The sequence below is a fragment of the Osmerus mordax genome, chromosome 14, assembly GCF_038355195.1.
Source record: "Osmerus mordax isolate fOsmMor3 chromosome 14, fOsmMor3.pri, whole genome shotgun sequence".
Taxonomy (NCBI): Eukaryota; Metazoa; Chordata; class Actinopteri; order Osmeriformes; family Osmeridae; genus Osmerus; species Osmerus mordax.
Window position 1 is genome coordinate 16,354,796 of NC_090063.1, and position 69,791 is coordinate 16,424,586.

General features: G+C 47.7%; 3 protein-coding genes across 5 annotated transcripts in view; all 3 read left to right on the forward strand.

Annotated features, from left to right (window-relative positions):
• The window catches only part of LOC136956116 (glutamine synthetase-like), a 3,002-nt gene extending 900 nt beyond the window's left edge, over window positions 1-2,102 (forward strand). For both annotated transcript variants that reach the window (XM_067249953.1, XM_067249952.1), the window contains exons 3-7: window positions 1-49; window positions 250-396; window positions 570-697; window positions 1,138-1,337; window positions 1,618-2,102. The exon at window positions 1-49 is cut by the window's left edge and continues 110 nt beyond it. In XM_067249953.1, coding sequence (XP_067106054.1) covers window positions 1-49; window positions 250-396; window positions 570-697; window positions 1,138-1,337; window positions 1,618-1,921 — 828 coding nt within the window. In that variant the 3' untranslated portion in view covers window positions 1,922-2,102. The remainder of the gene's footprint in view (window positions 50-249; window positions 397-569; window positions 698-1,137; window positions 1,338-1,617) is intronic.
• Window positions 2,103-4,386: 2,284 nt separating this feature from the next.
• Window positions 4,387-29,026, forward strand: arrdc1b (arrestin domain containing 1b). The gene is given in 9 exon segments (XM_067249950.1): window positions 4,387-4,504; window positions 18,850-18,960; window positions 22,843-22,893; window positions 25,201-25,355; window positions 25,799-25,981; window positions 26,202-26,378; window positions 27,081-27,248; window positions 27,251-27,536; window positions 27,849-29,026. Coding segments are annotated over 9 exon segments (1,314 nt in total). The 3' UTR covers window positions 27,914-29,026.
• Window positions 29,027-33,122: 4,096 nt separating this feature from the next.
• On the forward strand, window positions 33,123-57,375 carry ehmt1b (euchromatic histone-lysine N-methyltransferase 1b). 2 transcript variants are annotated; one of them, XM_067249942.1, is made up of 26 exons: window positions 33,123-33,222; window positions 42,345-42,450; window positions 42,670-43,181; window positions 43,336-43,492; window positions 44,106-44,239; window positions 44,407-44,565; window positions 44,818-44,895; window positions 44,973-45,204; window positions 45,869-46,221; window positions 46,669-46,901; window positions 47,270-47,491; window positions 47,674-47,756; window positions 47,995-48,101; window positions 49,084-49,206; window positions 49,577-49,678; window positions 50,080-50,184; window positions 50,350-50,504; window positions 51,041-51,202; window positions 51,683-51,827; window positions 52,057-52,134; window positions 52,632-52,747; window positions 53,408-53,494; window positions 53,939-54,017; window positions 54,361-54,536; window positions 55,152-55,330; window positions 55,487-57,375. In XM_067249942.1, the coding sequence occupies exons 2-26, from the start codon at window positions 42,396-42,398 to the stop codon at window positions 55,735-55,737; spliced, it is 4,083 nt and encodes a 1,360-aa protein (XP_067106043.1). In that variant the 5' UTR covers window positions 33,123-33,222; window positions 42,345-42,395; the 3' UTR covers window positions 55,738-57,375. The 2 variants fall into 2 exon arrangements, with proteins under 2 accessions (XP_067106043.1, XP_067106042.1); XM_067249941.1 differs by lacking the exon at window positions 33,123-33,222 and adding an exon at window positions 37,719-37,801.
• Window positions 57,376-69,791: the final 12,416 nt, after the last annotated feature.

The following is a 69,791-nucleotide window of genomic DNA, read 5'->3' on the forward strand; positions in this document are numbered from 1 at the left end:
AACAAACTGGTTCTGTGTGAGGTGCTTCAACACACCCGCCTCCCTGCAGGTACCTGTAAACCTGTTTTTTAAAGCTTTTTTATCCTGGGAAAGAAAACATAGTTTTCTTCCCTTTTCTTAACAAAAATAAAATACAAACTCCTGGTCATAATGTACAATAAAATAGAAAGTCCTAATAAATGCATCTATCACAATGCATGTGACAGTCCATCTGAGGAATCTCGTCTCCTCCCTGTCTCCCCTGGGCAGAGACTAACCTGCGCTCAGACTGTAACAAGGTGATGGAGAAGGTGAAGGAGCACATTCCCTGGTTTGGAATGGAGCAAGAGTACACTTTCCTGGGGATAGATGGACGCCCCTATAGCTGGCCCTCAAATGGATTCCCTGCTCCCCAAGGTGAGTTACATGAACCCACCATTTCTTTACTTTGGCGTAGGGTTAGGGTTAAGGGTTATGAATTAATTAAAACTGATCTTAGACGTCAAATATGCATGACATTAAATTACATGGAGGTTTCAGTATCTTAATACATTTCTCACTTTCCTTGTTCTTTGGTCTTCCTGTTCAAGGCCCGTACTCCTGCAGCGTCGGTGCAGACTGTGCCTATGGCAGGGACATTGTGGAGTGCCACTACAAGGCATGTCTCTACGCTGGGGTCAAAATCTTTGGGACCAATGCAGAAGTTATGCCTTCCCAGGTAAAACCTCATCTGGTTGTTACTGTGTTCTGCCCATGAACAATACAGAATGCTCTGTCCCTCCTCTTCAAATTCCCTCCATCCATCCCTCCCTCCCTCCCTCCCTCCCTCCCTCCCTCCCTCCCTCCCTCCCTCCCTCCCTCCCTCCCTCCCTCCCTCCTTCCCTCCTTCCTTCCTTCCTTCCTTCCACTCTCTCTCTCTCTCTCTCTCTCCTTCCCTCTCCCTCCATCCCTCCATCCCTCCTTCCTTCCCTCACTCTGTCTCTCTCTCTCTCTCTCCTTCCCTCCATCCCTCCATCCCTCCATCCCTCCTTCCTTCCTTCCTTCCCTCACTCTCTCTCTCTCTCTCTCCTTCCCTCTCCCTCCCTCCCTCCTTCCTTCCTTCCCTCACTCTCTCTCCTTCCCTCCCTCCTCTTTAACCCCTTCTGGTTCTCCTGGCAGTGGGAGTTCCAGGTGGGTCCCTGTGAGGGGATTGAGATGGGAGACCACCTGTGGATGGCCCGTTTCCTGCTCCACCGCGTGAGCGAAGACTTTGGAGTCGTGGCTTCGTTGGACCCCAAACCGATGACGGGTGACTGGAATGGGGCGGGTTGCCATACCAACGTCAGCACCAAAGACATGAGGGCAGAGGGAGGACTGCAGTGAGTACACACAAAAATACAGACACACACACACACACACCATAACAGCACAAAATAACACTCATGCAAACTCATGCTCTATGTTCATACTGGGAGTAAAGTCTGAGTGCAATTCACCAATACAAGGAAGACAGTAGTCAAATGTTTTGGTTTGTTTTTACCACAAAAATCTGACTTTCCTATTGGAATTTCTATTAAGAGAACTGGCTTGAAACAAATACAACTCTGTACTGTAGCTATGAGATTAACTACAGCTCAGTTCCTCTTCTGTGGCGGCCAGGTACATCGAGCAGGCCATAGAGAAGCTTAGCACTCGACACGCTGAGCACATCAAGGTGTACGACCCTCACAACGGCCAGGACAACATGAGGCGTCTCACCGGCCTCCACGAGACCTCCGGCATCCACGACTTCTCTGCCGGCGTGGCCAATCGTGGGGCGAGCATCCGCATCCCTCGTCAGGTGGGTCAGGAGGGGCGGGGCTACTTTGAAGACCGCCGACCCGCCGCCAACTGTGACCCGTACGCTGTGACGGCTGCTATCGCACGCACCTGCCTGCTGGATGAAGAGGAAGATGAAATATAAGACCTTATTGTTAATAAAGGTCATGCACCGCATGATGAAGCCTTAATGAGTACTTTACCTGATATCATACTTTATAAAGAAAAATCTCCTGATTTCAGTCTTTCATATATCTTTCATATATCCTGTGTACCTGGACAGTTCATTAAGACTGCTTTTCTAAATTAAACTTTCTTGAACTTTATTTATCGTTACAGGATAGCATCAACAAATTTATAGTTTTCAGATAGTTTGCCATTCATGCTTTTAAAACAGGAATAAAACATTTCAAATGTGGTATAATTTTATTACAAGTGATATTGTCATATTAGGTGCTTTGGATTGGACACAATAAAACTGTGTTTCAGGTGACAAGAGTCATCTATTCTGTCAAAGAACCACTAGGGGGAGACAGACACAACAGAAACTCTCACAAGGCCTAAATGACAACTTACTTTCATATGCACAGTCCCTGAACGGTTACATTCTCCCAAAATGTATGTGGTGGTCTTGTCTAGTCATGGGTTCTACATTAGGCGAAAAGATAATTTTTTGTTTCTGGCAGGAATTAGATTCTGTGTAAAAATGAATTCACCTGTAGTCAGGTCATGCTGAAATCTTATGATATACATCCACAACTAATGAACATTGTCAGGGAACAGGGTCTATAAAAGATTGACCAGATTGCTACTTTATTCTAGACAGTGTTACAGTAATATATCCCACAATTCCAACTCCACTGTAAGCACTTCTTACTTATGATGGATTCACACTTTGCAATCATGGACTTCCTGTTAAGGTTGTTTATTTACATTTACATTTACATTTAGTCATTTAGCAGACGCTCTTATCCAGAGCGACTTACAGTAAGTACAGGGACATTCCCCCCGAGGCAAGTAGGGTGAAGTGCCTTGCCCAAGGACACAACGTCAGTTGGCATGACCGGGAATCGAACTGGCAACCTTCGGATTACTAGCCCGATTCCCTCACCGCTCAGCCACCTGACTCCCTATTTACAGATACAGGAAGCTTCTCTGACTGGGGTAGTTCGAACAGGACTAGCTAGACATGATTAGAATTCAAATTCTATAAGCCTGAAGATATTTCACTATGTGCTGGCTTCATCAGACAGGATCAGTGTAATTTCCATGGATACCGGTGGTAACTTGGCAACCACCGTTGTCAAGGTAGCATCTGTCTCATCCCACATGTGTTGTCATTTGCCTTTCTGTGGGTAGTAACAGCCTAGTCACCATCTCTCCCTCCTGTGTGTGTGTGTGCATATGTTTGTGCTTGCATTTGTGTGTGCTTGTGCCATGTGTGTGTGTGTCATGTGTGTGTTTGTGTCAAGTGTGTGTGTTTGTGTCATGTGTGTGTGTTTGTGTCGTGTGTGTTTGTGTCATGTGTGTGTGTTTGTGTCATGTGTGTGTGTTTGTGTCGTGTGTGTGTGTTTGTGTCATGTGTGTGTGTCATGTGTGTGTGTTTGTGTCGTGTGTGTGTGTTTGTGTCATGTGTGTGTGTTTGTGTCGTGTGTGTGTGTTTGTGTCATGTGTGTGTGTTTGTGTCGTGTGTGTGTGTATGTGTGTGCGTCTCACAGTTGGTTTTCCTGCAGTGTTCTTTATATATTATTGGGGTGAAAAGAAAGAAGCCTACTTGGACACAGCCAGGCTCTCATTTAAAAATGTAAGTCATGTAATCATTTTGGCATGTCGGATCACTTTCCAGTACATTGCTTCTTTAAAAAATATATATATATTCCTCAACCACTTAAGAGTAATAAACTCTTGCATTCCACTTCCAGGGCCCTAATTGAATCCGGAATACACAAAGTGGTGCTTTGAGAAGTGGGTCAACCTGCTGATGTCAGCAGAGCACGCACACTGAGAGCTGAGGAGTCTATTCTTCAGTTTTCAGTGGTCCAGGCTCGTGCGTAAACTTCCATCCAGCGCCTCTCGACGATTGGGCGTCTAGAAAACGAGTTCCTGTTTACAAAATAAAAGGAGTCCATGCTTACAAAGGAAATCCCTTAATGTAGGCAGGTTTGGCTGCCATTTTAAATGGCACATTCAGACGTCTAATTCATAACTTCATGTCTCTCGTGACCATTGTGAGAATAATAAATTACAGCTAGCATTGACATCAGAATATTGAAGACAGGAGTGATAATAATTATAGCAGACCTTGGTGTTACAGCCTATAGTCATTGGATAAGAGAGGGAGTTCTGACTGTAAAATAATGACGTTTAAAAAACAGTTGTAGCCTCGCCTGTGGGAAGTTGACCTACTAAAAGGTATCGTAGTCCTACAGCACTTTCTGCTATAGTAAATTAATTAAAACCAATTCGTGATGGCGTCACTGACGCTTGTTGAAACTGGGTGGAGCGCGCGGGGCAGGTGAGAGTGCCGCTCTGCCTCCATCGGTGGTAGACCATTGGTACGGCGCTCGAGCCGCTTTTTGTTTCTTTAGACGGAGGGTTGCGGAGGCAGTCATGGGAAAGCTTCAGGAATTCGATATTACTTTCACCAACAGTAAGGTGGTTTATAGTCCTGGCGAATCCATTAGTGGAACTGTGAAAATCAGGACTGGTACCTCGCTGCAATATAAAGGTAGGCATGGGGTTTCTTCCTCTGAAATGTGTTTCTGGCTTAGCGAAGCGCAGCGCACCATTTAGGTTTGGGGGGCAGGTTTTCAAAAGGGAATATAAACTTTTAATCTTATTTGTTTGAATCGATGCCGTAAGTAGGTCTACCTCACGAAGTAGCACTCGTTTAAGTGTGTATTTTATAAAACCTTCGGTAGCCTACATTTTATTGGTTCTGGGCTGCGACGGGGACGTTTGGCTGTGACTGGCTGATTTCGTTTAGGTCGTTTAGGTCGACAGTGTTGAGAAATGTTAACCAACATCCTTTTCGAATGCCTGCTAGTTCGCTATTCTGTCAGATATTACTGTAAGCTTGCTATACACAATAGTTCCGTTAGCAGACACAAATGTCTCGATGAAAAAAATCCTGTCAACAGGTGTGACACGTAAGTAACTTACGAAACAAGGTAACGCACAGTTACCTTTGGCAGTTAATTACCGTGAGCCTTTTTCGTAGCCTACACCTTTTTTCTTTTTTCTTTTTTTTAACACTGTTACGGATAGAAAGACAGGCCCGGCACATTTCTGAATGAGTAGTTAAGTGACAGTCTTGCAGCCTAAGAACAAATGGAAAGACATGGTTAGAGGAGGTAAATGGCAGTTTGTTGATAACCCTCCATTGAAGTACACAAAGAATCCATTGTTTTGGGACTGATCCATGTAGGGATTCCTGTCAGTTTGAGACTGCCAACAGTCTCGAGACATAATCGAGCTTCAGACAAAACGAGCAAGAAATCGTTTTTTTTCTTCATAAGCCTGTTTTTGTGAATCCAAAGAATTCCTTTGCCTAACTGACGAAGCTTTGTTATGCCTAGCTTTATTAGCGCACAAATGACCTGCCCGTGCTTGTGGATGTAGGCTACTGGCAGATGGCTGCTGGAAGGGTCAGGGGGGCTTGTTCTGGATTTGTGTTACACTGACTGTAGCCTACACTCGAAACCATCTCCTCATCCCCATGGCGACTGTTTCAAATCAGGGACACCCTCATAAGACACAAACCCCGGGGGCTAGTGGAGAAATATCAACAGTAGGATTTAGCCAGCAGTTACGGAGTAGCTAAACAGTAGCCTAATCAAAGTTTATTTGTCAAATACATAGCCTATTATAGCCTCATAGCTTAATAAAAAATTAAACAGAACGGAAACTACTACGGAAGCGCAGTCGTTAGGGTAGATCTTTCTTCTTCGGTAGTGAGCTTGGATGGTTGAACTTGTATGACCTTCAAGATTCCTTTTCAAGGACACATTCTCTCATCCCAGTGTAATGTGTCAATTTGCCGTTGTAGATGAAGAGAAACATTGAGAGACTTTCTCCATGCGTAGCCCATTCCAGAGGCGGGATCATGAATGACGTCACTTTGTTGAGTGAAGGCCTTGTAGTTGTGAACATCATTTCATTGACCGCTCATGGAATACCGCCTGTCCAATCAAATACTTGGTTGCTGTTGTATTACGTGACTGACAATGCCTTATTTCGAGAACACCTAAATGGAGATTTCTTTACACAGAACTACAGAGTTCTCTTGATCAATAACTTTTGTTTTAAAACCTATCATTTGTAAAAAATAAAAATAATAATACATATATCATTATAATAATAATTTGAAACTTTTTTCCAAAATATTCTTTTAACCTTTAGAAACTTTTCTTCTAAACTTTTTTCAAAAATCTATAGCCAAGTGAACATGTTTTTTGGATTAATTGTTGAATCCCTTTTAGATTAGTGCGAGCAGAGATAATTTTTTCTCTGGAACATTCACTCCCATGTCGCCATGTGTTAGGCTATTATATTGCGATGAAAGAAGATGGGGAAATACTACTCCTTCTAAATGTAGGAGCCGGAATGGTTTTCTCTGGGACTGTGTAGTCCACGGGGAGTTCAGAGAGAATGGGTTGAAATTACTTTAGTCTTGCTGTCTGCACCTTCATGCTGCTTGGGAATTCTGTCGGATTCAGAGACTGTTGGCTTGCCACTGAACGAGATGGTGGCCGTACATCTGTAGAATACGATAAACAAATTCTGCTTCGGAGCTACATTGTAGAAACAATTTCAAACTAGAGACATAATCCATTTTAAGTCTCTTTAGACGTGGTTGTGGTTTGTGTTTCGGGGAACTAAACTTCAGTTTTCCAGTGTCAGAAATATTAATCTATCAAGCATTGCACAGTCAGTCGGTGAACAAGTTAACCCTGTAAGACCCCTTGTTGTAAAATTACAACATCACGTTTAGCTCTTTAATTGCTCATTTCTTTTTTTTGAAAGACCAAATTTATCAAAAAAATTTCCAATAGCATTGCAAGGCCAGACAATAGGACCCATTGGTTATGTAAATGTAGTCATTCCAAAAAAATCTTATTTGCAAATGTGTTTTTTGGAGAGCTAAAGGTGATGTTGAAATTATGGGGTTGGGTCTTAAAGGGTTAAGAAAGCTTTATTGCTTGGGGCCGGCCCACAAGGAGACATCACACGCCATTGTGCTACAAAGTTTGTCTGGTTCACAAGTCTTCAGGTAAGACCATTTATTGGTGAGAAGTCTCCTCCCCTGCATATCAGCTGTCAATATGATCGATCCCAGAGACAGAGTGCGCGTGCACGTGGAAACTTACAAAGTTCTCCGACCCTAGGTTTGAACATATGATTCACTCAACACAGATAAGGTTTATTGCACCTCTAGTATGATAATGGTCAACCTAGGTCAATTTGTTTTACGTAAGCCTAGTGTCATCTATAGGTCATGTAGGGAGACGGCTCTCTACTGACAAAGGAATGCTAGCACCAGTATTTTCAGAATATAACCTTACATTCCAGACAGAGTAATGCATTTATATGGATTTTAAGAAGTGATTAGTCTTTTACACACATTTGTGTCTGTTCAAACAGGAGAATGCAAACACTCAACGACTCAACGATCTGTTACATGTGCTAGCTTGTCATATTAACTGTATGGATGTGGTGCTTTATCAACGTTGTGGGTCAGTTACACACAGTTACCTTGTATTTCTTTGAAACAGAAGAGTTTTTCAGAGGCGTCTGCGATGGTTGTATGTGAACGACCGAGATTCACAACCTTACTGTATTATTGATGCAGACCATTAGTCTGCATTTTTATTGATTAGTTGTAAGGGGTAGCATCAAATACAGTTGCTAACAATATAGTTCGAATGATACACTTCCCCTCTCTTTCCTAAGCGCATGCTATCACCGTGTGTGTCGGTGAGAAAATACGTATCTTTATTTCCCTTACAGTTCCATTTTTACCAGGAGGAAAATACGTGTTTCAAAACAAGGAAATCTCTGAGTCAAGATGGTGACCTTTTTGTAGTTCTAAAGAAGTGTAGTTCAGAGCCAGTGTGTCTGGTTCATCCCCGATGTTGCTCCAATCCTCCAGGTGACTTCCCGCCTAACCACCTCTCTCTTCCTGGTTTGCTAGGTGTCTGCCCTAGCCACTGCAAAGACAATAGACACACAATCCAGCGAGGAGACCGTTGCTTTTATCGAAAATCAGGGTTTCGGATGAAAACAGGTTGACGCAAGGGACCGGTTCATTGTAATTGCCTCCAAAGAACAAATTGTTTTGATATGAAGTTATGATTCCTGTGTGTGAATTTTTTTTATGTTATAAGACGGAAATGACTGAACAGTGTAAAAGAAGACATGCGTGATATGGAGCCAAGGTGAGCTCGACATTGGTTGAGAAACAGGAAATGAGAGTTGCATTTCTAGGCAAAAAGACACTGCCCTTTCACTTCCTGTCACTGAGATAAGGGATAATAAACCACAGCAACGTCCGTGGTAACTCCAGAGAGGGTGCAGACCAACCTGACAGCATACTGTTGTTCCTCTATACTCTAAATGGCCAAGTTGGGCTTCCTGGCTCAAACCCTGACTTGTTCAAACATTGAGGTGTGGAAACGAGACCCAGGCCTATTGAGTCTGCCTGCTTGTGGTGCCCTGATAATGGATCCCACTGAGGTAGTACTGTAGTAAATAGAAACACAAATGTTTACTGTAACCTAATCCCCTGAAACTGGAGACAACTCTCTCATGTAAGCAAACCTGGAGTCATTTCACCCTCTTTGTCCTGGGTGAATGTGCTGAAAGACTAGTGTGTTGCTGTGCTACGAAAAAGTATTTGCCTGAAATATATTGAGACACTTTTGAGGATGGTATTGTAGGGTTATTGTGCAGTGTTATTTGAGATTTTTGTCGTGTTCCCTTGTTACAAACGACCATTGTTAGGCATGATGACACTTCACTTCTCTAGACATTCCATTAAGCACTCCCTGCATTTTCCATCTGGGAACTGCAGTGAGTCACAGAGATAGACTTTACCACACACTAAACCAGATAGTCTCATACCAGACCAGGCCATACCAGTCCAGGCCATACCAGACCAGGCCATACCAGACCAGGCCATACCAGTCCAGGCCAGACCAGACCAGACCAGCACAAACCAGGGAGGGAGTCAGTTGGCTGAGCGGTGAGGGAGTCGGGCTAGTAATCCGAAGGTTGCCAGTTCGATTCCCGGTCATGCCACAACTGACGTTGTGTCCTTGGGCAAGGCACTTCCCCCTACTTGCCTCGGGGGAATGTCCCTGTACTTACTGTAAGTCGCTCTGGATAAGAGCGTCTGCTAAATGACTAAATGTAAATGTAAACCAGACCAGCTCAAACCAGGCTGGGCCAAATTCAACCAGGCCACACCAGACTAGAACAAAAAGAGGCCTCTGTTCGAACTCTGACGTATCCAGAGTGAGGGTTCTGACTGGATTATGACATCACAACCCTCAGGCTAAGACCGAGGCTGTGTGAATGTAGAAGCCAGGGGGTCAGACAGACAAATGCAGGCATGAGCATAGCAACTAGAGCCTTGGATACCCTCATGACAGAGGGATCATACAAGGTTGAACATTTTAATGTGCTAACAACCATCAGAGTTTATCCAATTTTAAGAGATGTCCTACTTTGCCCTTCAAGCGAAAACACTGGTCAGTTTAATAAGCTACACAAGTACAGGTTATTTTGCATGGCTTGTCCATGTTAAATGTATCTGAACTGGGTCAATCTGATTTTACTAGTGGGTTGTTCGTCATCAGATACATTTCCTTGATAGATCTAAAATTACGCCTCCTCTTCAGTTCAGACTGTACATCACAGTTTACAAATGAAACATGCACTCAGTTTACAAATGAAAGGTGACTTGAAAGATCTTGAATGACTTTTGAAAAACAGCCTTGGGCACAGCTGGTTTAGTGGCAGATAGAAGCCCGTTTTATACGAGTGACTCATGCAAGGACGTAAACCTCAGTTTCCTATTGTGAGATAAGCATTAGGTTTATGTTCCACTATCTACCTAGTCTCTGTGTACTCTAGCAGTGTGGGAACACTCCTGTCTGTTAAACTGCGGACTGTGACATCACATCCTGTCCCACGTGGATAGGGTTGTTGTAGCACGGAATGACAAATTTGCGGGGAATTGTTGTAGAAAGCGCATTTTCAGCAATCAGACACTTTACATTTCAAATCAAATCAAATTTATTTGTATAGCCCTTTTTACACGCAAGCATGTCACAGAGGGCTTCACATATGCCCATAGAACTGCCCCTCAACCAACCTAAACCCTCAAGGAAAAACTCCCAAAAAACTCTCAACAGAGAAAAATGGAAGAAACCTTGGGAGGAGCAATTCAGAGAGGGATCCCCTCTCATTTACATTTAGTCATTTAGCAGACACTCTTATCCAGAGCGACTTACAGTAAGTACAGGGACATTCCCCCCGAGGCAAGTAGGGGGAAGTGCCTTGCCCAAGGACACAACATCATTTGACACAGCCAGGAATCGAACTGGCAACCTTCAGATTACTAGCCCGATTCCCTCACCGCTCAGCCACCTGACTCCCCTCACTTTCTCAGAGGTTTGAAATGTATTTGCTTTCGATCAGCGTTCAGGCTACCCCCACACACACACACACGTGTATACTTCTACACATGTATCCTTCTACATGTGTATACTTTTACACATGTATCCTTGTACACGTGTGTGTGTGTGCTCAGTGGTGTCCGTGCTGCATTGCGCAGGCCTTGTGAGAGGGTTTGTTGTCGTTGTTTAAGGGCCCAAGTTCTGGCTAATGAAGGCCTGGAGACAGGGACTCTTGGAGAGGAGAGGAGAGAAGTGGGTGTTTTTGGGTGTGGGAGTCAGGTGGCTGAGCGGTGAGGGAGTCGGGCTAGTAATCTGAAGGTTGCCAGTTCGATTCCCGGCCGTGCCAAGTGACGTTGTGTCCTTGGGCAAGGCACTTCACCCTACTTGCCTCGGGGGGAATGTCCCTGTACTTACTGTAAGTCGCTCTGGATAAGAGCGTCTGCTAAATGACTAAATGTAAATGTGTTTTTGGGTGTGTGTGTGTGTGTGTGTGTGTGTGTGTGTGTGTGTGTTTGTGTTTGTGTGTGTAATGAGGTGCTGGGAACCTCTCTGGAATGTCACCAATTCCTCACTGGCACACAGCCACGACAGTCGTCTTTACAGATTAAACAAAACAAAGTGTAACCCCCTGTAGCGTGCAGATTGACCACTGTGTGTGTGTGTGTGTGTGCGTTAGAAGGTTAAAGAGAGACAGAGAGAGAGAAATAGGGAGAGAAAGGAATGTGGTTGCCATGACTCCAGCTTTAGGATCAATGTCTTCTGTCTATAAAAGTGGTTACTCCCTGTTTGTCCTCCACCTGGTGTCTCTGTTTCCAGGTACCCTCCCTCCCTCCAGAGATTGAGATAGAGAGGAAAGAGGAAGAGAGAGAGAGGAAGAGAGAAGAGATTAAGAGATAGAGAGAGAAAAATGAAGAGAGGGAGAGAGAGAGATTTACATTTTACATTTAGCAGACGCTCTTATCCAGAGCGACTTACAGTAAGTACAGGGACATTCCCCCCGAGGCAAGTAGGGTGAAGTGCCTTACCCAAGGACACAATGTCATTGGCACAGCCGGGAATCGAACCAGTAACCTTCAGATTACTAGCCCGACTCCCTAACCGCTCAGCCACCTGACTTCACCTAGATAGATAGAGATAGAGAGGAAGTGGCCCTGGGTCTGGCTCTCCCCAGCTGGGGCTCGTCATGGTGGCTGTGGTGGTGGTGGTGTAGGGAGGCCTGGGAGCTGGAAACACACGAGGAGGAGGATGGTGTGGTTCATGTGGGTGAAGGACAGGCTGGTGCACACTAGCACCCGAGGATCTGAGACTCATTAAGGGAAGTGCAACCCTACAGTATCTCCATCTCCATTTTTCTTTATGTAGCACACGGTTTTATCCAAAGCAACCTACAAATAGCGCATGTGGAAAGTACAGCAATAGATCAGATAAGAAGAGTATAGTTCTGCGTTATTTCGAAGGTCAGAATCAAGGAGCTGTGCTGTGTTTACCAGCCACATTGCACGGCACGTTCAACGACAAAAAAATCTTTAAAAAAATCCCATTTGCTGAAATACAGTGCAACAACAATAACGATGGCAATAGCATCTCAATTGCAGTAGCTAGCCGATTAACGTATGGTGAACCAAAAAATAGTACAATTACAGTGCAATAATAACATCTCAATGGTCTCACTATAACGTCTCAATGACAGAAAAGCCTTGAAACAACAATCTATTTTCCATCACTCAGCCCAGGGGTGCAGGTTATTTCTCTCTCATGATTTCCGTGAATGAAACGAGGTGATTTAATGAGCTGATTACCAGCTTGCTGCTGCTGGTGTCTGGTGTTTGCCTCCGCCAGTCAGAACCAGGATCGGACCTCCCAGAAGGGGAGGTGACCCAGACGGCAGGCCACCGTCCTCGGGTCGCAAAGCCCGGCTAGGCCAGGGCTGGGTGTGGGTCTGGATACTGTGCTTATGAGCACAGTATCCAGCACAGTATGTGGGAGTCAGGTGGCTGAGCGGTGAGGGAAGCGGGCTAGTAATCCGAAGGTTGCTAGTTCGATTCCCGGTCATGCCAACTGACGTTGTGTCCTTGGGCAAGGCACTTCACCCTACTTGCCTCGGGGTAATGTCCCTGTACTTACTGTAAGTCGCTCTGGATAAGAGCATCTGCTAAATGACTAAAATGTAAATGTAAATGTATGAGAGGACACGAGGAGAGAGTACTACAGGCTTGTTATGGCTGCGGGCTGCAATGTGATGTTACCTCCTCTGGGCTAAGCCTCTTAAACCTCACAACTGCACAAACCAACACACACAGACATACACAAACACAAGCACTAACATGAATTTAACATTTACTACTGATTTTCAGCAGCCACCTTGCGAAATACCTGAGGCAACGTCTTTTTCTCTTCCACAAATAATTTTAAATGTAATTCCCCCCCCAAAAAATAAATAAATAATATCTTCTATCCATATTTAGTGGTTTTCAATCAATCATCTTATTCAATTTTTCCTGCAGTGAGAGGGTTGTGCAGGGTCTGAAGGCTTTCCTCTCCAGGAAAGAGAAAGAAAGAGTCAAAGAGAGAAGCTATGGTTGGTGTTAAGGGATCTGAACAGTTCCTGCTCTGTCTTGTCTGTGCAGGATTGACTTACAGCCATTTGTAAGGGATCATTAGATCAGCTGTCTCAGGGCCCTTTGAGTCTGACTAAGAGACAATGAGAGAGAAGGAGAGAGGGGGAGAGAGAGAGGGAGAGAGGGGGAGAGAGAGGGAGAGAGGGGGAGAGAGAGGGAGAGAGAGGGAGAGAGAGGGAGAGAGGGGGAGAGAGAGGGAGAGAGAGGGAGAGAGAGGGAGAGAGAGGGAGAGAGGGAAAGTGAGAGGCCCTGTAATTGTTTGCAGTGCTTTAAGATTTAATGAGGATAGCAAGTGTGGCATTGAATTACTCTGGCGTCTTGATGTTTGGAGGTATTTGTGAGCTCCACCAAGGTGTGGCGAGACAGTCGAGAAAATACAGGACGCATCATTTGGTCTGCACTTCCAATTCAAAGTACAGCATAATCCACTACTGTTTGCCTCGGTGCTATATGTTGATATACTTACGCAAATCTATATGTGTTGCAAATTACTAGCACTATTAATACTAATTAATACTGTACTATTAATTAGTACAGCTACATTTCAGGACTGTGTATATACATAGTATATACACAGGTATAATAGAGAATGCCTTTTTTTCTTGTTTTTGTTTTTGATAGGACAGTTGGAGAAAGACATAAAAGCAGGGAGAGAAATGTGCTGGAAACGCCCTGAGCCGGATATGAACCCAGGCCCCATGCGTTAGCCTTTAAGCGTCAGCCGCTTATCTCATGTGAACTTGACCCTCTATGCAGTAAGGACTCTCCAGAACGTTCCCCATGGCCTCTCCACAGATTCCCCAGACTCTCTAATCTCCTCATTAATACTCCTGACCCAGTTGTGATGAAACCCAAATCGTTGGAGAGCCACAATTCCGCCATTGTCCTCTCAGCTCTCCCCTGGTCCTTGTTTTGGCTCTGGGATAAAACACGACTTCTGTCTGTCATTGTGCTCTTGAAGGCCAAAAGCTTAAACAAACACACTGTAGCCTCTCTGTTTGGAGCACACAGACACACACACAGACACACACGCAGACACACACGCACACAGACACACACACAGACACACACACAGACACACACACAGACACACACACACAGACAGACACACACGCACACAGACACACACGCACACAGACACACACAGACACACACACACAGACACACACACACAGACAGGGCGCAGAATTCCGACGAAAACCCGCAGATTTTCAAATAGAACGCATTGGTCTGAGGCAAAATGTAAATAAACTTCTCAACTCATATTACGTTTCTACATTTACATTTACATTTAGTCATTTAGCAGATGCTCTTATCCAGAGCGACTTACAGTAAGTACAGGGACATTCCCCCGAGGCAAGTAGGGTGAAGTGCCTTGCCCAAGGACACAACGTCAGTTGGCATGACCGGGAATCGAACTGGCAACCTTCGGATTACTAGTCCGACTCCCTCACCGCTCAGCCACCTGACTCCCTCGTTTCTATTATTAAAACGTTAGCCAAAAATGCTAATAATTGTAAAGGCAACACTTATCGACCAAAATGACAGCAAGAGACAGGGCCAGGGAGTTTCCAGGCCATCTTTATGAGGATGGATCAAAACTTTTTTGCAAAGTCTGTCAACATTCTATCGACCATATTCGGCGTCAAACTGTTGTGGAACATCTTCGGTCGCTCCGATATAAGGTTAGCGGAATTCCACAGATTTCCACAGATTTTCAGTCTGAATAACCGCAGAAAATGTGAAAAAAAATCAGCGTATTCCGTTTGGGCCTGCTCATAGTTGCGGTGAGTGATGTCACCGGGGTCATGCATTCACTATAGCTGCACGCCATGACAGCTCTGATTGGTCGCGCAGCCAATAGGACCCTCCTCTGTTACCAAGGAGAGGTGAGACTCCTTGAAGATGTTTGCAATTGGATGTTACATCACACAAGATTGATAAGAGTCCTTAAAATAGCCTCCGGCAGTCAGCTTAATGGTATTGTGGAACTAGCACTTGTTCCCCAGAAATTATTCCCACCCGGACTGAGGTTTCTCAATGGAAGAGTGTGGAGGAGGCAGGGAATGTCAGCTGTATCAACTATAATTGGTCCTTTCAACACAGCCAAGTGTGTAATTTAGTTTCAAAATGTTTTAAGTCTAAGAGATAGCTAACAATTTAGAGTTCTTTTGCACTGCAAAAAGGATCAGGCATGGCAAAACACCCAAATTATTCATGTTCATTTTGTTTTTATCTTATTCAACGTACTGTACAGGAGGTCAACTGAACCTCTAACCTTGTGATTTGCAGATAAACTGGAACTGAGCTCTACCCCCCAAAGTAACAGTCAGATCTCCTAATCGTACAGCACTGTCTGCTACTTCAGTGTTCTGTTGTAGTAAATCGATGACACACACTTTAGAACCCCTCCTGAAAACTGTCAGGAAGTGATTATTTTGATGACCTCAGCGTTCTGTGTAAATGGCTCCTAACTGCATATGACAACTGTTGTTCGAAAGCTGAGGTCTCTAAATGTGTGAGGGCTGATCCCATGGCGAGGTGTCGCTTGTGGTGCGCTGACAGGAAGTCATGTGACGTCTGGCGTGCCACACATTCTCGCCTTGTCTAAGTGCTTCAGAAGAGCATTCTAGTTGAACATTTCTCAAGCTTCAAGTCGATTTGTCGTTTGTTGTAATTTTGGATTTCCTTTAAGTTGATTTTTGAGGATATATTTCTTGGGCAGTTTTATTAGCTCATTTTAAGTGAAGAGTGACAGGAAAGGCAAAAGCAGCAAAGGGCCAAGGCCGGATTCAACCTACCTTCGTGGTACCTGCACTAACCTGGTGAGCTACAGGGGCACCCCAAGGTAACCATAGTGGTCTAACCTGAATCCTAAGTGGTGGTTTTAAATGTTAGTTTCGAAGGGTTTCAAGGGCGAGGCTGAATACTATTAACTCTTGACATGATATTGATTAGAACGATGCAGTCGATGAGATGAGGAGCTCAAGACGATCCACCTGTAGCGCCTGGTGTTCCCCCACACTCAGGCTGACCTTGGCATAACTGCAGGGCGAGCGAGTGGACCGACACATTACATTTACATTTTACATTTAGTCATTTAGCAGACGCTCTTATCCAGAGCGACTTACAGTAAGTACAGGGACATTCCCCCCGAGGCAAGTAGGGTGAAGTGCCCAAGGACACAAAGTCAGCTGGCACGACCTGGAATCGAACTGGCAACCTTCGGATTACTAGCCCGATTCCCTCACCGCTCAGCCACCTGACTCCCACCTGACACACTGTGTGTGTGAAATGCACACACACAGTGTGCACACACACTCACAAATGTGTGCACACACCCACATGTGTAAACACACAGAAACACACTCATGTACACACACACACACACCCTTTAAAATGACTTGCTCCGGCACCATGTGGCTATGGAGAGGGTTCCCTCCATAGCTCGTTCTCTCACGGCAGGTTCACCACTCCCCCCCCCCCAGCCTGCCACCAGCCTGCCGCCAGCCTTCCTTTTGAAGGCGCGTCAACATAGGCCCCATCCCAATACATCCACCCCTGCCTGTTATTGTATTGATGTGTCTCCTGTGTTAGATCACGTGTCTGTGTGTTGGGGTAGAGGCACAATGTGTGTATCCCCTCCATGATTGGGGCTGATGGCAGATGGCAGTAAAAGCAGCTTGCGGTATTGTTGTTTATTTAACACCCACACATTGATGTGTGGTTGTACGCAAGGGTGAAAGGCGCTGAAAAACTGGAAAAACTGGAAAGAAAACTCTGGGATATTCTGCTGTTGTTTCCACCAAGCAGAAGCCCCCTCCACCCCAGCCCCCTCCACCCCAGCCCCCTCCACCCCAGCCCCCTCCACCCCAGCCCCCTCCACCCCCAGCCCCCTCCACCCCCAGCCCCCTTCACCCCCAGCCCCCTCCACCCCAGCCCCCTCCACCCCAGCCCCCTCCACCCCAGCCCCCTCCACCCCCAGCCCCCTCCACCCCAGCCCCCTCCACCCCCAACCCCCTTCCACCCCCAGCCCCCCCCCCCCCCTCCACCCCCTCCACCCCCAGCCCCCTCCACCCCCAGCCCCCTCCACCCCCAGCATCTCCACCCCCTGCCACCCAGCCCCCCAGCATATCCGCCAGCCTTGGCCAACAGACAGGCTTTGCCAGTGGAGAGCAGCCATCTGCCGGTGTGTGTGTGGTGCCAAGGCAGGTGTTTGCATGGGTATGAGCGAGTGGTGGGGCACACAGAGAGGTGCTCAGCCTGGCCACGGTCTGCTTCAGCCTCTCCTCAGCCCTGCGTCCGGTTCTGGAGAGGTGGACATGATTATTGACTTCTTTTCTCTCCTTTTTTTTCTCCTTTGTGCTCTCACGCTGAAGAGGAAGCACCGAGTCTATGGTCTCTCTCGCTCTCTCTCGCTCTCTATCTCTGTCTGTTTTCTCCTTCTCTTTTTCTCTCTCTTTCTCTTCACCTGGAGAAACTCCATGGGCTTGAGTGAATACGAATATTGAAATGTGTTTATAAAATGGCGTCTATCGGAAAAAGAAAGAGAGAACTGGAGAGATGAACAGGGACAGACAATATCTCTTTCCGGAGCAGGCATGTGATGTGACGTTTGGTAGATTGAGCTCTCGAAAATCCCCAAGCAGTCAGGCTTACCCAACCTACTACATAATCCTCTCAACCGTGAAAATAACAACAACATACAAATGAAAACATCTCAACAAAACTGAACTGAAGTTATTAATATCGTCTTTCCCACACAGAATGTATCTCAGGGTATGTCTGTATAGTTGTTAACGTGTAGTTCACAAGGCGGTAGACTTATTTACTCCAGTTTATTGTTAGTTTCACAACACAGACAACGGTTTCCATGGTTTCATCACCTTCCCCCCGCTCTGTCATGTGTAGACAAGTACAGCCTGCTTTGATAGACCATACATTTCTCATAGAGAATAATATCTCTTTTCACACACCAATGATTCATAAGGACATATTAAGGCCTGACGTTTTGTGTTAGTAAGTGTGTACAGTATGTGTGTGTGTGTGTGTACAGTATGTGTGTACAGTATGTGTGTACAGTATGTGTGTGTGTGTGTGTACAGTATGTGTGTACAGTATGTGTGTACAGTATGTGTGTACAGTATGTGTGTGTGTGTGTGTACAGTATGTGTGTGTGTGTGGTGGCGGCCTGTGTCTCTGTCACAAGCGACGGGGCACATCAGAGCCTCCACAGGACCCCACGAGGTCCTTTTGGCACGTGACACGTACATCCGCGCCGCGCTCCCGTCATGTGACACGTACATCCGCGCCGCGCTCCCGTCATGTGACACGTACATCCGCGGCGCGCTCCCGTCATGTGACACGTACATCCGCGCCGCGCTCCCGTCATGTGACACGTACATCCGCGCCGCGCTCCCGTCATGTGACACGTACATCCGCGCCGCGCTCCCGTCATGTGACACGTACATCCGCGCCGCGCTCCCGTCATGTGACACGTACATCCGCGCCACGCTCCCGAGACTCTCAGATCGTCCCCCGTCAACGACCCGCTGTCAGACGACAGGAGTCCAGAAAACACGATCAAACCCCAATTCAATGCTGTTTAAAATTCAAACACGATGTCACTAATTTGCTTCCATAGGCCGTCACAAATAAATCAATGTATAGGAAACACTGCATGTATCAGATATCCTCCATCTCTATGAAATGTAAACAATGCATTGTTGTTGTGAACGGCAGGTTGACCCTGTTCTGCTTCCTGTCTCCCCCAGCCATCAAGGTGAACTGCCTGGGGTCATGTGGGGTCTCCAACAAGATGAACGAGGCCACCTGGGCCCTGGAGGAGCAGTACTTCAGCAGCATGCTGTCTGTGGCCGACAAAGGTGAGCAGTACATTTACATTTACATTTAGTCATTTAGCAGACGCTCTTATCCAGAGCGACTTACAGTAAGTACAGGGACATTCCCCCGAGGCAAGTAGGGTGAAGTGCCTTGCCCAAGGACACAACGTCAGTTGGCATGACCGGGAATCGAACTAGCAACCTTCGAACTAGCCCGACTCCCTCACCGCTCAGCCACCTGACTCCCAGTACCTGGCAGGCGATCGTGCGGGGGAGGGCTCTGCTTGCGTCAGCGCAGGAGCACTTTTATCTGGGTAACAAGCCGGCGGTAATTGCAGTGTTTTCAGTAGCTCTTGAGAAAAGGAAGCCAAGAAAGGGCTCGATCAGTCAATCGGTTGAGGTAATACTGCCCTGGAGGGACGCTGCTGCACTAAATGTTCTGTCTGCCCTCCCTGATGGGAGACGTGGTTCTGCCTCGCAATTACCAATGAAGAAGAGAGAGCGGGGATTATCCAGGGGGGGTGTCCATATCACTCTCTTTTCCTCTCTGTCTTTATCCCATTCCCCTTATCTCTTTCTCTTCTCTTTTTCCCTCTCCCTATCTATCGCTCCCTCTTCCTATCTCTCTCTCTGCCCCTCTTTCTCCCTCTCTTCCTCCCCCTCTCTCTATCCCTCTTTTTCCTTCCCTCTTTCTTCAGAGAAGCTAGTTTTTTTTTTTTTGTCATTTAGCAGACGCTCTTATCCAGAGCGACTTACAGTAAGTACAGGGACATTCTCCCTGAGGCAAGTAGGGTGAAGTGCCTTGCCCAAGGACACAACATCATTTGGCACAGCCGGGGAATCGAACTGGCCTGGCAACCTTCAGATTACTAGCCCGACTCCCTCACCGCTCAGCCACCTGACTCCTAGTTGTGACGTGTGTCTATCTAGTAGCTCTCCCTCCCCTCAAAACGGAATGTGCCCTGCTTACATGAAACCAGTCGGAACTCAGGGGTACTCATTAAACATTGGCCTTCACGACCACTGGAACGTGTAATCCATACGTGTTAACACATACCATGGTGTTTAATGGTTAACCCCTGACCTAACCCCAGCTCTGGTGTGCCACACAACCTGGCTGTTCCACCAGCCCCCCCCCCCACCCCCACCCCCCTTACCTCTTTCCTTGTGAATTCTACTGTCAATCTATTCTAAATAAAACAGAATAGAACTGGAACTCTGGAATGGGTTCCGCTGTAACCATGGGTTGTATTGTAGCTGACGTGTCATACAGATGGCCCAATGTAAACATTTGGGTTATTTGACTGTGGGTGATTGCCATTGTTTTCTACCGGCGCCTCATCAAGGTTAATTTAATCTGATAAACACGGATATTTATTTCCTTCTCATGAGTGCTGAGTGCCGGTTCGATCATTTGGAGGTTGTTTCTCCTCGGGAAGGCAAGTGAAACGTGAACTATTCTTAGATCAAAGAACCCTCAAGTGAGAGTGTGAGAAAGCTGCAGCCAGCTGTAGTATCGGGACACAGACCACACATGCGTCTCAATACGACACGTGGAGACTTCTGGATAAACAACGAGAGAGAGAGAGAGCACTCTGGCCACTCATTTCATTATCTTTTAAGATTATCAAACACACAGGGTACTGTTTCAGTATATGACAAGAAGAGGCCGCCTATTATTGACTAAGCTCACCCAGCGCCTGTACACACACACACCCAACCACGGAGGCGTACTCCGGAACCAAAAGCGCCATAAATAATTAATCTCACATCCTCCTCTCAGCTTTATCCACCATCATTCGTTTTGATTCTTGTTCTTCATGTGCCATTCTACGCCAACAATGGGCTTCGCTCGCCCCGGAGCTGTGTGAGGTGGGGACAGGGTAGGGAGGGGGACAGAGAGGGGACAGACACACACACACACACACACAAGGGGACAGGCTGTGTCCCTGTGGATGACTGGTAATGTGGTATGCCCTGTGGAGGCGTTGAGGGAGGTTTAGTGAGAGGAAGCAGAGGACTAGTGTTGATCATAATACCCCTGCCATCCCATAATACCCCTGCCATCCCATAATATCCCTGCCATCCCATAATATCCCAGCCTCTGACGGCCTGTTGCTGTTGTCGATGTTCAGTGAGCTGGCAGGGATATCCTGCTGTTAGACTGCCCTTGAATGGTGTGTGTGTACGTGTGTGTGCGCGCGTGTGTGTGTGTTTGTACGTGTGTGTGTGTCATCCTAAAATGCCCACCCAGTTCAAATATTTCCAGGTGCAGACGTTGGCTAATATTCAGCATTCTGTAAACAAATATAAACAGTTTGTGAACATGGGGGGATTTGAAGAAGTGATATTTTGGGTCCCGCTTCAGAGGAGGAGATGAAGGGAGCGCTCGGTACCACACGGCATACTGATGGGTTAGAGGCGCTACGCAACCCTCAGCATCTTAGAAACGCCTCTTGATCGAGTCTTTTGAACACAACACAGTGCTCCTTCTCTGCACTCTTTGTGGACTGGTCTCTGGAGAACCCACAAAGGGAGAGCAAGTGGTGGATGAAAAGTGAAGGAGAGAAATTGAAGGAGAGGAAGTGAATGAGAGGGAGAAGCTATGTGGAAGAATTGGATTGGAAATGTGTCTCATGGATGGATGGGGCACTAATGGGCTCATAGTGTTTTTAGGCTGGTGGATAGAAAGGAAGATCTGAAAGGCCAGTCAGTTTCACCTGACAGTCAGTTTCAGGCTGGTAGATAGATGCTGTATGTAGGGAAGCAAGGCCTGTAATTCCACCTGGAAGTCAGGGAGACAGGTGGCTGAGCGGTTAGAGAATTGGGCTAGTAATCAGAAGGTCGCCGGTTCGATTCCCAGCCGTGCGAATGACGTTGTGTCCTTGGGCAAGACACTTCACCCTACTTGCCTCGGGGGGAATGTCCCTGTACTTACCGTAAGTCGCTCTGGATAAGAGCGTCTGCTAAATGACTAAATGTAAATGTATGTAGGAAAGCAAGGCCTGTATTCCACCTGGAAGTCAGTTACAGGTTGGGTCCTTTATATCAGTCAAGTTGTTTACATCATTAATGAAGGCTCTGATAATGTGCAGCATAGAGGGTACTTACTAAACATCTGTGATCTAGTCTTCTGGTGTACATTAGTGTAACAGCAGCCCTTTGTCTGAAGTCACAGAGACTGTTGGGTAGATCGATCCACTGATGTTGGCTTGTAAGTTGAAGTAATTCTTGGGTCAGTCCCAGCCTGCCTTGCTTTGCTTGTAAGTCATTGATTAACTTTGCTGGGAAACCGTTCAAACTTTCCATTAACAAGCCTGCAGGGCACAAGAAAAGATGTTGGACGGTATGTGGTTCTGCTGGCACAATGTAGTTTATTAAAATACCTTACATGGAGAGAAGACTCACTAAGTCTGTGTTTGAACAGTAAAGCCTGTTTTACGCCCACACTTCAGCTAACTGGATATCTAGGTGAGCCTTTCAGGCATGATGCGTCACCACGATTACTGTGGTTTCTCTGGGCTGTGTAAACACACACACACAAACACACACAAAGTTTCACATACACACACACACACGCACACACACATACTTTCACACACACACGCACACACGCGCACACACACACACACACACACACACACACACACACACACAGACACACACACACAGACACGTACACATTCACACGCTCAGTGACCCACACACACCCAAAGTCACACACATTCACACCTTTGTTCTGAGGTGTCATAGCAGGTTGACCTAGAAAAGCTTATTGAAAACGTGCACTGTTGAACATATCTCCTGTGTATTTTTGTGCATTTAACCATTGCTTTCTCCTGACTGTGTTCGTCAAACCACATCACCTAGACTACTGTCTGAAGAGTCTCTGTTTTGAGACTAATATTTCTCTTTGTTTTCTAGGCACACTGGCAGCTGGTGAACATACCTTCCCCTTCCAGTTCCTAATCCCAGGTAAGTTTTAAAATCAGCGGGATAAACACCTGTCGAACTGCAATCCTTCGAGTCAGCCAAGCGTCGCATCACCTGAAATAGTGTTATAAGATCAGTTTGCGAAGCTTCTACGTTTTCGACGTGTTGGAACATGTTAGGGTACGGGACTTATACCATACAGTATCGACAACATACGTGTATTAATATTTGCCTCTGTTAAATAAAGGTGCGATTGTGTCTTTACGTGAGGACTGAAGAGTCCTCGATCTTCTAAATCAAATATTGATTAGATTTTTAATAAAGATCAAGCACAGCACCAAACCGACACTTCAGGTTGGGCATACTAATGCCACTTCCTCCACACCCTTCCCTCAGTCCTGGTATAGCCGACTGAACAGAAAAGTGGCTGTGTAACTGCTGTGAGAGTGGGTGGCATACCACACATACCCTAGCTGGCCTTTACCGCTGCACACACAAAACAGTCATGTGGTTGTTCAGCTCTTTCTCCGTCCTGCTCAGTGCACTGCGTTTAGATCATCGTCACGCTGCGATGCTTCAGCAAAGACATGCAGGTGTGAGGGCTGCTTCTGCCTCGGCCGGCCGGCGTCTCTGACCAAAGAGGGGAGGTTATATTTATCCCTCTGTCGTGTGGTTCTGTCACTGTTTAACGCTGCCCACTGACTCTTCCACACTCTCTCTCTTTTTGTTTCTTTCTTTCTGTGTCTCCCCCACTCTGTCTCTCTCTCTCTCTCTCTTTAACTGTGTTCCTTAGTCTGTCCCTAACTCTCTTTCCCTCTCTTGCTTTGTCCCTTTCTCTCTCTTACCCTGTATTTCTCACTCTCTCTTTCCCCCCTCTCTCTTTCTCTCTCTCTCCCACACTCCCCCCCCCCCCCTCCTCCTAAGACGTAATGATTACAGTAGCGTCGAGGGGTCTGGAGTCCCAGTGGTGTCGCCCCCCTGCTGGGGTACGAGGTCAAGGCCTGTGCCTTGGGCCTCCATGCTCCCTGCTGTGAGGGTGGAGGGATCTCCCTAGAGCCAGGGCAGGAAAACAGGCAGCTCTTTAGCACTGTGTGGAGAAGGATCTTAATGCTGCACCACCAGAGTCCCTGGTGTTGACAGCCATGGGCAGGCCGCGGGAGTCCTCCTCCCCACCCCCCACCCCCAGAGAGAGAGGGGGGAAATGGGGGAGACGGGTGATGATGAGCTGCTTTCCTCTGGCCAGGAGCCTGTCTGTGCAGCCAAGCAGTCTGCACCCACAAGGCAGCGCCTCACTAATCCTTATTGGCAGCTGGCTGTTCTCCTGCATTGCCATCAGAGGCGTTAGCATTTCAATAAGGAGGGAGGCTAAATTTAATTGGAAAGGGTTCAGGGTTAGAGTTATGGTTAGGGTTAGGGTCAGGGTTAGGGTTAGGTTAGGGTTTACAGTATTTCTTTTTATTTGAATTTTTGGAATGACCTATTTCATTTTTTTTCTCCCCTACTTTCCATCCGTCTGGAATAGGATCTGTCTTTCTCTGTCTTGGCTCCCTCCCAGATTATTATTTTTATCTCTCCTCTCTTTTATTTTCTCCCTCTCTCCTCCACCCCTCCCTCTCTCCTCCACCCCTCCCTCTCTCCTCCACCCCTCCCTCTCTCCTCCATCCCTCCCTCTCTCCTCCACCCCTCCCTCTCTCCTCCACCCCCTCCTTTTTGTTCTCCCAGGAGTCTGTAAATAAACCCGTTCAGAGCGGATCTGTCCAGATCAGAATGACAAGCTCTTTCAATTAGTGACAGTGGTGGTGTTGGAGTCCCAGTCTAACTTTGCCCCTAATCAGTCTGCCTCCCACAGTTCTACAGCCTCCACTGAAACAGCCCACCCACTCACGGATCAGCTCGATGCCATGTTAGTTCTGGCTAGGCTGTGGGTAGCCTGTAGCCATGCTAGCACTGGCTATGTTCATCTGAGTAGCCTGTAGCCAAGTGCACAACACTCGGAACAATGTGTTGTCTTTAGTGCAGCGATACCGGTAATACTAAGTATGAAAAATGAATAAATATAAAAATATTTATACTGTTTGTAAATTATTATTACAATTCTTACTCATTTTAAAATGAAATTTTGCCTTTAATTCATCATGGCCGAATAGTTACGCTTGGCACTTTGACGACTGACCATTTCTGGGGTTAGAGAGATTTACGCCTTTACTTGCATACGCCCCCAAAAAATTATAATAATAAACACTTGCAAACGCCCACTTTAATCCACAATGCACGCATTACTTCCGCATATTGCATAAGATGCTGTTTTTCGATAGAAAACAAAGTGAATGTCCTTTCTGTCCTGCCCAGCCTTAGCCCCGACCTCGTTTGAAGGGCCGTTCGGAAAGATCGTGTACCGTGTGAGAGCAGCCATTGACACGCCCCGCTTCTCAAAGGACTACAAGGCCCAGCGTCCCTTTTACCTGCTCAACCTGCTCAACCTCAACCAAGTACCTGACATCGAGGTGAGTGAAAGGCCTGGGGCCTGGGGCCTGGAACCTGGGGCCTGGGACCTGGGACCTGGGGCCTGGGGCCTGGGACCTGGGGCCTGGGGCCTGGGGCCTGGGACCTGGGGCCTGGGACCTGGGGCCTGGGACCTGGGGCCTGGGGCCTGGGACCTGGGACCTGGGGCCTGGGACCTGGGGCCTGGGACCTGGGGCCTGGGGCCTGGGACCTGGGGCCTGGGGCCTGGGACCTGGGGCGTGGGGCGTGGGGCCTGGAACCTGGGGCCTGGAACCTGGGGCCTGGGGCCTACATTTACATTAGTTATTGGAATGATGACCTTTGCAGTGGAGTAGCCTAACAGTAGTGGTCATGCATTCACTATTCTGACCATACAAATGCCCCAGATAATGGGCCTTCCGAGCTGTCTCCAATCTCATTGTGATATCCCATGTCTGCTCTGTAGCTACCCAGCTATGCTGTGACCACTAAGAAGTTCAGCTACCTGCTGGTGAAGACAGGCACGTTGATGCTGAAGGCCCACAGCGACCTGAGAGGGTACACTCCAGGCCAGGTCATCAGGCTTGCCGCAGAGATCCACAACAAGTCAGGCAAGGACACGGGCTGTGTGCTGGCCAGCCTCATACAGGTACCTCCAGACCCCCTCATCACGAGTCAGGCCTCCAAGATTCAGACGACTTTATTGAAAACTCAAGCGTAGAACTACCAGGATGTAAATGTCTTTCTTTCTGACTCGGTTTACTTTATTGATCGCAAAAAGGGCAATTCATTGGTTGTTACATGAGGGTTCCTGTTTTGGCGCTGCCTCGTTATTTAAAAAGCCTTCCTCCACCTTCATCCCCCTCCAGAAAGTGACCTACAAGACCAAGCGGGTGGTGTACGACCTGCGGACCATCGCTGAGGTGGAGGGGGCCGGGGTGAAGGCGGGAAAACACGCCGAATGGAGGGAGCAGATCATCGTCCCGCCCCTCCCCCAGTCAGCCCTGGCCGGGTGCAGCCTGATAGACGTAGACTACTTCATCCAGGTGAGAGAGAGAGGTAGAGGTAGACAGAGAGAGAGAGAGAGAGAGAGAGAGAGAGAGAGAGGTAGAGGTAGAGGTAGACAGAGAGAGAGAGAGAAAGAGAGAGAGAGAGGTAGAGAGAGAGGTAGAGAGAGAGGTAGAGAGAGGTAGAGAGAGAGGTAGAGAGAGAGGTAGAGAGAGAGAGAGAGAGAGAGAGAGAGAGAGAGAGAGAGAGAGAGAGAGAGAGAGAGAGAGAGAGAGAGAGAGAGAGAGAGAGAGAGAGAGAGAGAGAGAGAGAGAGGGAGAATGGACTGTGCCCCTGGGAATAACTGGGTCAATGCCTGACAGAGTTTGCTAGTCGGGGTCGTACGTAACTGTTAGTAAAGTTGTCAAACTGGAAAGCCATCATACCATCAGCCTCCATTATCATAATAGTATACTCATTAACCAGCCAAGCTGAATAATGACGAGCACTCACTGTCTTCAGGACCTCTTTGTTCATGACAGGATGACACCTGTGGAATGGGGATGCCAGGAGGTCAAACAGTAGTGTCTAGGGGGTCAGATGGCTGAGGCCAAATGACGTTGTGTCCTTGGGCAAGGCACTTCACCCTACTTGCCTCGGGGGGAATGTCCCTGTGCTTACTGTAAGTCGCTCTGGATAAGAGCGTCTGCTAAATGACTAAATGACTAAATGTAGTGTTCTGTTTGTTTTGGCGACTGCAGGTATCACTGAAGTCCCCCGAAGTCGTCGTCACCCTCCCCATCTACATCGGAAACATGGCTGTGAACTTGTCTCCATCGAGACCCATGCCCCCGACCCCGGCAGCCCCCGCGGCCCCCAGCCCGGGCGGGGTGACCCCCAGCGCCCCCCCAGCCGAGGAGGACGTGGGGAGGAGGAGCTAGGAGCCGGCGGGCTGGCCAGCGAGGAGATCCCCACTAAGAGCCACTCCCAGCAGGACCCGTCTGGCCAGCCGGCCTCCATGTCCCCCAGCTACGCTGCGGGCGCCGCCTCCTCCCCAGGTCAGAGGGCCGGCGATGTCGCCGACTCCTCGGCCCGCCTGTTCTGTGTGTCCACCGGGGCCACCATACCGTTCTACACAGACGGAAACGCCGCCCCCGTGCCCACCGCCTGCCCTCTTATCCTGCCTCCGGAGTACAGCACCTGGGACTACCCACATGGTGAGTCTCCGGAAGGGCTCCGGTCCTGGGTCAACCTTCCTCGGGTGATCCCTTTAACTGCTAATGCTTCACTGTTACTGTTCCTGCTTCATAGCGGTGTCCCATTAACATGAGACACTGATATGAATAACTAACTAGTTGTTGGTGATGAGATGAGAGAGAGAGAGAGAGAGAGAGAGAGAGAGGGGGGGGGGGGGGGGTGGGGGGGGGAGAGGGAGGGAGAGGGAGGGAGAGGGATGGAGAGATGGAAAGTAAGAGTCTGAGAACAGGAGAGAGAGGTCTTACTCTAATGTTTTAATGGTTGTCTTCCAGAACCCCCTCCCACCTACGAGGAGAGCTGTAGCAGTGAGAACTCCAGCTTCAACAGTCGGCAGTAGAGAATGTTCTCAACCCTCCCTGCTGGACATGTAGGGTACTGCAGCCCTAGCAGGAACTGCACGGGACACGCGTGTTCTTTGAGGTTGTTTTCTTTGATTTAGAACACAAAAAGGGAATTGTAAATGATAATCGGCGTATTGTTTTGAGTGTCAAAGCGTTTTAAGTCTGTTTCCCCAGGGCTAAGGATGTCTCGGACGCACTGGAGAGCAAAGCTGAGCCTGTTGGGAGCTCTTTGTGGTCTCTCCGTGCTAAAGTCAGTCGGCCATTAATCAAATACGGTTTTGCATATAGGACATATTTCTGGCATCCGGGATGCTAAGGAGCACGAGTGGCCGACTGACTAGTCCTAACCCGTTTGACTTCAACCCAAAGACGGCCTTTATATTAGCCTCTCCCCGTATGCACTACTGTGATTCAACCACTTGTCATCATGTATCACGTTGCTCCTCCCTGACATGGGTGGAGCGCAGGAGAAAAAACTGCTGGAGATCACAAGGTGTTTGTGCGCCCTCTGCTGGTACAGAACAGAACCTACACAAACTTGAACTGAAAACACTGGCGTTAACTTCAGGAAGAAGTAACCACCTTAGCTTGTGATGCACCAGCTCCGAGTTCCTGAAACATGTATCTATTCCATTATCATCCTCATCGTAATCTTCAACAGATATCTGTATGAGAATTGTGATATCAAAGATTGTTATTTGTCATTCCTGAAAGATAATGTAATTCCAAACAATCATTTTTATCCTGGGTGAAATTTCAGTTGGTTATGGCCTTAAATACTTCTGTTCTGTCTGTGTGTGTGTAATGACCATTGCCTTTTGATTAAGAACCATTTACTCTCACAAAGCAGAAAAGTATGTTGAACTAACAAACTGTGAGCTAATGCGCACGCAAGACAGCACTTTTGACGGTTTGAAACTGTTTTTATATCTCTCCATGTATGTTTGAGTATTTGTGTGTGTGTGTGTGTGTGTGTGTGTGTATTCAGCAGTTCCTGTTCATTCTGTGAAGCAGATTCTTTCAGTTGAAATCACTGGATGGGCATCTCCCACCGTGGGGCACCATGTCGATGTTAGAATGTCCTTCCTCTAAGTTGACCCAGGCCTTAAACGACCTCATCTCCCATTTCAACCTCCATTTGGGAGCTGGTACCTTCTTCATCTGTTTGGACCCTGTTCCCCCCCCAAGACCCTGTTCCCCCCCCCAGGACCCTGTTCTCCCCCCCCCCCAGGACCCTGTTCCCCCCCCCAGGACCCTGTTCTCCCCCCCCCCCAGGACCCTGTTCCCCCCCCCAGGACCCTGTTCTCCCCCCCCCCCCAAGACCCTGTTCCCCCCCCCAGGACCCTGTTCTCCCCCCCCCCCCAAGACCCTGTTCCCCCCCCCAGGACCCTGTTCTCCCCCCCCCCCAGGACCCTGTTCCCCCCCCAGGACCCTGTTCCCCCCCCAAGACCCTCTTCCCCCCCAAGACCCTGTTCTCCCCCCCTCCCCCCCCAGGACCATGTCCCCCCCCCAGGACTCTGTTCCCCCCCAGGACCCCCCCCCCCCCCAGGACCCTGTTCTCCCCCCCTCCCCCCCCAGGACCATGTCTCCCCCCCCCAGGACTCTGTTCCCCCCCAGGACCCCCCCCCCCCCCCAGGACCCTGTTCCCCCCCCAGGACCCTGTTCCCCCCCCCAGGACCCTGTTCTCCCCCCCCCCCCAGTTCCCTGTTCCCCCCCCCCAGGACCCTGTTCTCCCCCCCAGTTCCCTGTTCCCCCCCCCCAAGACCCTCTTCCCCCCCCAGGACCATGTCCCCCCCCCAGGACTCTGTTCCCCCCCAGGACCCCCCCCCCCCCCCTGGACCCTGTTCTCCGGGCACCTGAGGAATGCTAACACGGCTCTGGAGACCGTGGAGGGCCTTCCCCAACGTGTCTGTCCTCTCGGACTGTGGACCCTGAACCTGCTGAGTGATCTTTTTTTGAAACAGTTGAGAAGTAATGACACAAGACGTGCAATTCTGTTGTTTTTTGTTGTTCTGTTTTCTGTCCCCTAAGATTGCTAAAACATCTTGTTCCTTAAGTGACTTCACAATGCCTTTATCAGTTCTCCAGACTCCACTCCTCATCACCAAAGGTACTATAGCTTTATCAAGTCCTTCATGTTTTAGCTTGTTGTTTGTTCTTTTTCCCCTCACATACTGATAAGTGGTGTGTGGTTTTGTATTTTTCTATTTGTAAACTGTTTTAAGGTGCCTATAGATATTTGGAAAAAATAGCACAAAAAAATTGTAGCACCTTGTCGGTCCGTGTACTGTTTGAATTTACCATTTTCAATAAGATTTGTGCAATTGTGTATCGATAAAATTATCACCTGTACTGCCATATCTTCTTTCTCTAAAATATATACAATCTAGCATACAGTCCATATTCACAGGTTATATGTTTACTAACGTATATGTTTACTAACTTAACACTATTTTTAGGCACAAGGCGTTTCTAATCACACACAGTTGAAAGGGGCTAAACATACAACAATATTATTTATTAGTAAACAGGCCACACTGACAATATTACACACACAGATCTTAAGTGACAAAACAGTCATAATAGTAGATTGATTACATTACATGCAGTTTCACATTGTATTCTTTTACCAGGTGCTTTTATCTAAAGCAATGACCAAATGATTCATATAGAAAGTAGATGAAAGATCAAAAGTGCAACAGTTTTTCGGTGGTCAGTCAAGGAACGATCTGTACTAGCCACAAAGTAGCTAACCACATCTCAGATGAATAGCTGGGTAACGTGGACGGGATGGGCGTAGTGCTACTGTGTTTATCAACCTCAGGGTGTGTGTGAGAAATCCTGCACGGTTGTATTTGACAGTGTGAAATATAGTATGCAAGTGGGTGAATAGCGGTGAGCAATGAACCATGGCAAAGTTAGCAGTGAGAGACGTGCCGGTATGGGTCGAGCTTCACCTCTGGTTCTCTGTTTACTGCAGCGGTACTTCTGTTGCCATAGAAACTACGATCCCTAAATCCCTGAGCACGAGTGTCACACAAGGACAAGAGACACAGCCTGCAGACATGCTAACTGAATTTAGAAGGGAGCTTAGAGAGAGATGACGATGAAAAATATGCATCATCATTATAAATTGAGTATGCACATATATAAGTATTTATGTAGAAATATATTCTATTTATAGATAAATATATATGCTGTATTTGTTAAAAAATTCAATTAAAAAGTAATACAAAAATATATAGTTCTATACAAAACAACACTTACCGTCTTGGCTTGAATTATCCCGTTTTCGTCATTCGTCATGTTAGCATTTAAACTTCCTATACTGTGGACAAATAGTTAATAATGCGAAAGGGACAGTCAAAACCAGTTACTTTACTTTGGACAAGTTAGGAGGACATGGCACATAAGAGCGATTATTATGGGAATCAAACGCAGTCGCTTTGCGCTTGCTGTGTCATGACGTATTTGGATGAGTGGGCGGAGACTCAGGCAGAGGAACCATGGCTTCGGTGAGAGCCGAGGTAAGTGCTTCCCATCTATGTCAATCTTAACGCATTGCAATGGTGTTTTTTCACTCAAGAATGCAAGGGGTCATTCATAGCAAGGGCATGTACAGTTTTAGGGTAGAAGACCGGATATGAGTTTATGTTATTATATCTTTTTTGCCTTATATTTCAAACTGCCCGCCCGGCACTGTCAATCCATAGACCCCTCTGCTTTTGTGTTGGAAGCGCGTTTGACTGCTTGAATAGCTTGGAGGATGCATTGCCCGAGAACCTGAATAGCTCATACCTAATGAATGAATACCGCTCGTTTGAGCAGTTATACACGTTCCAGGGCCATATAACTATCCGGCTTCAATATACTATTTGTACCTTTTCAAATGGTATTACTAAAACGTTTTTTTTTTAAATGCCATAGTTATAGCTTGAGTACTTATGCTTAATACAAACACAATGTGTATTGTCTAGCTATTGTCGGTGGAAAGGACCACTGCACTACATCCACGATGTAGGGATATGTTTTGCTAGCCACTTTCTGCTAACTAGCGCAAGCTTGTAGAAAGCGCTTCGCTGAAAATACTGATGCTAAAGTTGACCAAGCACTCTGAGGCGGTGAACTGGATTTCATTATATGTATTTGCAGGGTAGATAGCAGGGTCATGAAAGGGTTCACTTGATGATACTGTAAGAGTAGCGCTTGTCCTCTAACTATTTGGTAGCTAGCGAAATAACGTGTGGTAGCTATGACTGTGATATGATGGTGTAACGAGCTGTACAAATGTCTATGCTTGAACTGTATTTTCACAAATATTAAACACTCGACTGTAACTAGTTTGCAACTCTAACAACTGCTCTGTCGGTGAACCGCGAACAGGCCACTAAGCCATTATGCAGAAGTAAACATTTAGCGATATATTGGCTCTTTTTTCACATGCGCCCAAGTAGACACAATGTTCAAAAAAGCTCATAATTTCACTCAGTTTTGTGATTATCAAAGCACTGATATAGCCAACGTTAGAGCTGTTCACATTTGGATAGGAAATGCTTATGTCCGACAGAGGGCGCTCCAGGGCCATCTCACATTCTTAATGTTCTAATATTGCTTGAGATGACGTTGTTGAATGAATTAATGTATCCTAATTGGACCTCAGTTTGTGAAGTTGGAAGCTTGAATCATTCATCGAAATGTGTTAATCATACCTCCCGCGTCCATATCCATCTGTATATGCTTTCTTTTAGGTCTGTGAGCGGCTTTGCACAGTTAGACAGTATTTGGTGGTGCTGTCAAGTGGGTTGTTGAACCTGTTATATTGTATTATCCTTCATATTGTCCTTGAAATGTAACAAAAATGCGTTTGGAATCCGTGTATCCCTAGTGACCCAAATGTTGTATTTTTTGGCCGCTTTGAGTGAGGATCAGCCTGACAGTTTGAAACGACGGTTGCCATCAATCTGTTCTTCATAGGGAAAAGGCTTTGGTGCTGAGAGTTAGAACAGCTGGATGATGCATTAAACCAGTTTGATGTTGAAGTTCACGAGAGCCAGTGACTACTTCCACCCCTCGCTCGACACGAGGCTCAGCCAGGAAGGCCTTCATCTTCTCTCTCAACCCTGTGAAGCCATGGGCTCCAGTGAGCATGCTCACGGGTGCTCAGCAGCACTCCTTCTGGCCAGAGAGGGTACTGCACCACCGGGAGATCAGGCGAGTAGTAGGCCTCTGGCCTTCACAGCAACAACTGCCTGTTTCTATAGCGTCAACTCGGCTCCTCAAAGCCACAGCTTGTCTGCTTACAAAGGTATGCTAAGGAGGGTCATCTCGGTGGGGGGGGTCATCTCGGTGGGGGGGGGGGTTATACAGCAACCTTGCTGGGCCTCTTGAATTCTATCTTAGGCTAAAGTTCAGCAAGACAATCCTCATTACCTTGTTTCTATAGGAATTACTTTGGTAGTTCAAGCAAGTACGTTAGTGTGTAGTCACCGCTGTTGCTGACTGTACTTCCTGTGGAGGCAGGTTGGATGGCTGTTTGTAGTGATTGTGTTGGTCGGCCCAGTTTCTAATCTGGAATTGTTTAAAGGGAGGATTTATTTTTGGTTAATGTATCTCTGTTGTTTAGCAGAGTCTCAGTTTTTAGGTTGTTAAGGGGCATGTTGTTAGGCTTAATCATTGTGTTGCCGCGCAGCTCACACCAGAAGGTAGAGCTTCAGCGCACTTCCCTGTTGCCTGTTCGGAGGGAACGTCTCCTTCAGGTTGAGTGCGAGTCTACTCTCTGTGACTCTGAGTCTGCTCGCTCTAACACCCTCAGCTTCCTTCTCTCAGGGAAGGTACAAGTGACAGACTGGACTTCGTTCTGTTCCAGGTGGCATAGACGTGTAGTCATCTCAGATGTGTTCTCAGGACTTAGTTTGGGTTTTTCCATCCAATCCCAAGAAGGCGATAATACAGGAGGGTTAGAATGTCACCTCAGTACCCTAAACGGAAGGATAGGAAATCTGATAGTCTCAAACGGATGTTCTTAGACGTCTTGATTGGATTAAAGATAAGGTCTTAGTCTCAAACGCAGCTCCTCTGAGAAGGAGACGAGATGGGAGAAACATTTGTATTGTATTTTGAGTCTCATGTCAAGTCTGTCCCTGGAATAGAAGTATGCAGTTCCAACAACAGCTTTTTTCCGGAAAGCCAAATCCAGATGCTCTGTTATTTTACGGTTGACAGATCCCACTTCTCTAACATCTTAATCATAGATCTACTGGAAAATATTGCGTAAGGAGTGGCAAATGTCATTAAAGACAAAAAAATGTGATGTTAGATTGTGACTCAGTAATTGAGACTAATTCAAAAGGATGATATCGTGACTAGGCATGTAGAGAAACAAGGTAACCGCTCCTGACCAATCCCTTATTGTTGTCTCTAGATGTCGTTTCACGAAATGGCTGCAATGTTGTTTTTTTTTCCTCCTCTTCCTTCTCCATGAAGAACAGCAAGGCTCCATCTGGGCATGCTCAGTGAGGGCCATGTCGTAGCTTTCTGTGGAGAGTTGGTCATGTGACCCAGCCAGGGACGCCTGCATGTATGGTAACTGGGGAGCTAGACATTTGTGTGTGGATCTCTACACTCTCTCTCTTCCTTATCAGTGAAGGCTCCCCTTCTTCTCCAGGTACTTCACATTTACATTTAGTCATTTAGCAGACGCTCTTATCCAGAGCGACTTACAGTAAGTACAGGGACATTCCCCCTGAGGCAAGTAGGGTGAAGTGCCTTGCCCAAGGACACAACATCATTTGGCACGGCCGGGAATCGAACTGGCAACCTTCTGATTACTAGCCCGATTCCCTCACCGCTCAGCCACCTGACTCCTACTACTTCAGTGGCTCTTTAAGAAAAAGCAGTGTTTTGTTTTCATTTAATTCTCCCCAATTCTCCGGACGGAGACAGAATATGTAGACTATCACATTTTGAGCTTTTAGACCTTAAAAAAAAAAGCCAGTATGGGAATTCTTCCATCTCCACTCCACGTTACTATAGTAACAAATCACCATTGAGGAGAGAATGGACTCCTTTCTATAGTAACAAATCACCATTGAGGAGAGAATGGACTGGTTTTAATGATTGGTGGATCGATCAAGCGATTTAACTGGGTCGTTCGTCTTGAAACGACAGGCTTTTGTCTTTCAACTTGTCAGACACAATATTGGCACAACCAGTCCTGGAATGTGGACTTGGCTGGGCGGGCCACAGCTCTCTGTTCACGCCGGAATCGTCCCTTGTAATGTATCCCGGCCTTGATAATGTAGGCCAGACACTGCCCATCTCCCACACGCAAGCTCTGGGCCCACTGAAATAGGATGAAACATCCTTTTAGGTGACTCATCTGAACGGCAGACATTGCCAGTAAAATAGCTGTCTTTGTTTAAAGGCTGCAGTCGGAGACGCCTGTGGTTGAGTGATCGTTTTCTTTGCCAGCATTGAAGCCCAACTGTCAAATGTCCATCTGACACTGTCCCGTTTCTACCCGGTAACACAGCTTAAATGTGGGCTTCAATAGAAAGAAAGAAAGCCTGAGATCTGAGTTATTTTGTTCTTTGCATGCATGGGCTCTTTGTGATGCACAAGGCTCAGCTAATAAGAGATGTTCATTAAATGTTCCTCTGACAAGGGGTTGTTTTCTCTCTGTGTGTTGTCACTTCCACTGTGTCAACTGCAAGATCCTGTAACATCCTGGCCCTGCACTCCACATTGTTCTTCTCTGTTTTCGAATAACTTTCGGTCTCAAGAAGGAACTTGACTCCTGAACAAACTGTGAAATTCTACCTAATTTAATGACCCAACATGTGTAAGGTTGTGTGTTCCATTGGGGTGTTTGGTTGTGAGTGAAGGGACTGCTTTAAGCTGGAATCCTGCCTGGCAGTTTACAAAGCTTCAAAATGGCTGACATTGCATCGACTGAGCATGCTCAGTATAGGCTGACTATGTCTACTAAGCTATGGTGACAAAACCTTCCAAACCTCCACAGCACGAAGCCAGCATTACAAAAGAGGGCTGTACAGGTCTGACGTGTTAAATTAAAAAAACAAAATAACTTAGTCTTTTGCTGAAACTGTCTTTTCATTGACTTGAGGAAGAATCCCTGATTAACTTTGAAGGACTTTGGATGTACTTTTAGTGTCCTTATCCCAAAACGACCCCCTCGATAGCTAACCTACATAGTGCCTGTCTAAACTCCACAACTGTCATGTGATCAAGGTGTGAACTACAGACTGGGAATGATATTAGAATTCTCCCGAGTTGAGAGATGGAAGATTAAGAGAGATATTTAGAGCAAAACTGTTTCAGCATGTCTGAATCCGACCCCTACACTTCCGAATGTAACTGTGCTTGTAACGCATTGTTCTTTTACAGTCAGTAAGCATTCTGAATAGTGGAATTTCTTTCAACGTTTGTCATGCTTTATTGAATAGTTTGTAAGTGAAGTGTTACAGGAGAGGCAGGGGGAGAGGCAGGGGGAGAGGCAGGGGGAGAGGCAGCGGGAGAGGCAGGGGGAGAGGCAGGGAGAGAGAGACAGAGAGAGAGAGAGAGAGATAGAGAGAGACAGAGAGAGAGACAGACAGAGAGAGAGACAGAGAGAGAGACAGAGAGAGAGACAGAGAGAGAGACAGAGAGAGAGAGAGAGACAGAGAGAGAGACAGAGACAGAGACAGAGACAGAGATGTAGCAAGAGCCAAGGCCGGATTGGAACCCCGCTGCACTCAGGCCTACCGGGGCGACCCCTGTAGTGGAACATGTTTATAAGTGAGAGTCAGTTGGCTGAGCGGTGAGGGAGTCGGGCTAGTAATCTGAAGGTTGCCAGTTCAATTCCCGGCCGTGCAAAATGACGTGTCCTTGGGCAAGGCACTTCACCCTACTTGCCTCGGGGAGAATGTCCCTGTACTTACTGTAAGTCGCTCTGGATAAGAGCGTCTGCTAAATGTAAATGTAAATAAGTTGTTAGTTTGATTCTCTCGGCCCAGCTCCATCTGCGTCACGCTCCTCTCTGGAAACCTCTTCCTTCCGTGATCGTGCCACCAGGCCACGATCACGGCACAGTCCCCATTTCAAACAGGAATATCTCAACGATCCTCTTCCTCAACCCTGCGTTTACAATAAAGTATGCAGCTGGTTCACCTGTCTGTTGCGATTGAGCTGATATCATCGTGTTGTCTGCAACGGCTCCCAGCCCTGGGGCCTGGTGGAGATAAGAGGCTGTTGGTAGGGTGGAGGTGGCGATGGAGTTATCTAACCCTGCTCCCCCTATCCGCTTCAGCGAGGGGTAAACTTATGAAGACCCATGGCTCCTCCAGCCTCCTCCTCACTGTTCCACGGCCTCCCTAAACACCAACCGCTTTTTATTCTATTTTCTTCCTCCTCCTCCCCCCTTTTATTTTTCTTTCTCTATAAGCAGCTCCTGAAATGGCCGTTCGTTCGTTGGCGCTAAGGTCTTTAAGCGTTCGAGGGGGAGCCAGGGGAGGGGAAGAAAGGGAAAAAAAAGGGAAGCCATTGAAATTCGAACTGACTGGGCATGCTCTGTGGTTGCCCTCCGTGCAGAGCTACCGACAGAGGGAGCTGTGGGGTCACATGACCGACGAGGTGAATGTGTGCATGCGGAGAGAGGAAGGAAGAGGAACGGTCTGTTCGAGACTCCCGCTCGCTCGCTCTCTCACTCTCTCTCTCTTGCTCTCTCTCTCTCTCTCTTGCTCGCTCTCTCTCTCTCTCGCTCTCTCTCTCTCTCTCTCTCTCTCTCTCTCTCTCTCTCTCTCTCTCTCTCTCTCTCTCTCTCTCTTGCTCTCTCTCTCTGTGTCTGCCTCAACCTCTCCTTCTCAATGGAGGCCAACAGAAAGCAGGTATGATGCTTGCTGCAAGCGCACATTTCATCAGTGAGAAAGAGGCATTAATGTTCTCTTTCCCCATTGTTGGTGCTGAATGGTCTGCTTTGTAGGCGGGTTGGGTTTCTGTGTTTCAATGTCTCGGATGTAGATGCTCTTTTTACCAGAGATTTTTCCTTGTGTCATTGGTTGCTTACTCCTCTGAGTCTCGTGGCCTGGTCAGAGTTTGTCATGAAGGCCTTTTCAGCCTGCTTCATCCTACTGCTTTTCAGGAATTCCTCAGGCTTTCTTTCTTTCTATTGAAGCCCACATTTAAGCTGTGTTACCGGGTAGAAACGGGACAGTTTAAGATTCTTCATGGATTGGTCCAGGCTTTCGGCGAAAGACACACCTGAAGTAGTGACGGGACCGAAGGGATGGGTCTGGTTGCGTTTTGGGCTGTGGTGTTCTGGAAAGATCCTTTTGAAATCGGTGACTGTCTTCTGTTCCTTAATGCCAGGTTCCTCTTCAAACCCTGATTCTTCAGATCTTTTATTGTATTTTTTTTAATTATTATTACATAATCCCTCACTCTCTCTAACTAGCTGTCTATCTCTGTCACTAGCTGTCTATCTCTCTAATGAGCTGTCTATCTCTCTAACTAGCTGTCTATCTCTGTCACTAGCTGTCTATCTCTGTCACTATCTGTCTATCTCTCTAACGAGCTGTCTGCTGTCTATCTCTCTAAACAAGTTGTCTATCTCTCTAAACAAGCTGTCTGTCTCTAAACGAGCTGTCTATCTCTCTAAACGAGCTGTCTATCTCTCTAAACGAGCTGTCTGTCTCTAACGAGCTGTCTATCTCTGTCACTAGCTGTTTCTCACTCGGAGGACTCAACCTCTTCCTCAAAAGCAGAAGAGGTTTCCCCTGGGCGACGTCCCATATGATCACGAGCATCTCTGCCCACATGCTGCTGGTCTTTTTGGGTGGGGTGGGGGCGGGGGTGGGGTGGTTTGGTGGAGGTCGTCCACCTAACGAAAAAGCTAATTTAACTATAAACGGCAAGTTTTCTGCAAGACTATAGCCAAAAGTATCTTTATATCTCCATAGCCTGCACGTCATTGTTATAAAACATGTAGACTGTTTTTTGGCTGCGGTGCTTGGCAGAAGCACGGCCATGTTAAGATGCTACTGCCTGTTTACTCATCTGGCTTAACTATGTAGAAATGTTTCAGGATTTTTTTTCTTTTCTTTATTGTGTGGTAGCTCAGAGTCCACAGGTGTAGATCAGGATTCTCAACCCCCAGCCCCCCCCCCCTCTCTTCCCAAATCCATGCTAGTCGGTCCACCATGTCCCCCATCTAGTGGTTAAAAATCAGCAGTTGGTACGTAGTGTCAGTAAACAATCTGGTTACGAAATGGCGGAGATCTGCAGACGGCCCTTTTTCTCTCCCCTCCCCCTCCCTTTCTTTCTCCAACATGCAGTTCCTGCTCTGACCAGCAGGGGGAAAGCTGAGGACTCACAGATGTACAGTTGTAGGAGGTTTCTGCAGTTCGCGAGAGGGCGTGGGTGGGGGGGGGACACGGACGGACTAAAGGGCTCCTCTCCCTCTCTTACCTCCGTCTGGCGTAGATCTTTGGAATCGTTCACGCCTGAGCTAGCTGGCCTTGTAGTCCTGACAAGACCAAGGCATCTCTGACGGTGGGCTCTGACAGTCCACCTGCTTCCCCTCCTCTCTGCAGCTCAGCAAGGCTCCTCTTCCAGATCTGGCTGTTGAAAGATGTCTTGAAAGAGAATAACGTACATCATCAGACATGCCTGCATGTTGTTTTGGATCCTAGAGACAATAAATACAGGGGGGGGGGGGGTGTCCTCTGAAGGCAAAGGAGTTGTTCTGAAGACTTTCTGTGCATCAACTATCAATGATTTGCAAATCTACTGCGATGTGAGGCCCTGGAAGGGTGTAGGAAATGATGTGGGGAATCCTTCTATATTTCCTCTTTAAACATGCCTCCAATAGCAAACCTGCCTCCTCCCTGAGTTGTGTGAGCCCACACTGAGTACAGGTTGGGAACTGATTGTCCTCGGACCTCTCCTGCTCTGATTTCGAACAGCACCTTGCATTTTTGCGGGCTGGGCATATTGTTGTGGGATTCTTCTTGAACCGAAATGTACTTCTGTATGGAAAACATCTCTGTCAGACGTGCACCCAGTCCAGAGTGCATGACTGAAGGTGAAAGCCTTCCTGTGAAAGTCATTGTGAGTCTTCCCTGTTGTCCCAAGTCTCTGATCATATGTGTCGAGGACCGATATCTACAAGGAATTGTCTGGGATAAGGCTGAAGGTAAACTCTTAAACAAGGGGTTTCTGTCACCAGTCCAGAGCCTGTGGCTCCAGACCGCTTCAGTTTTTGATGGTGGCAGGGTGCCAAGACGGTTGTCGGTGCGTCGTGGGGAACATGTCTGCAGGGTTTGGAGAGGGAGGTGTCTGAGCGAGTCAGGTGTCTGAGCGGTTAGGGAATCGGGCTAGTAATCTGAAGGTTGCCAGTTCGATTCCCGGCCGTGCCAAATGACGTTGTGTCCCTGGGTAAGGCACTTCACCCTACCTATCTCGGGGGAATGTCCCTGTACTTACTGTAAGTCGCTCTGGATAAGAGCGTCTGCTAAATGACTAAATGTAAAATGTGTCTGGAGACAGCTGGTGACCGGGCTAGGCTAGGCTGAAACCTCCAGAACAGGAGTACAACCTTTACACAACATTTACATTTACACATTTAGTCATTTAGCAGACACTCTTATCCAGAGCGACTTACAGTAAGTACAGGGACATCTCCCCGAGGCAAGTAGGATGAAGTGCCTTGCCCAAGGACACAACGTCATTTGGCACGGCTGGGAATCGAACTGGCAACCTTCAGATTACTAGCCCGACTACCTCACCGCTCAGCTATCTGACTCCCTCAACAACAACAACAACGGTGTCTTTTACTGTGAAGCGGCACTCCTGGAGGACACTGAGAGAAGCAGTGTTGGAGCAGGAGCCACCTTAAAAGCTGACACTTTCTGGTGGTTGCAGAGGCAGGTGTCTGGTGAAGCGACCAATCAGAAGGCAGGAGTGAGGAGTGACGTGGCTGGGGGCGGGCTGCTAAGGGGGGGGAGGGGGTAGATGCTGAACCTCCTGTCAGCGCTGAACCTTCTGACCTGCTCCGTCTTCTCAGCTGTGGTATTCAGTTTGCCAGACTCACAAGTTGGAATCCCTGAGCTTTTGAAGAGGTAGATCTGTTTTTTTTTTGCTGCGTGAAGTCTTCTGTGTTTCCCTGGAGTCAGCATTTCACAAGGCTGTCTGTCTGTTTGGCCTGCTGTTTCATTATTATATTTTTTTCCAAAGTTAGAACCATGTAGGTCTGTTGCTGTGGACAAGAAACTTGATAAAGTGTTTCAGTGTGAAAAGGGCATAGGGTTAGGCTATTCTTTTGTTTGTGTTGGGTTGTTCCCGTAAGGATAAGGAGCTAAATCAGATGAGGGAGTCAGATGGCTGAGTGGTGAGGGAGTCGGGCTAGTAATCTGAAGGTTGCCAGTTTGATTCCCAGCCGTGCCAAATGACGTTGTGTCCTTGGGCAAGGCACTTCACCCTACTTGCCTCAGGGGGAATGTCCCTGTACTTACTGTAAGTCGCTCTGGATAAGAGCGTCTGCTAAATGACTAAATGGAAAAATGGAAATGTAAGGATAAGGAGCTAAATCAAATCCTTTTTATTGTCATTCAACCATATAGGCTACACTGAAGGTCTTGAGTGCGGTTCCAAGCAGTAAAGCAATTACTAGCTATATACTAACACAGTTTACACATTGTACAATATACACTGTACATTATCACCAGACACAATTTAGTGGTCTAGCTTTGTTGCTTTACCTAAAGCTAAAGAAGCATGCCAGACTTGATCTCGAGTTGTTTGTTTAGCGTATGGGAAATGCAAGCAAAGAAGATTACCTGAACCAAAGGTTTCTCCTCAAGTGGTTGGGTGCAGGGGGTGTTCAGTCATAAAGCCAATGTTGGAGAGGTTGACATAGAGAGAGAAACAGATGTGTGGGGAGAGAGCAAAAGAAACGGAGAGAGCAGGAGAGAGGGAGAGAGCAACAGTCAGGGTGATTAGCTCAGAGTCGTTAAGAGCTTCCCTGTAAAGGGTTTGATTATGCAAATAACTCTTTTCCTCCTCCTGGGGCTGTTAGTCCTTCCCAATGACGTTATCTACTGGACACCATGTGGGGAACTTCCCATTGGACCAGTCACAAACTTATGTTTACCCTTTAAGAATTATTGTTTGGTGGTCTACCTCTTGATTGGCCTCGCCATTGTTTGAAGCTACCCACAATCCTGGTAGTGTTCCTAAGTCTTTGGTTGTCAAGTTGCCAGCAATACTATATGCTGTTGTCCTAACGATCCAACAGCAGTGAAATCCGCTGTAGGCGACACCTTTACTAGCTGGACATTAACAATGTGTCATTAACATTTTTATTTGTATAGCCCTTTTTGACAGTGTCACAGAGGGCTTCACATATACCCATAAAACATCTTCTCCCATCAGCCCACAGGTGTGGGTAAGAGTGTGGGCCGAGGGGGACCAGCTGCGGAGAAGATGGAGTCCACCGGGGGGAGAGAGGAGGAGGAGGAGGAGGAGGAGGAGGAAGCAGGTGGGTTTGTCTCCCGAGATATCAGACAGGCTGATGTCCAACAGACATCCATGAGACTGACCGGTGTGTGTGTGTGTGTGTGACTGGTGTGTGTGTTTGTGTGTGTGACTGGTTTGTGTGTGTGTGACTGGTTTGTGTGTGTGTGACTGGTTTGTGTGTGTGTGACTGGTGTGTGTGTGTGTGACTGGTGTGTGTGTGTGTGTGTGTGACTCCTCACAGAGAGAGACAAGAAGGCCGCAGCCAGGCTAGCATCGTCTCCCAGGCCGGAGGCGGAGCTAAACGGAACCTGCGACATCACAAAGGCGGGTGCCAGGCACCAGAGCCCCGCCTCCTACCCCTCACCTAGCAACAGCTCCCAGCCGGTCGCCGAGAACGGCTTGTTGGACCTGGAGCTGCCCCCTCACGGCTCCCTCACGGGCAGCAACGGATACATCCTCAGCAAGCAGCAGGAGGGCGCGTTGGGTTTGGCGTTAGGGGCCGCCCCACACAGGACTAGCTGGTCGCCTTCGGGCACCGCAACAGGGGTGGAACACACGGACAAATCCCTCCCGCCCTCGGCAGCCGGGCGCGGCCCGCCTCTAGGAGTACCGAGGGGTGAGCCTGGTATGGGGACCGCGTCAGAGCAGGGGCCCACAGAGACTGAAAATGGAACCTCCCCTGGTCATCCACCTACCGCAGTACACAGAGCACGCAAGACCATGTCCAGACCTGCCTCCAACCAGACACTAAAGGTATCCCTCAACCCTGCAGTCACAAGGAATGAGCGGGTCATGGAATTTGTCGACTTATATAGTCGGCGATCGCCCTTTTCGTGACACGAGTTTGAGTTGTGGGTTCTCCTGCTGTTGCTACATGCTGTTTTTTTGTTTTCTTTGTCTTCTCCAGCTTTTAAACAGGGAATTAAAAGAACCAAATAGTGCGAAAGAGGAGAGCCGGGTAGGACCAGAGGTGGAAAAAACTCCTCCACCGCCTCCCTCCCAGAACCAGCTACCTCAGAGCCAAAACAACCTGCCCAGTGCCCCTCCATCCAAACCCACGGCGGGTACGATTTTTTACCGACATACTGGGATACGCAGTCAGGACAGCTGTTTGGTTAACATGACTTCTACTCTATTTTAGTATATTCTATTCTAGTCAATTCAATAGTATATTCTATTCTATCGTTTCCCGTTCTGTTCTTTCTTTTTCCGTTCTATTGTATTGTGTTCCGTTCTATTGTATTGTGTTCCATTCTATTATATTGTGTTCTGTTCTATTGTATAGTATTCTAGGTCACTGAGATGAGTGTGTAGAACGTTGCGGAGGTCTTCTTCACCTGCAGCGCTCTCTGCAGCGCTGTCTTCTTCACCTGCAGCGCTCTCTGCAGCGCTGTCTTCTTCACTTGCAGCGCTCTCTGCAGCGCTGTCTTCTTCACCTGTTTCCTCTCTGCAGCGCTGTCTTCTTCACCTGTTTCCTCTCTGCAGCGCTGTCTTCTTCACCTGTTTCCTCTCTGCAGCGCTGTCTTCTTCACCTGTTTCCTCTCTGCAGCGCTGTCTTCTTCACCTGTTTCCTCTCTGCAGCGCTGTCTTCTTCACCTGTTTCCTCTCTGCAGCGCTGTCTTCTTCACCTGTTTCCTCTCTGCAGCGCTGTCTTCTTCACCTGTTTCCTCTCTGCAGCGCTGGCGTTCAGGAAGAAGAAGAGGAAGATGGGAACGTACAGCCTGATTCCCAAGAAGAAGACCAAGGGACTGCGTCAGAGGACCATGCTGGAGATGTTCACAGAGATCCAGCAGTCTGCCGAGGGGCCCCAGGTCTCTGCTCACGTACACCACATCCTCACAAGCAGAGGCTCTTAGAAACCAGAGCTCGGAGAAAAGACCCATCTTGGTTTGAATGTCAAAAAACTCTGTGGCCGCCGACACGACGGGCTCTTCTAAGACCTTCTGAAACGGTTCCTCTCCTTCTGTGGCCCCCGTAGCCCAAGGAAGAAGCCCATCTGAACGGGGAGAGGATGGAGAACACCTGGGAGGAGGACGAGTGGGAGGAGGAGTCTGAGGAGGAGGAGGAGGAGGAGCAGGCCAGGGAAGGAGGCGTCGCCGCCCAGGAGAGGAGACTTACAGCAGGTCCAACTTCTCAGGTTGGAAGCCCTTTTACCAGAAAGACCCGTCCTGCTTAAAACAAATAAATATAGATACAATCCAGCGGGCCTTTGTCATTTTCAATAGACTTCAAGTCAATGGCTTTATTCAATAGAATTTGTCCAATAAATGGCTTCACTGGGTTGAATTTTTCACCTTTTTGTGAAAGTATCTTTAGTCGGATGTTGAATTGGATTGTGGGTGATGGCTTGTTGGAGCTGAAAGGTCTGTTTCCTGTTTCCTGTGTGCAGGGGGTGCTGGGAGAGGAGCAGTTCTCCGAGGACTCGGGCGAGGAGGAAGGAGAAGACGAGGACACCGAGTCGGACCTGGTAAACTCTCACGACTTTAACGAGGTGCCGTGATCACACTGATAACTCCTCTGACACGCGGTTCTGCTCTTCCAAAGAGTTCCGAATCCAGCTTGAAGAAGAAACTCAAGAAGAAAGCCAAGGGGGACAGTGCCTGGCTCCGGCCCTCCAGGAAACGCAAGAAGAAGCTCAAGTCCAAGACTGAGCTACGCACGTACGGCCTGTCCCAGCCTCAGACCCAACCCGGCTTCAGTGAGGAGTACTCAGAAGTGCCCCTGGAGTACCTCAACCTCCCAGCCCAGGAGAAGCTGCTCTCCTCCCGGAGCCCCGGTGAGACACCTTGGGGAGACGGGGTTGTTGTTTACGAGGGGAGGTAGAGTGGATGTGAAGGTCCTTGGTCAGGGTGTTATTTTCTCCCGTGCACTGACATGTCCAAGCGCTCAGTAGGAGGAAGACTATAGCTGTGCTGAGTGAGGCCGCTCTGTCTCGCTCTGTCCCCGCTGGGCAGAATGAGTCATCACAGCAGCATGGAGCCATCGCCCCCTGCTGGGAGAACCGAGAAGTGCTATTAGAAGACCACATGATTTAGTTATATTTGATGGCGTTCTTATTAGCATATTGTAATGCCAAACTAGACGGTGAACATTGAAATGGTTTGTTTTAATGGTAATTATTGTGCAGATTTATGTAGTTTAAATATGTGTATACAAGTTATCTAGGTTTACATTGGGTTCTAGATGTTTATTATGGGTGGGAATCTTTTGCTACCTTACAATTCGAATCGATTCTAGGGGTCACGATTCGATAAAAAATCGAATCGTTTTTTTTGTTGAAATTTATGAATCGATGTGAATCGCTTAGAAGACTGAATCGCGATTCGAATGTGAATGCGATTTTTGTTCCCCCACCCCTAATGTTTATATAGGTACCCAGTATAAATGCACGTAGTGTTGTGAAACTAAAAGCACCGCGGGGTGGCCTGCCTCTGCCTCAGGTGTGTCGCAAGCGGCGTCGGGCCCTGATGCCGACCCGGCCCAGGAGCTCCCGCTCTGCAGCTGCCGCATGGAGACGCCCAAGACCCGCGAGATCCTCACGCTGGCCGACAGGAAGTGCATGGCCACTGACAGGAAGTGCATGGCCACGGACAGGAAGTGCATGGCCACGGACAGGAAATGCATGGCCACGGACAGCGTGGACGGCCTGCTGAGCCGTTGCCATGGCGCCGTGCAGAAACAGCAGATGATGAGGCCGTCAAACTCCGTCCAGCTTCTGGTGCTGTGTGAGGACCACCGGGGGGGCATGGTCAAGCACCAGTGCTGCCCAGGATGTGGCTTCTTCTGCAGGGCCGTGAGTACCTGGCGTCCCCCCCTGGGCCTGGAGGGTTGGGGGTAGGGGAGATGCATAGTGAGAGTCAGAGGAGGAAGGTCCTGTTTGCTATTGTTATAAATGTGTGTGTGTGTGTGTGTAATCTACTGTTTATGTATACATGTAAACAGTACGGTGGGAAATTCTTAGGCACCCAAGTTTTTTTTTATTTTTATAAAAATTAAATGTCTCCATTTGAGGTAGAATAAAGTGCATTGTTGAGAATTTACTCACAGTACTGTATATTATATATATTTAACATATACTATATATTTACGTAGCATTCATTCACATATATGATAATACTATGTGATTAGGCTTGAGCATGACTGTGGGGTAGGGTTCCTCGCCGTGCTCCAGGGTCCTCTCCGTGCTCCAGGGTTCCTCGCCGTGCTCCAGGGTACTGAGTTGTTCCTGACGTTCCCCCAGGGAACCTTCATGGAGTGCCAGCCGGACGTCAGCATCTCCCACCGGTTCCACCTGTCCTGCGCGTCCGTGCTGAAGGGTCAGAGCTTCTGCCCCCACTGTGGAGAGGAGGCCAGCAAGGCCAAGGAAGTCACCGTCGCCAAGGCCGACACCACCTCCACCGTGACCCAGGCGCCCCTGCACGGACCAGCCACGCCCGGGGCCCTGGAGGGCAGGGCGGACACCACCACTGGAGGGTAGGTGGAGGGTGTTGGGTGGAGGGGGCTGGGAGGAAGGTGGGGGGTCTGGTGGGGGCCTTAGGGGGGGAGAGAGGAGGGGGCTGGGAGTAGGTGGAGGAGGACTGCAAGGATGGGTGTGGTAAGGAGAGGGAAGGTAAGGAGAGAGATGTTGTCTTTATAATCAAAACTATTATTATATGACCTTAAAATTATTAAAGGTAATAAAATGTACCTTGATTATCTGCTCACTTTCCATGTGCACCACTTGTATATCATCTTGGATAAAGGCTTCTGTTAAATTAATCAAATGCAGTTTATAATCCCCATCTTGCCTGTTAGTCCTCGTGCGATGGTCGTAGTGACCTGTGCCGTGTTTTCCCCCTCAGGCCGTCCCGTCTCTCTGTGGGAGCAGAGCAGAGCGGCCGAGCCGACAGCTCTCTGCCTGGCCCTCCTGGCCTTCCTGGGGGTCTGCTGCTGGAGGCCTTTCCCCCCGCCGGAGGCTCCCGAGCTGGGGCCCTGGTGGTGGGGGTGGGGCTGGGTGGCGTGGCCCCCACCGGAGCCCCTAAGGAAACCCTGGAGAGCATCCTCCAGGCCCTGGACACGGAGAAGTGAGACGCCAAGTTAGAAACGTCAGCTAAATGTGTAAAATGTAAAATAGACCAATATAAGGGCAGGTTTAGAGTGCTGTTCCGTATGCTTAACTATCCTGATTTATCCTTTGTTACGGTTGTAACCGTTTTATGTTCCTGTGTGTGTGTGTGTGTGCGCCGTGTGTGTGTGTGTGTGTCAGGCCTAAAAAGCTGCGGTTCCACCCCAAGCAGCTTTACGTCTCGGCCAAACAGGGAGAACTCCAGAAGGTTCTACTCATGCTTGGTGAGGACATCTCCATCAGGATGACGACACCATTTGATCAAAGTGTATAACTGCCTCTGGCCTCAATTTGAAAGACTTACATTGAAGATAAACAACTCCCGTGCCCCCTATGTGCACCTTTTGAATTTCATAATAAAAGTCTTTCTGAACAAGTTAAAAGTATATGTATCTGCCTGATAGATTAGTTTTCCTCCAATGGATGAGTCTATCTGATATTTAATCTTTGTCTGTCCACCAGTCGATGGAATTGACCCCAACTTCAAGATGGAAACCCAGAACAAGCGCACCCCTCTCCACGTCTCCGCAGAAGCGGGCCACCAGGAGATCTGCCACCTGTTGGTCCAGGTGAGCCACACATCGCAACCAGGAAGTGAATGCTGGGTTCTCAAGCACTTCCACCCGGGGTTTTAGCCATCGACAGTTAGCCTCCACGCCTCTCTTAAGTGACCTCTGACCCCTGCTGCTCAGGTTGTCTGTTATCACTCACTATCCTCTCCCTCCACTGCCGTGTCCTCTTGCTGTTTAACGACCTCTGACCTCTCCTGTTCAGGAAGTATGTGATCATAAGCATAGATATATATAAACACTAGATGTCTTACGGCGGAGTCTAGAACGTCCGCACATGGTGGCCATCTTGCTAGTCAACTCGCTCACCCATAACATTGTGTTGAATCTACATGTACTTTTTAAATGACCATAACTTGCTCAATTTTCAGCCGATTTTGAAACGGTTTGGTTTGTTATCAACGTCAGAGATGTACATTCAACACAATGTTATGGGTGAGTGAGTTGACTGTAGCAAGATGGTCGCCATGTGCGGACGTTCGACTCCGTTGTCCAGCAATGCGGACGAGACATCTAGTGTTTATATATATATATATATATATATATATATATATGATCGTAAGTATCATCTCTCTCCGCTTTCAAGACTCCCTTCTCGTGGCATGAGGCAACAATCACTTCAGTTTATCCGTGTAGCTAGTTGAGTAGCTAGGTGCATGATGTGAGGTCAGTCGGTCTCCCAACTATCTCCGCAGATCCTGACTCTTATCTGTATGACAAGCTTACCGATAAAACATTTGATGTCACAATCGAAGGAGCAACTTCAACTGTTGTTTGCGTCTGCTAAATGACTAAATGTTTGCAAAATTTGGACGCAAAATTCCATCTTTATTCTCTTTATTCATCGCTCTGGATAAGAGCGTCTGCTAAATGACTAAATGTTTGCAAAATGTGGACGCAAAATTCCATCTTTATTCAGCCGTTAGTGGTGAATATTCCCGGAAAGATCCAGCATGTTTTGTCCGCGTGCCGTCCCCGCCAGGCCGGTGCGAACCTGAACATCTGTGACGAGGACCAGCGCACCCCACTGATGGAGGCGTGCGAGAACAACCACCTGGAGACCGTCAGCTACCTGCTGAGGGCCGGCGCCGGGGCCGCGCACAAGGTACGCCAGACTGGACAGAGCAGTGGCTCCCAACCCTGGTCCTCAGGGGACCCACTGTCCTGCCTGTTTTAGATGTTCCCCTGCTCCAACACATCTGATTCAATTGAATGGGTCGTTATCCAGCTCTGCAGAAGCCTGCTTATGACCATTTATTTGAATCAGGTGTGTTAGAGCAGGGAAACATCTAATACAGGCAGGACAGGGGGTACCTGAGGACCATGGTTGGGAACCACTGGGATAGAGCACTTAGTTCTGTTGTGTTTTGTGTAACAGTTATTGTTATATAAAGCCTGCTGTTATGTTGATTTCACCTTGTTTTTTGTTGTTGAACTTCTTGTCATTATTCTCAAGTGTGATTTGTGTTCTCTAGGATGTGGAAGGATTCACATGTCTCCATCTAGCTGCAAAGATCGGGCATTACAACATCGTGGAGCACCTTCTGTCCACCAGACTGGTGGACATCAACTGTCAGGTCTGTGGACTATGATGCGCTTCCTCCAAGGGAAAATCATTCAAACGTTTCCATATGTGAAACCCTTCTGCTCCAATACTAGGTCTAGCTTTTGCAGATTCTATGTTGTCTGCGTTGCACCTCCGACAAATGTATAGATTAAATGTGTATATAAATGTAATATATAATATGCACAATACTTTGCAAAAGTTTCAGGCACTGCACTGCGGCAGTATGAAGGTGCAATGTTGAGAAACGTTTTTAGTAATTCAATTTCATTATAAAAAATTAAATAAAAATAATTGTGCCTGAGGGCTTTTGCATAGTACTGTATGTAAACTTTAGATTGTACATACAGTGTTAGTGTACCAGGTGGTAGGTGTGTGATGCCAGGTGTTCACGTGTTGTGAAACCTTGTCTAGGATGACGGCGGGTGGACAGCCATGATCTGGGCGACCGAGTACAAACACCTGGACCAGGTGAAGCTGCTCCTATCTAAGGGGGCGGACATCTACATCAGGGACAAGGTGTGGAGGGGGTCCATGAAGAGATGTTGGAACCGCAACACGGTTTTTGACCTCATCATGACCTTCCTTGGAATAAAAAAAAACATAGTTTATTTTTACATCTGTGTGCATCTATGTGTGTGTGTTTATCTGTGTGCATGTTCCTTGGTTCTCCGGGGGGTGTAGGAGGAGAACATCTGCCTCCACTGGGCAGCGTTCTCCGGCAGTGTGGAGATAGCTGAGCTGTTGCTGGAGGCACGCTGTGACCTCCACGCCGTCAACGTCCACGGAGACTCCCCGCTGCACATCGCTGCGAGGGAGAACCGTCTGGAGTGTGTCACGTGAGTCTGAACCTGGGGGCGGGACCTCAGAACCTGGGGGCGGGACCTCAGAACCTGGGGCGGGACCTCAGAACCTGGGGCGGGACCTCAGAACCTGGGGCGGGACCTCAGAACCTGGGGGAGGGACCACAGAACCTGGGGGTCGGGACCTCAGAACCTGGGGCGGGACCTCAGAACCTGGGGCGGGACCTCAGAACCTGGGGGAGGGACCTCAGAACCTGGGGGAGGGACCTCAGAAGCTGGGGGTCGGGACCTCAGAAGCTGGGGGTCGGGACCTCAGAACCTGGGGGAGGGACCTCAGAACTTGGGGGAGGGACCTCAGAACTTGGGGGCGGGACCTCAGAACCTGGGCCGGACCTCAGAACTTGGGGGCCGGACCTCAGAACTTGAGGGCGGGACCTCAGAACCTGGGCCGGACCCAGGGGGGGACCTAGGGGGTGAAGAGACTGTCGTTCACCGCTGGGTGAGGTGTCAGTGAGTGCGCTGGCGGAGCCAGACGAACGTGGCTGAACTTCTTCTCGTCTCCCGGGCGCCAGGCTGTTCCTGGACCGCGGTGCCGATGTGAACCTGAAGAACCGTGAGGGGGAGACGCCCCCAGACTGCTGCAGCCATAGCTCCAGGGTGTGGCTGGCCCTGCAGGTCAACAGGAGGGAGGTGGAGGCACGCAGCACACCTGGGGAGGAGAGGACTCTCAACAGGTAGGATCTCTCTACCTCTCTCTGCCTCTTCTCTCTCTTTCTGTGTCTTCTACATTTACATTTAGTCATTTTAGCAGACGCTCTTATCCAGAGCGACTTACAGTAAGTACAGGGACATTCCCCCCGAGGCAAGTAGGGTGAAGTGCCTTGCCCAAGGACACAACGTCATTTGACACGGCCGGGAATCGAACTGGCAACCTTCTGATTACTAGCCCGCTTCCCTAACCGCTCAGCCACCTGACTCCCTTCTCTTTCTGTCTCTCTCTTTCTGTCCATCTGTTTCTGTCTCCCTTCTTCCTCTCTCTCTCTTTCTCTGTCTGTCTATATTTGTATCTTCTGTTTCTCTCTCTCTCCCTCCTGTAACCCGAGGCAGTGTACCAGCCATCTTGTGTACTTAACGGTATCTTCCCGTCAGAGTGGTTATTGTTATTCATGCTGTTTCAGCATTCAGCTCACCTGTCTCCCTCCGGCTCTCTACAGAGACATAGCCAGAGGCTACGAGAGAGTTCCGGTGCCATGTGTGAACTCTGTGGACAGCGAACCCTGTCCAGACAACTACAAGTACGTCCCTGTCAACTGTGTCACGTCCCCCATGAACATCGACAAGAACATCACGCATCTGCAGGTGAGCTGCACGCGCTCAGGCCGGCCCTGGCACAGGCCGGCACCCAACTGGAACGCAGGTGCTGGGGGGGACTAGGATGGCACAGCAGTGAAAATTAACTATCTCCATCCCTCTCTCCTTCCCTCCATCCCTCTCTCCCTCCCCCCTGTTTCTCTTACCCTCCATCCCTCCCCCTACCCCCTCTCTCTCTCCCTCCCCCCATCCCCCCTCTCTCTCTCCCTTCCTCCAGTACTGTGTGTGTAAGGACGACTGTTCATCAAGCAGCTGTATGTGTGGGCAGCTCAGCCTTCGCTGCTGGTATGACAAGGTAAGACTGCTGGTATGATAAGGTAAGACTGCTGGTATGACAAGGTAAGACTGCTGGTATTACAAGGTAAGACTGCTGGTATGACAAGGTAATACTGCTGGTATGACAAGGCAAGACTGGACAACGTCACTGTTAGTCTGTAAACCCAAACAGTTGTCTGTGAACAGGAAAAGGGGAATTATGTCTCAATAAAACATCAATGTAGTAGTTAATGGGAACCAGATCAATGATTAATGAAAATGGCCTTTAAATTAAAATGTAGGTGACATGCCACATGGTTTGTGATTTAATTCAGAAGCTCTGATGCACTCATGGACTTAGTAATTAATCCCAGCAGGTCTAATGCTTCATCTGGAGTTGAACTTTTCAATCCTAACTTTGGACCATAGTGTGAACTGGCCTTTAAACAATATATAAATACTTAGATTTAGAGAAACAAAATTATACAATATAAAAAACGAAAGCGATGACCAGCATGTTCTCATTTCGGTTCTCAGGAGGGTCACCTGCTGCCAGAGTTCTGCCTCGAGGAACCGCCTCTCATCTTTGAATGTAACCATGCCTGTTCCTGCTGGAGAAACTGCAAGAACCGCGTGGTGCAGAACGGATTGAGGTACCGATCACAACCAGGGCTCAAAATGAATCCCGTCGTCCCGGGGGTGATGAAAAATAGTTTAGAAAAAAGTTTTTCAAACCTATAAAAACGTTTTTCAAAAACTTTTTTATTTTTTTATACAATTTCAACCTTTCAAAACATTTTCTTCAAAAAAATTTTTTCAAACCTTTTAAACCTTTCAAAACTTGTTTTCATAAAAAAAATTTTTACCTTAAACTTTTTTTATAAAGTGTTAACAGCCCCACCATGAAACAAGCAAGACAATTGTGTATTCTATTGTGTATGTATTCACATTGAAATTCAGACATTGATTTGAGCCCCACAACTGTATGGATTACTTAGATGGTGTTGCAAATAACCTAGACCCATTGTCAGTATGTCAAAATGCAAAAACACAAGAATTTATATTTTGGGACAGGTTCAGTTTGGGACGGTTCATTTTCCACTTCGGGGCGGTACTGGGAGAGTGAGGAAAACAGTTAGTTGTGAGCCTTGATCACAACTGAGCTCAACTCTACCTCCAGTACTGGCCACTACGTTTCCTATATTGATTTTTAACAACCTACAGTGCATAATTGTTCAAGTATGTGCCCTGTAAGCATTTCATGAACATATGAGGTGAAAGGAAGGAAGATAATGCTTCTTTCTCTCCCTCAGGGTTCGTCTTCAGCTCTTCAGGACCGTTCAGAAGGGTTGGGGCGTCCGGGCTCTGCAGGACATACCCCGGGGGACGTTTGTGTGCGAGTACGTCCTGCTGTTCCACATCTGTCGGCCATGTTTGTTCCACCTCTGTCGGCCATGTTTGTTCCACATCTGTCGGCCATGTTTGTTCCACCACTGTCGGCCATGTTTGTTCCCCCTCTGTCGGCCATGTTTGTTCCACCTCTGTCGGCCATGTTTGTTCCACCTCTGTCGGCCATGTTTGTCCCCCCTCTGTCGGCCATGTTTGTTCCCCCTCTGTCGGCCATGTTTGTTCCACCTCTGTCGGCCATGTTTGTCCCCCCTCTGTCGGCCATGTTTGTCCCCCCTCGGTCGGCCATGTTTGTTCCACCTCTGTCGGCCATGTTTGTTCCCCCTCTGTCGGCCATGTTTGTTCCCCCTCTGTCGGCCATGTTTGTCATCTGAAATCATTGACGTGGAACGGCGACATGCTGTTCGTGAGGGTAATCGGTGACTTCCTGTGTGCAGGTACGTGGGAGAGATCATCTCGGATGTAGATGCGGACGTCCGCGACAACGACTCGTACCTGTTCAACCTGGACAGCAAGGTGAGTGTCTTCAGAGCAAAACGGTCTAACTGGACCAGTAAAGAAGTGAGAAAAAAATAAAATGAAAATAAAACCTTCAGCGCTTCAGACTGCAGGTCGATTCTGCAGGAGGGTTTTAATCACATTGAGAGTGATGAAGATATATATTTTTTTTGAAACACTCCTTTTTAACAGACCTTTTCATTCCTGTCTCTGAATGGTCACCCTTTAATAGATTATGAAACACTTTCACTCCCCTCTCTCTTTCTCAGTTTACCAGGTGTTCTCTCCCCTTTGCCATCTGTGCGTTTAAAACACCTTCATCGATTTCCCCCCCGGCTGTTTTATTTATGTTTTCCGGCAGGTGGGTGACGCGTACTGCATCGACGCCCGTTTCTATGGCAACATCAGCCGGTTCATCAACCACACGTGCGAGCCCAACCTGTTTCCATGTCGCGTGTTCACCACGCACCAGGACCTGCGCTTCCCCCATATAGCCTTCTTCGCCTGTGAGAACATCAAGGCCGGAGAAGAGCTTGGGTGAGGCCAAACTACAAGATGTAATGATATATATATATAAGGGAGGGAGATCCGAGGGAGTCCGATGGCTGAGCGGTTAGAGTATCGGGCTGTTAATCAGAAGGTTGCCGGTTCGATTCTCGGCCTTGCAAAATTATGTTGTGTCCTTGGGCAAGGCACTTTACCCTACTTGCCTCAGGGGAATGTCCCTGTACTTTACTGTAAGTTGCTCTGGATAAGAGCGTCTGCTACATTTACATTTAGTCATTTAGCAGACGCTCTTATCCAGAGCGACTTACAGTAAGTACAGAGACATTCCCCCCGAACCAAGTAGGGTGAAGTTCCTTGCCCAAGGACACAACGTCATTTGGCACGGCTGGGAATCGAACTGGTAACCTTCAGATTACTAGCCCGACTCCCTCACCACTCAGCCATCTGACTCCTGCTAAATGACTGAATGTGAATATAATCTCACGTGAAAATCTGATGTGTCCTGATCTGGTATGCCGGTTTTTGGATTTTAGAGCCGGAAAAATTAATCCATCATTAATTCATTTTGGAGCCTTATAATTGGGATGTCGTCACTAAAACCTGTTGTCGTTTTTGATCTAATACTTCCTTGATTCCCTCTACCAGGTTCGACTATGGAGAGAGTTTCTGGGACATCAAGGGGAAGCACTTCAGCTGCGAGTGTGGTGCTACCAAGTGCAAGCACTCTGCGGTGGCCATCGCCTCTCTTCAGGCAGACAGCACACCCGAAGACCCCCAGCAGCCCAGCGCCCTACCAGACACCAGCTCCTCCACCACCCCCTCTAGTCCGCCCTCAGCCCCGCCCTCAGCCCCGCCCTCAGTCCCGCCCTCAGTCCCGCCCTCAGCCCCGCCCTCAGCCCCGCCCTCAGCCCCGCCCTCAGCCCTGCCCTCAGCGCCGCCCTCAGCGCCACCCTCAGCCCCGCCCTCAGCGCCACCCTCAGCCCCGCCCTCAGCCCCGCCCTCAGCCCCGCCCTCAGCCCCGCCCTCAGCCCCGCCCTCAGCCCCACCCTCAGCCCCGCCCTCAGCCCCGCCCTCAGCCCCGCCCTCAGCCCCGCCCTCAGCTCTCACCCCTACCAGGACCACCAGGCCAGGGGAGATTCCCTCTCCACTCTCCACTGAACACAAACCCAACCCCAGGGCCAATGCTGTCCACTTCCCCAGCAGTCGTCCTCCGTTCCCCAGGCCACTATGATGGACCATCTCCATCCGGCCTATGGAGGCCTGTCACAGACAGATCCGATGCACTATCACCCCCCCGCAGAGACCCCTCCCAACCTCTCCACCACACTCCCACTTACAACCATCAGCTCCTCACCAGCACAAACTCTTTCAAAACTTCTATTCAAACTCTTCTTGGTGCGACACATTTGACAGAAATAACTTGTGTGTGTCTTGCGCACCTCAATGAGTGTACAGATGCTGTGGCGTGCGTGCGCCGAGCGTGCGTGTGAGAGTAAGTCCCTGTGTTTTCGCTATTTTAAGCCTCCCTCTTGGTAGTATCATCCTGGGAGGACTGTGTTCCTTGTCGCTGGTCTGAGTCTGGGGTGGACTGAACCAGGATATTCCTTCTGATCTGCAGGATGCACCTGTTGCATGCTGGGTTCTCTTATCCTCTCACCAAACCACAGAAGAAAACTACACCTTCCAGTTTCTAACTTTTTTGTGTTTTTACCTCATGTTATTTTTTGATTAAGAAAGAGACAGTTGGGGGGGGGGGGGGGGTTGGGGGCATTTTTCAACACATCTTTTACAGGTCATCCTCTTTCTCTAATATTTGTAATAGGAAAATTGTGGTTAGTGCCAGATATGTGTATATTATAAAACCAGTCATTTCACCAATCATTTGTATTTGAATAATCTAATTTACAATCTGAAAATGTGATGCACATGTTTAGGTTATTTTATGTTGAACACCTTCTGAGGTTAAGTTTCAAATGACCTTTAAGCGCTTTCACATGAAATTAATGTAGATCTGAGGACGATGAAAATCTAGTGGAGTCAAACAGACGGGGGAGTGTACAGTGAAGACCATTCCAATCATTTCTATCCAGACAGGAGCATATTAAAGACAAGGAGAGTTTCAATGGCTATTTACTATTTACGTGTTGCTATAAAGACCCGTATATTAAGCATGGCTTCCCATGAAATGGCCTTGTTGTTGAGGGTGTTGTGGTTTAGAAAGGGGAGCAAACGTGGAGTGTTACTGGTCTTCCAACTTTAGTGTGTGACTAGGACTGACATGACCGATTTGTACAGTTTGTACCATACATACCATACCGTTCCTGCAAAACAGGTGGATATTTCACTTTTTGGTTGATTCAGCAGAATTTCCAACCAAGCATGTTTATGGGGATGAGTCACGAGTCACAAATCGTTAATTTACGACAATTATGGAGGGATCAGCTGGTGAAACGCTAATGGGGTAAAACGAAAGCAAATGGTGCTGTCAATGGTTCTCTCATTTTAATGTTGTATTGCTTCAAAAGTTAATACAAGTTGTAAAGTATGCTGATTTTGTTTTTTTTACACATTTAAATTTAACTTTTCTTTTCCTGCTTTTTTTTTTTTACCTGTAGCTACTGTAGTTAGCCTGTTTCAATTTTGTTCCATGAATTAATGTTGATGGAAACCTACGCATTTATCTCCCTGTCTATTAAATGTGGTTAGTTAGGCCTATGGTAGTGATTCTTGTGTACATTTTCTGCAAGCTTTGAATACAGAAATGGTAATAAAAATGACCATGACTTACTTTCTGTTACATACTTCTGGACTGAGACATCCATACAATTTGGTTGTACCTTTCTTTTTCAATAAATTTACTACTAGTGGATTTTGTTTGCATGTCTACAGTTTCATTTGTCATTCCTAACCTAATGTTTCAGTATAACCCATAATGTTAAATGTAAACTAAGTCAGTGTATGAAACCGCATAATTGTGTCCTTTTTAATCTTTTTTTTCAAAGACGATTTGTTGGGCCCACGGTTTGTTTTCTTCGTTCTTATCTCTCCGACCACAATGCATAGCCGAACCCCCTCCAAACACCCCCCCCCCCCTCCCCCAAGCAGTCCATTTAGCTCTCTTTGAACCGAACAGCGGGGAAGTTTTGACAGACAGTATTAAACGGAAAGTACTTCAGTAGCACTCGCATTAACAGAGCTGGCATTAACAGAGCTGGCACTCTCCATAAATGCAGTCTTTCAAATACATAGTGAACAGCAAAACGCTTCAAAAGAGTGATTCAAAACAAGAGGCAAATGGATGTAGACCTATTATGAGTAGCCTAAGGCTTTGTGTAAGCTACCCTGGTTTATGGAGAGGTCTTTGAGTCCAACTCCAAATGTCAACAAAGCCAGCTAGAGAAAATCAGGAAGTCGCTGATTGTGCAGCAGCTGGCCTTTTAGGCCTCGCCGTGATGATTGCTCCCTTCCTGATTACTCGGACATGGCTAAAATCTCAGTTGATAATTAAATCAGAGACATTTCTCCTGGAGAACTAAATACATTGATGCTGATAACAAGGTTCTCAATCTCAACTAGCGGGACCGGAAATCTTTTTCCTGCATTCCATGGGAGAAAACAGAGGCACTCTTTTCAGGCCATTGTCCATGAATTCTTGTTCCAGTAAGCAGGCATATAATAATTCTTACAGTTTCAAGAAGTAATCATAACTTGGCATTTACCTTGAGTCTGGAAAGCAACAGTTGGTCAGCTAAGGAATCAGCCATGAGGCGACCGACCCCCGAAAACTCCACATGGGCGGAAAGGCGTTCAGCTGTGGTTTATGGTACGTATGATGCTGTATTGCCTCTCAAAGTTTTAAAATGTGTTCTGATGTCTTGACAATGTACCCCATCCTGTCTCACAATTAATTACCATTAGTTGGGGGCCCGTGCCTTTTACACCTCGCACTGATAACAAAACACTGGCTGACTGTTAACCATGGTCCAAATCTGTTGTCTGGTTACAAAGCCAGATTGTGGCCTGTTGGCAGTATATGGACAATATCCTACTGAAAAATCACTGTCTGTTTGATGAGATGGGATACATTTGTCTCATTGTTTCTGGCCTGCAGCATGGACATAAAGGGACAGGTCAGCCTCAAATCAAGGTTACAGTTGGTATTCTACGTTTTAAAACAATTTAACAACTATATCTGCCCCCAGCCTTGCGCTCTACCACCTTTAACACTTGGAGGATGCTGACTATGGGTGCGGAATACGGCGCCTGGGCTCAGTCTCCAGCGGGATTCCGTAGACGCCAAGCTGTGGTGTGTGACAGCGATGATGAAACTGACAGTTGTGTTGATCATGAACAGTCATGGAGAACCGAGAATATGGATAATACACAGTATGACAGAGTTTATCAACTCAGTGAGCCCGTTGCTTCCGAAGAGAGAGGCATACGACGCATTATTCGTAAACACGACGCCCTGAACAGCACACCTTGGTCCAGCAACAGGTGAGTCTGTCGGCTAGAGCTTCTGGTATTATTCATAAAGTGCTGAGTATTTTTCTCTCTCCATAAAGACAGTTAGAAATCCGTCATTATTTGTGAGATTGCTCAAATAATAACTTGCGCCTAGATTACTGTGGACTGAACTTTTATTAAATGGTAGTTTATTTGATTATGCTCTTGCAGTACACGATAACAACCACAAGGAGGATCAAAACCACGCCGAACTCAAAATGCCTCAAAAATCTAATCAAACCCGTGCCCATAGTAATTCGCACTGAGCCTAACCATCTACTTAAAAGACAAATTGGATTATTCTGATTTACATTCATCAAATGTAGCCTACTTCGTTTTTAGTTTGATGCCTGTCAGATACCTTTTATAATGCTTCACTTAACCAGAAACTTGATTGGCGTTAGAGAAAATGTGCAGTGGCCTAGACCTGTGGCCACTTGAATGATTGTGGATTCTTGGAAGATGCTGGCTGCATCCGCACGATCGAGCCACTCTGGAGGATGAACCCCGGAGCAAAGACTCATCCAAGCAGCTCAAACAGCCTCTGGCTCGAGCAGATAGCAGAGCGCTTCTGGATGCGCGAGAAGCCCCTCCAGGCTCCCTCGTCAAACCCACACCACATAATTACGAAATACGAGAATATTTCATTGGTAATATTTAGCCATGCTGAATGAAGCCTTGGTAGAGAACTCATTCCAAGTGAATGCTAGGAGCGGAATGGTGGAACATTAATTTCAAATAGATTTGCAATTTTTCTTATCTGTATTTCTTTGTAAAATGACATGGATTTAACGTTTTTCGTTAATTGTGAATTTGTTTGGTAGCACAAGCAATAACTTTCTTTTCGGTGCCATTTACCAATCATGTGCAAATAACTATTACAAGATTATAGCCCGCACACAAGTATGACGTTAAAGTAAAGCAATAAACTCTACTGCCAAACCATACATTTTATATCGGTTGGAGTCCTTCAACAACATCTCTTCTGTCTAGCTGAAAATAGAATATATTTAAAAACAAGAATGATTTACTTGATCATGTATGGTTCACATGTCTTAGTTGTATCAAGATCTATTTAAGTTTACTTGGGCTGTAGCCTGAAATACAATTTCAATCTCATAATGTATCATAATACAATTTCTCTTGAATTGACATATTTATTGGTTATTGTGATTGACATGGGTGTGCCTTTTCAACGAATTTACGCAAAATCATCTGTTAAGCTACTCTCATTTCATAACAGCTGGCGCGTGCTTCTGCGCAGGTTGTGTTGTCGATAGGCTAATTTTGGTCACATGCGTTTATTTGTTCGCACCAGAGTCTGGTGAATTGGTTACTTTGAAGCCCACAAGGCACGCGCTCAACTGGGAGTAGAGGACGTGAGCTCCAATTGGTTTTGTTTTGTTAAAGCTGTTGAAATGCTACTTGAAACTCGCAAATAAAACGAAGAGACGCGCTGACATCTTTTTCCTTTCGACAAACAACATGACCTTTTCGGGCGTTTTTCAACTGGTGTTGGCATTCAAACGCTGAAAGAGACGTGTATGTTTTATCTGTAGGACCTGCACCGTCAATCTATGCGGAACTAGGTGAAAAGGATGTAACATGTGGAATTATTTGGACAATGTATCGTTTAATAGATTTAAGTGCATTTTACGCACATTTCGGTTGAATGCAAACTTTCTTTCGTCTGTATCCTACCAAATGGGTTGGAGGATTGAGTGAAGGGAAAGGGCTGAAAGGAAGGATATAGGATTTTTTTGATTTTTATAATTTCATCTTTAAAAGCAACCCATCTATACACGTGGATGTAAACCGGTGGGCTGGACAGCTGTGTTTGTTGTGATGCTTCATTCCTCTAATTTCACTGACACCGCTTTGGATTTCCCCTGTTGGATCTGTGCGTTTCTAGAATGGCTCGCTTCGCAGAAGATCTACCCACCCGCTATGGTGGCGGAGGCGCCGGCAGAGGGGCGCCGGGCGCCGGTAGAGGGGGAGCCCGGGTTGGTGGTGCTCCAGGCGGCCAAAGGATGTACAAGCAGTCGATGGCTCAGAGAGCCAGGACAATGGCTATATACAACCCCAACCCTGTCAAACAGAACTGCTTCACTGTCAACCGGTCGTTGTTCATCTTTCGAGAGGACAATCTCATAAGGAAGTATGCAAAGCGAATAACTGAATGGCCATATCCTTCTTGTCCAAAAGCACCAATGATAGAAGGAGGTGGTGGAGCATCTGTGTTTAAATGGCTCATGTATTTTATATTTGACAAACACATGTGTTGCCTGAATCTCAGACATCACACTGTGTGTCTCTTTGACACGTTGTGGCCATAATTTATCCCACAATCCTCGTTCCATTTTATGCCCACCTTCGCTTCAGACAGGAAGAGATTGAAGTCCCTTTGTCACCATGTGTCATCGGTCAGCTAGACCTACCCAAAAGACAGATGTGAAGGAGATGTGAAGTCAAATCAAGTACATTTCGATTATTTAAAGAGACATAATTAGCATTTTCATAAAATAAAATAAAACACCATTGTCAATAGACTATAGAGTTCATCTGACTCTCGGCGAGGCTAACTGGGTAGAGACGGCTAAGTGAAAGATGTTAGTAGTATTTGGGACATGATGGACATAGCGACACTTTGGAAATAATTATTTGACTATTTGATTATTTGTACAACACTTTATAAATGGTTCGTCCTTCCTTTGAACACGACACTTAAGTCGTCAAGGTCGGTTGGCTAGTCTATCCCACCGCTCGCAACAGGCGGTTTTTACTTGTAGAATTGTACTTAAATATAGCATGCATAATGTCGATGCCTGATACATAATTCTGTCACGAGCACTGTCTCAGCTATATCGTGTTATGACACACCTATGCTTATAGATGGGGTGTAAAGCAGTCTTTGTGAGCACATTGACCACCCGATTTTATGTGGTCATTGAACAGTTGTAAAACTGCTGCCGTTTCCTGCCTCTCCCGTTTCCATGGTAAGGCGAGAGCTAGAGAAATGAGACCGCTAGTTTGCAACGCCTCGTCTTTATTCGGATCGGCTCGAGCCCTCTCCATGGTGCTGAACTCGCCCACGCGCACCCCGCCACGCCACCCCCAAACACAAACTGCCAGGCAGGAGAGCCGGAGGGCGCATGACAAACGCGACCAGACAGCTGGATCTGCTGTGTGGGCGTCAGTTAGAAAAACATTCTCCGAAATGTAATCCAATAAGAATGGTTATCAATTTATCTGCGCCCCCAAAGTTGGGACATTAAGACGTCCATGCGCTACATCATACATTCTGGTGAGAACAGATCGCTCATGACCGACCTTTACACGATTCAGAGGCTCCAGTTTAAATTACAGGGAGTGTTGAGGGGGAAAAGCCTTATCATTTTTAATCATTAGTGGCGCAGTTTCCTGTCTAGATGGCGGATTCCTGGCTTGGTTCTCGGCAGTAGGGCGAGCGGTTTTCTAAAGCCTGCCTATTCCTCAACGACTAACAATCCCACAAAGCCTTCGGCCTGAGGGGAATGGCCCGGTAAAATCCGTTGTCGCAGAATGAGGCAAGCATTGAAAACGGATTGAAATGGTCACCCAACTGGAAAGACGTTGACGCTCATAACTCAGTTTTCCCCCAAGCGTTTGAAAAGCCTGCACCCTGACGGGAAAGACCGAGGGTGTGTTGAACATATTAGCCTACTTCGGTCCCAATAAAGCTGCAACATTTATTTTCCTCTGTTAACCGTTGTCCATTTCCATTCCACTTTCCATCAGTGGAACCAATTAGCTACACAAATTAGTTTATTTGAGAAGTATCATACTTATCTCTACAAAAACATAGGAAAATGTGTATCTGAAGACCAATTTACTGTAGCCAACTAATTTAGCCTTTAAACCGATGACGAAGTATCACCCAGTTGTCGAAAGCGTTAAAACGGTTCATTTTGTTTTAATCTAAAATAGACTATCTTATTCCGGGGAACTGTTTAAAGTAATCATACATCAATTGCATGTTTTTTTTGAGGTGTGTGTTATCATGTCCATGAAATCCGTTTGTGCTCCTTAACCTGTGAACTCCGTTTGAGTACATGATACTGGCAACCATCATCGCAAACTGTATCGTGCTGGCGCTGGAACAACACCTGCCGGCCAGCGACAAGACGCCCATGTCAGAACGCCTGGTAAGAGTGCTTTACATCGTAACATTATAATTTATTTAAAATATATTATAATGTATAATAATATATACTCACATCCTTGCAAGAATGAATGCAGGAGCAAGAGGGAGAGGGCAAGAGAGAGAGAGCGGGGGAGGGGGAGAGAGGGGGGGAGAGAGGGGGAGAGAGGGAGGGAGAGAGAGGGAGGGGGAGAAAGAGAGAGGGGGAGACAGAGGGAGGGAGAGAGAGAGCAAGGGGGGAGAGAGAGCAAGGGGGGGAGAGAGAGAGGGGGAGACAGTGAGAGAGGGGGAGAGGGAGAGGGAGAGCGAGAGAGAGAGAGAGAGAGAGAGAGAGAGAGAGAGAGAGAGAGAGAGAGAGAGAGAGAGAGAGAGAGAGAGAGGCCGTAGAAATCTTTTCACAACTGTTTGGTCCACATCACCTTCTCATTGCTCACTTCACTGTCAGTATTCATCACCACAGGCATCGATACCGTGGGTGCTCCGGAGCTCGAGCACCCACGGAAAATACTGCCAGTAGGGTACATTCATTTCAAAATAAACATTTTAAAGGGCGTGCGCCTGTGAGCACCCACGGAGGAAAACATAAATCGGTGTCTATGTCCGTCACTGAAGTGAACTAATCTACTTGAGAAGAGAGCTGTAAACACTGCTTGTTGAGTGTTGCTAATTTGCAGTGGGATTCATTCTTCCATCAAAATAATTTAGTAACACCAAGACATGTCCAGCCGTTTACTTCCTCTGTCAGAGGAGGCCCTGATCCCAGACACACAGGCAGTCCCCCAGCCCCCCTTGCCCCCCTTGCCCCCCCAGCCCTCCCAGCATCACATCCTCATTAGTGCCCAGGATCATGAGTGGGCCTGTGTCTCACTGTGTGATTGAGGCAGCTCAGACACACACTCACACTGAGCGAGCTTTGATCCCCCCTGGCCCCCCTCTGCTGGCCCCCCTCTGCTGGCCCCCCTCCGCTGGCCCCCCTCCGCTGGCCCCCAGACTGCTCACACGCCTAGCTTAAACTCGTGTTTGAACTCCGCCAGCCGACTCGAGACGTCTAACCCTAACCCCCTCCCACCCCTCTTTTGCTCTCTCTCTCTCCCTCTCTCTCTTACTTTCTCTCTCTCTTTCTTACGGCCTCTCTCCCTCTCTCTCTTACTTTCTTTCTCTCTTACGGTCTTTCTCCTTCCCTCTTATCTCTCATCATCTCTGGATGTGTGAGGCACCGTTAGCTAGGAGAAGAAGAAGAACAGGAAGGTGGGAAATGGTTTGGGTGGGGGGGGAACACACACACCGACACTCCTATCTACCCACCCACCACCCCACCACCCCTACACACTTACCCCCAACCCCTTTCCATCCACCCACCATCCTTAACCACTCCCACCCACCACCCCTATCCCTCCGCCACACCCAAACAACCCCCAGCTGGGATGTCAGAAAAGCGCCTTCCCTAATTAGAAACGAAATAAGCTATTTATGAGTTGCCTCCGTAAAGAAAATAGACAAGTGGCGTACCTCCGATTCATGGCAGGTGTTTAGCCCCGTCCCCCCCTGGGGAACTGCTCTCCGCTCCCCGCTAAGCAGTGGAGACAGGGCGTGCATTATTCATGAACATCTTAGATTCTATATGTTAACACATAACCTACAACCCAGCTCTCCCTGTCGTTACACAAGCCTGTGCCTTGCTTTGTCTCCTATCTCTCTGAATCAGATGGATATGCTCATATTTCAGTTTGACCGTCTGCTCTTATTATCCATACGTTAAAGCCTGGGGCTGCTTTGGGGACAATGGTTTTGTCCGGTCTTGCGAAGGGAGTGGGGATCCTCTCCGTGAGTGATTGAGGAAGCCATTTATTCCAATACTATTTCTATAACTATATGACATGAAACTTATCCACAGTTGCCCTTTTTTTGTCAGATCAGACGGTGAAACTAGGGGAGAAAAGTCAGAGGAAGTAAAATCATGTTTCAAGTCGGACTCGTTTGTGATTGATGGCGGTGGGTGGGGGGAGGGTGTTGTGGGGAGGGAGAGAAGGAGAGTGAGAGAGAGAGAAAGAGAGAGAGAGAGAGAGAGAGAGAGAGAGAGAGAGAGAGGGGTTGTGGGAAGGTAGAGATATTCTCTGCCCGAGCTTGGAGGTTCTTCTGACATTTACTGGAGACAAGAAGAAAAAAAAGTGTCAAGTCATACGTGCCTGATCTGACAAGGAGTGAAAAAACAAGCACTTCTGAGTTCAGGATAGGATTTGAAATAATTTCTAATTTACTGTTTCCTGTGGAAGCCATTGCTGTAAATGTAATACTGTAGAGATCATATTTTATGCTGATCCTTGCATAAACACATTTTTTGTTGTTGGTGATGAATGAAGACTCTCCATTCTCTTTGTGTTTTATCACGAGAGAGAGAAGTCTGTTCCTCGACCGGTTCTATTCACATTGGCTAGAGAAGTAAAAGAAACCATCTCTCTCTCTCTCTCTCTCTCTCTCTCTCTCTCTCTCTCTCTCTCTCTCTCTCTCTCTCTCTCTCTCTCTCTCATTCTCCCTTGCCCTCTCTCTCTCTCCCTTTCTATCCCTCTCCCTCTGTTTCTCTATCTCCCCCTCTCCCCTCTCCATGCTTCATTACCCACTCTCTTACTTATAACAAAAAGTTCCCCCTCTCTCCTTTTCTCTCTCCGCAGGACGACACAGAGCCCTACTTTATTGGAATATTCTGTTTTGAGGCCGGCATTAAGATCATCGCCCTGGGCTTCGCGTTTCACAAAGGCTCCTACCTCCGAAACGGCTGGAACGTAATGGACTTCGTGGTCGTCCTCACTGGGTGAGTCCCCTGGCCTCCGGGGGGGGGGGGGCGGGGGGGCGGGTGGGACATATGGGAGAAACACTAGCTGTGTGTGTGTTTGTGTGAGTGTGTGTGTGTTGTTTGTGAGTGTGTGTGTTTGTGAGTGTGTGCGCGTTTGTGAGTGTGTGTGTTTGAATCCTCCTTATCTCTGCAGCTGTGCTCTGCTCCCTCGTGGTTTCCAGTCTGGTAGAACAGAACCTGCCAAGATGGCGGCAGCACAGACAGCTTTCCGCTCGCTTGCGTCTCTCCCAGGCCAGATACTTGCAGTCAGCTCGCATCAATGTACCGTCTCTATTCTGAAAGCAACTGCCGTCGCTGGAAACCTCAGGGGATGTCAAGCGTTGTTTATCACGGGATAGGTCTAACTCAGGGGTGGTTATCAGGGGATAGGTCTAACTCAGGGGTGGTTATCACGGGATAGGTCTAACTCAGGGGTGGTTATCAAGGGATAGATCTAACTCAGGGGTGGTTATCAGGGGATAGGTCTAACTCAGGGGTGGTTATCAGGGGATAGGTCTAACTCAGGGGTGGTTATCACAGGATAGGTCTAACTCAGGGGTGGTTATCAGGGGATAGGTCTAACTCAGGGGTGCAGCAACGCACAGCCTAAGAAGTCGCAGGTTCAAATGCCCCTGTGTATGTTGGGTAGACGTGTCTGCGAAACAAATCATTTGCAGTGATTCTTCACGTTACATGGTGTCATCCTAACAGGTTTAAACCCTGCTGGGGACGTGAACAGGATAGTTAGATGACGCATCATGACTTTCTGATGAGCGCTCTGAGTGAGCACACCAAGGATCGGCTAGCAGCCTTTTTTTGTTGTTGAGTTTTTAGAGTCGGCTAGAAGTCTATTTCGAGCAAGCTAGCTGCCTCTTTAGAGTCGGCTCTCTGGGCTGAGAGTGCTTGCCAGGGAGGTTGCCATACCAGGGCTCTCCAACCCTAATGGCCCCTGATTGCTGCGAGCCAGCAGGTAGTGGGTCAGGCTGACACAGTAGCCAGGGGAAAAGACCAGCCCAGGTAATCACTCCTGGACACAACAGGACTTTTACTTGGATAAGTATATAGGTTGTGAGGTATTAAGCCCAAGGTGGTGCTTGGGAGAGATGGAACAGCTTGCATTGGGGCTCTTTACGAGGCTGGATGGCCTGATCTCTCTCTCTCTCTGGGCTTGGTGGTTGTGTTGTGTTGTCTTCAAGCGGTGGTTTGGATTCTTGTAGCCGTATGGATAAGTGCTCTTCTGATGTTTGTAACCCAGCTCTCCACATCGCAAAACTAGGAGCCCGAGCTCTCAGGGGCGTGTCAGGCTCGGCGGAGAACGACAGTCTCTAGGTGTTCTTTTCTCTCTTTTTTTCTTTTGCCTGTGATAACCTGCGCTTTTGCTTCATAAAATGTATGAGTGTGGCGATATTGTGTGTCGGGCTGGTGTTATAAGCAGTGTGGGTGGGATTTATGAGGGAAATAATGATCGTTCCAGGAAGTCGATAAACAAATAAATCAACATGAGAAAGAAAAGAGATTGAGACGAGGGACTGTTAGTGACGGGGGTGAGAGAGAGAGAGAGAGAGGGAGAAGGGGTGAGAGAGAGGGGGGGGAGAGAGAGGGGGAGAAGAGGGATGAGGGTTGGAAAGAGGAGAGAGAGGGATGGAGAGAGGGAGCGAGATGGAAGGAGAGAGAGCAGAGGAGAGAGAGCAGGAGAGAGAGTAAGAGAGAGGGAGGAGAGAGAGACAGAGCAGAATAGAGAGAGAGAGGAAGGAGAGAGAAAGAGAGGGGGAGGAGGGAGAGAGAGCAGGAGAGAGAGAGAGACAGAGAGAGCGAGGGAGGGAGGGAGGAGGAGGAAAGAGAGAGGGAGGGAGGAGGAGAGAGAGAGCGCCCTGAGGCTGATCCCGGGGCCAGAGTGAGGTTGGGCCCTGCTTATTCAGCTTGTTGGTTTCCTTCAGGCGCTGGTCTCAGGTAAGTCTGGTGGTGTATCAGGGCGTGGCCACGGACAGGGATGGGCGAGGGATGGTCACACATCTGTGAAGTCAGCCTGTCACACATCTGTGAAGTCAGCCTGTCACACATCTGTGAAGTCAGCCTGTCACACATCTGTGAAGTCAGCCTGTCACCTGACTGAGCGTCTCTGCAGGAGGAAGGAGAGAGGGGTCAGGAAAGGAGGAGGAGATGCTGATGAGACGATACGAGGCAGGAGGTGAAGAGAAGAGCCTCTGAGAGGCCCTGTCAGAGAGAGCCAGACGTCTGGTTAGTCAGGCGGAGTGGACAGAAGCGTGGAGGCACAAACACGCCTGGCTGCCTGTTTCTCTACCAACACACCTCCAGCTCAGTCCAGTCAAGACACTCACATATTGATTTGACCATTATTAAATAATACGTTTGACTTTGGCGGAGTGGATGTATGTAAAGGAAGCACTCCCTGCCTGTAGCATTAGGGAGCAACATACATGGAATATGAGGCAGGGAGCAATTAGAGGAATAATCCCCCCTGATGGGAACGATGCTTACGCCATCGATGATCCGGTATGATCCGGTAACGATTTAGTAAATTAGGAAGTCTTATTAACACATGGTAAGGTTAATAAGAATCTGCTGCCATAAGACCTCAGCCTGCCTCGTACAGGCTCTTATCTTGTACCCGCCCAGTCCTTGCTGTATTTTATAATCACCTTTCCATTTACAGTACATTACTGTTGATTCACAGTGGCACCTGCGCCTGCCATGACCAGGGGCTAGTCCTGTCCAGCGCTCTTAATGAAAAAAGGGTAAATAATAGTGTTGCTCTGAGTCACGACAGACCTTTAATCTATCCCAATCAGACATCCGTAGCTACTAATAAGAGAATCAATCTGCCCAGGGTGCCAAAAAGCCTGATCAATAGAGCACAGAGTTACCGATTCTGAGAAGGAAAACAGGAGAACAGGGCCTGAGTTTCCTCCCCGGCTGCCTCTCACGTCCCCTCTGACAAGGTGAGGAACGTCCCGGAGCCTGATATGAAACCAGGGGAGGGGAGTATATTTACACTTGTCAATACTAGAGGTCCTATTCAATTAAAGCCAGTAATGGGTTCAGAAATGAAATTGCTCTCCTGAAACCAGAAGGGGTATGGCTTTATATCAGTTTAGTGGAGGCCTTTTTCAACTGCATGGAAGAGAGAATGTCAACTGAGAATTGTTCTCTGTGTGTGTGTGTGTGTGTGTGTGTTATTGAGCGAAGTGTGCCAGTGTGTGTGTGTGTGTATGTATGAGTTTGTGTGGGTGTGTAACATATAGCATCTGGAAAACGTTACATCTACCACAATCATGAGTACAACGTTTCGAAGATGTTTGTGAGTTAGCTAAGTAGCTGGCACAAACCGTTCTGAGGATGAACCCAAGTGCGTGGTTCGTAGGGTTTGAGTAGTTGTGGAGCACATATTCTCCCCGCCAGTAAGACCCCTGTCCAGGGGCCAGGTCTAACTGGTAACCTCGGGTTAGCTCCTCGGGTTAGCTCCTCGGGTTAGCTCCTCGGGTTAGCTCCCTCGGGTTAGCTCCTCGGGTTAGCTCCTCGGGTTAGCTCCTCGGGTTAGCTCCTCGGGTTAGCTCCTCCGCCAACTGTCCCCCCATGGGAGGCTGTGGAGAAAGCAAGCCTGGCCCGTTGTTTAGGTTCAGGGTTTGATGTCCAAGTCAAATCACTATAAGTGGTCTGCGAGAGAGACCTTTCTTGTGTGCTTTCGACTTCAAAGTGACGATTTTCAAGATGCTGCGTGTTTTTCATTTGTCTTTCATGTGATACGGCC

Coding starts and splice junctions, on each gene's coding strand:
- ehmt1b (XM_067249941.1), top strand. CDS start 37,781: ATGGAGGCCAACAGAAAGCAG. Junction 43,182..43,335: donor CCTCCAACCAGACACTAAAG/GTATCCCTCAAC, acceptor TGTCTTCTCCAG/CTTTTAAACAGGGAATTAAA. Junction 52,748..53,407: donor GTGGTGCAGAACGGATTGAG/GTACCGATCACA, acceptor TCTCTCCCTCAG/GGTTCGTCTTCAGCTCTTCA.